Source organism: Carassius carassius, chromosome 41, assembly GCF_963082965.1.
Source record: "Carassius carassius chromosome 41, fCarCar2.1, whole genome shotgun sequence".
Taxonomy (NCBI): Eukaryota; Metazoa; Chordata; class Actinopteri; order Cypriniformes; family Cyprinidae; genus Carassius; species Carassius carassius.
In genome coordinates, this window is record NC_081795.1 from 19,462,562 (window position 1) to 19,534,650 (window position 72,089).

The following is a 72,089-nucleotide window of genomic DNA, read 5'->3' on the forward strand; positions in this document are numbered from 1 at the left end:
GAGCTGTTTGATGTGAACACACAAACACTCTCGGAATGGAAAAGCTCTCTTTGTCTCTGTACTAATTTTTCTGTCAACAGTCAGGGAAGAGCGCAGTTAAAAGCAAATGAATTATATGGATTCACATCCACCAGTTGCATAATGGACAAATAAGAAGAACAAGGGATTTTGTTCATATGTTCCGTACTGGCAATGACTAGCAGCATTCAAAGACCGAAACTGAACGTGGGAGGGTTCATGAGTGTGTGCACTGGGACGAGAGACAGCAGAACAATAATACAAACTGTGTTCATCTGCTCCATCCACCCTAACCAGAAACGGCTGACAGAACATCAGCGTACACATGTACAGCCATCACACTAATAGTCATACTAGTCAAAAGTTTAAGCACGTATACTGATTATTTATGTATTTATTTATCATTATTACTATATTTTACAGTTTAGATATTAGAAAAGTCATCAGAATTATGAAGTGGCACTAATGGAATTATAAAGAAATTACGCAGTAACCAAAAAATATTCCCAAATGATCTAAACCGACTTCAGTTTTGAAATACCATGACATTTCTGGAGAGTCGCAACAGGTGACATTTGACATTTTACAACCTGAACTAACCTTATCTGATGTATTAAAAGACTTACTGACCTTGACTATAATTTGGTAGACAAAAGTTCTTCACACACTACACATACGGTAAATGTCAGGGAGTCAATAGCGACGTCATCAGCTCCTCCCACTCGTTCACAATCACCCGAATACTGATGCACTCTACCTGTCAACACCAATCAAGCCTGGTATAAAACCTCTGTCATTACTAGTAGTATTATTTACAGTGTACATACAGTATGCTATCAATAGTTGTAGATCTTCTTTGACCTCACACAACTTCTATTAATTCAAGCAAGTTTATTAACCACCTCTAAACATAAACACCCTCTCCAAACCGTCACCTTTCCCTAATGAAGACTTTATGTTTAAAGCTGACATGCTGTCTGGATAGTGTCTCTGTCCAAGGACCTTCAGTAAGGGCACGTCCTGTCCCGGAGCAGGGGGAGGTGAGGCAGGCAGGTTAAAGGTTAGCACCCCCTCTCTTGAGTTTAAAAAGGCTAGGACACTAGTTATAGACCTAGGTCACTAGCCTCGGACTTCTAGTGAGATGCCGAGCCTCAAGCAGACAGTGCTAATGGCTTCTACAGCTATAAAAGGCTGAAAGTGGAAACAATTAGCTGGTTAATTTAAGAGGCGACACATGCTACGGCAACAACATGTTAGGCAGCATCATGGTGGAGACATTATACACACACAGAAGCACAACTGGACTTAACAACCATGGGATGATTTCCTCATCAATCACCAGCACAGTTCACTTAGCATTTGACCTATATGAGCAAACAAGGCCTCTGTGTGAGCTCACTACATACCTGAGCGGCTGGCTACGGCCAATTCGGGTCCTTACTAGAGTGACAGGCCCATTCACATCAAAAGAGTGATGGTACAAGGAAGGAGCATTGTGTTTTGTAAATATCACTTTTTTAAATATTTTTTATTTATTTTCAAATGCAATTTTCATCAGAATATCAACCAATGTTCCTGTCCCTATTCATTAAAAACTGCATTTAAGGGGGTTATATTAATGAGGTTATATTTTTACGTATAATTTTATACCTCTTTGTTATATTTATGTGTATTTTGCTTTTCTTTAAATTCAAATATGATGCTGTCTGTGTGATTTATAAATTTTTTATATGCTCAGAATATGCAATGTTTTGTCATTCTTCCTGTTACATATGGCCAGATTTACAGACTGCTTGTGCCAGCACAAACTTACTGAAATATAGTTTTTCATCAAAAAGTGAGGGAACGCATAGTTTCTCAGGCAAATGCAATACCTTTGCAAGACAGTGCAAAAGTTTTGTGAGCAAAGGCAAAGCATTATTTATTTATTGTGATATTTTTATGGACCTCTGTCTATATCTCTGCTAAAGAAAGAACATGTTGTATTTGTTTTAACATTACAGTGTTCAGTGATACAACATTTTTTACTGTAAATAGCGTAACTTTTTTGCATATTTTTAATAGTTTTTGAATAGTTCCTGTTATATGATAAATGTATAGAAAATGTTATATATATATATATATACATATATAAAAAATTTTGTGCTACTGTTACTTGACATGATTTTATATGTTAAGAAAATTTTTTATTCAGGTTAGATATTTGTTCTTGTTGCTGGGACCGATTTGTTTTATCTGCATCTTGTTGCGATGGGAAGAGTGAAGTCAAGCACTTCTAAATTCGTTATCTCAGAAACAGATAAATCCCAGTTAGTGAGAAGAGCAGCACATAGCATGTGTCACGGCAGGGATCCAATGAGGCACGGAGATAGAACCAATTGCGAGTAAGTCTTTTATTAAGGGCAATCCAAAAGGGTAAACAGTCCAGGCAGAGGTCGATACCAAACAAAACCAAACCAAACCAAACCAAACCAAACCAAACATAAACAAACAAGGACACAAGGCAAGAGCACGACAAGATTACGGACATGAATTAAACAACGACTCCGTGACACATACTAAGACAGACCGGGTTATATACACAAAAGGATAATGGGGAAACAGGAGACAGGTGGGGAACAATCAATTAACTAAACAAGGAGGAAGGTGACCAAATAAGGAGACAGGAAGTGATAATATGATAAACACCGTGGGAACTGAGGACACCTAGTGGAACCCCAGGGAACACAACCCAGACACTGTGACAGCATGCTTATGTAACAAAAAGTCAATAGCAGCCACTCTGGCCTGAACATGTCATAAACCATCCTGCTGGGTTCTGATTTTCATAATCGAGTGTCCCCAAAACATCTAACATGGGAGATCTTACATTAGTTACTGGAAGAACACCATTAAGAAATAATAGAATGTATTTTTAACTGTTATGATTAAGCCAGGCCATTTTGTTTCTATGAATTGTATGATTTACTCATTCAAACCTGGGAGATCCCATTGAAACCACAAGAGTAACCCTTTCATCAGTTTAGCATGTCATTTTGTGAATGAACCAGCATGTGACAGCACTTCAGGTGAAAGGGGCATGATAAAGAATAGATTTGTGGCTGGTCAATGTTTAGCTTGCAGTATTTAGAATACACCAACACATGATCAGTGGTTTGGTTTGTGCAACGAAAGCAGTCCTGTTGCCTGATTATCTGATCTGATTCACAAACAGAGGAGAATGTCTCGAGGGCTTCGGGAACTTTGCAGGGCTGAGGTGATCAGTCATCACGTGGGAAATCAAAGAGCAGCCTAGAGACTGTCAAACAATGGAGGAAAACTAACAAAACTGAGAGAGGGAAAGAGAGAACAGAATGAAGCAAGGAGAAGTAAAATCAGTAGGCCACTGAATAATATTAACTTTATAAACCTTGTGTCTTGACTGAGCCAGTCTGAAATCAAGTTTTGTATAGGCAAACATAATTTTTTTTTCAGAAGAAATACAAATAAAATGGATAATTTATCATTTATATCCTTATAGTACAGAGTTATATTAAACAAGTCCCCTTGTAGAGAGATTTAATTTAGGTTTCCTTTGGCCTCCGCATTGATTATTTGATTATATGCAAATTAAACTTGACATTCCCTCCAGCCATGTTTATAAAAGACAATGCAGCCTCATGTGAGACACAAACACATCGTGCTTGCATGTGCGAGTCTCTGTGCCAAAGGATGAAGGGTTTTTATGGCCTCTTCTATATGGCAGAAAGTCAACAGCTCCTGCCAATGAAACTATGGAGCAATTTATCAGGGGTTATCAAACAATCATATCAACATCACAAGTCTGGCTTAGTATCAAAACCATCTTAAACGTGATGTCTGTCACAGTTAGGGACATTTTGTTGTGTTTTTCATTACCCATGTGCTCTGTGTGACCTACTTCCCCCTCATGTTTGATTGTGTCATTATGTTCATGTGTCTTTATCCTCATTTATGTTCACCATATCAGTTGCAGTAATAATAATAATAAAAGGTAATAATTACAGTGCCCTGCATCTCACATTTTTGCATATCACTGCTTTATATTTCCATAGTTTTTCTATGTAAACATGCATTGGACATACGTTTTAGACAGTCTTTAAGCCTATTTTCTCTTAGCATGAGCGTGCTAACTGTGGTATCTTCTTACGACCACAAGACCATCTGAGCACTACTATCTTGCACTGTAAAAGTACAGATTATGGTTTGAGAGTAACTGTTGTTTATTCCTGAGTGGAATGCTAGTTATGCTAAGCTAGGCACAGACTGCATTCACTGAAACTGTTGTCTGTGCAGTTGGCTTTTCTGAGAGACAAAACAAAGCCTCTTAATGATGGGTTATTGTGAGACGTTTGTAGATAAAATTATGATCAGAATGTTATCTGGTTGGACCAGGAAAGGTCTGAAAGTTCCCTCTTAGCATCTTATTTCCATGTGGCCCAGTGACCTGCTCTTCCAAAGTCTTTCAGCTCAAATAATTCTGTTACGCATAACATTTAAAATCAAACCAACATCAAAAACCAAAAATACTAACTGTAAAAATAATACTCAACCTACTCATTTTAATTGTAAAATAGTAATAATAAAATTAAATTAATAAAATTAACATAAGCTACAACCATTGGCATTGAGGTTTTAACAAACCAATACTTCATTTTTAATTTTCTCATAATATTGCAAATTATCCAAATACTCATGTTAAAGGAATAGTTCACCCAAAAATGATAATTTAAAGTTTATCTGCTTACCCCCAGGTCATCCAAGATGTAGGTGATTTTGTTTCGTCAGTAAAACACAAACTGAGATTTTTAACTCAAACCATTGCTGTGTGTAATTCCTATAATGCAAGTTGATGATAATCACGGCTAAAACATACAATCAAACTAAAAAAAGAAACATACACAAACAAAACCAAATTAAACCTTGCGGCTCGTGACAATACATTGTCACATATACACATAAAGATTGGTCTTTGCAAGAAACTGAACAGTAATTATATTGTTATTTACCTCTCGCAACGTCCAAGCTGTTAGAAGCTTTTTCGTATTCTCCTGAACGCGTTCTCAGCAGCAGCTGCGGGAGTTGTCTTCTTCTTCTTCTTGCTTTATGGATATACATACTGTTCAGTTTCTTGCAAAGACCAATCTACTGAAGAAACAAAGTAACTTACATCTTGGATGCTCTGGGGGTGAGCATATAAACATAAAATTATCATTTTGGGGTGAACTATCCCTTTTAATGCACATTTTAGAAGCTGTCTATTTTTTTTATGTTCTGTCCACAGCTAGTCACCAGCTTGTTACAGTATTTAGTCACTTTGTAAAGGCTGGGAAGAATTCCAGTTGGTGCAGAATCTTGCTAGACTAGCGTAGACAAGACTAGCCATGTTAGACAAAACAAGTCTAACGATTTACTTTAGTTTACTTTAGTTTAGTTATTTGGCATTTACTGTTATTTGATCAGGTAGCATGAGAGTTACTACTCTGATAATATCTTGTGAGGAAGTGCAATCAGTGTTTTTGATTTTAGGGAGCTAACGTGCTAATCATAAAATGTTCTTTCTCTGATCAACACTTTGTGAATCCACTCTTTTAAGATTTTCATATCCAAAGTTGATTTCAAATTATTTCTAACTGTCTTTTTGCAACAAACTTGCAGTTACTGGATACAGTGTATGCTACCAAAGCTATCACTGAGGTATTGCAGTTTAAGGTCAACATAAAAAGCAAAACTGACCCCATATGTACTTCAATATGCTCCTGGTCATAAGTGATTAATTGCTGCTGTAGGTGATTAAATGTTAACTGCAATGCAAATAGCTACAAGTACTCATACAGTACATCTGAAAGAAACACATTTAGGTTTTAGTTAATATCACATTTATTTTCCATGGAAAACACGGATAGCAGTTGGCAACCAAAACAATCGTACACACGGTACCATAAACAGGACTGTTTTATAAAGGAAGATCCATTTACATACAGTTATATAATGTACAAATCTAAAAATAGATTACCCTGATAGTGTTTTCATGGCGGCAATAAAGTACACAAAGAACAGAGCCCTTAATGTGTGGCTGCACGGAACACAACAGTGACCAAACGCTCTGTAAGGCCTTGGTTCTGGAAGTATCTTCCCAATTCATTTTCCCAATTAGAGTTTATTGGGAAAAAAAATAATTATAATACAACAATAATTTCATTAAAGAATAATTAAAAATAATAAAATCAAACATTCCAGCTTAAAGAAAAAGGCTAAAAATAATCAAATACAATAGGAATGAACTGCAAAGTACAACTCATTGCTGATTTGACAATATAAAATTGATTATCTTAAAGAAGAAAAAAAAAAAAAAAAAAAAAAAAAAAAATGTTCACTGGAAATTTGACATGATACTGACTCTAGAGAAATCTTAAATGTAGAGAAGAATCTTCATTTTGACGTAGGGAAAAATAAATGGGATTTTTTTACTTCCTGAATCCTACAGTTAGTCTCTGACATCTGTGACGGATCTCTGACTGAACGACTCTGATTGGGCTTCTGAATAATGAGAAGCAAATTCAACATTTCATTGGCTGATCTTCTCCATCACTGCAGGTTAAACAGGAGAACACACAACCATAGAACCTCATACAAGAGATTTTACAACATGGCACTTCTTATTTGATCAAATCTATCATAAAGACTGCAATAGGGGTTAATAAGATATGGTATGGCATACAAGGTAATGCGTTATAGATCCAACCATTTTGTGACTAACAGTACACAAGAGTTCACTTTACTCAACTGAGGAGTTACAGTTACACTCAAAATGATCATAAGGTGGACTACAGTTACAGACTGAACACTTCAGCATGATGGGATAGAAAGGCCACTTAGAGTTGGCATAAACGGCCGCAGGATTGCCTTTGTGACCTCAGTAAAGGAGGCTACACAAACAAAAGGGGATTTAATCACCAGTGTTAGCATGCTAGCATCATTAACATGTGGACACAATGTTTATACATGCATTAATTAGATAGGAGACATGGGTTAATAAATAGAAACTTTGTCACTGTATTTGGTTATAAAAATAAAAGCAGAAGATGATTTAATCATCTAGATAATCAGAGGGTTTTAGCTGTGGAAGAGATCACAACTGGGAACATTGCCTAAGGCTTTGCGATGAAGGGTTTCTGTAGCCATGTTTCCTTTCAAAGTAGTGAATTAGACTGGAATATTGCATAAAACAATATTTTCCATTCCATGTGTTCAAGAGAATAAAATCGTTACTTCCTGGGAAATCAGCGCAAAGAATCAGCAACCGGGAAAGCCCATGACTCCTATTTTTCCAACATAATAAATTACTTGCACCTCTGAAGAAATGCAATAACAAATGCTGTCATGTTATCTTGCATTCTTAGATGCTGGGAATAAAGTTGTATAAGGAAGTAAAATCATTTTGATGACAGAATCTGGCTCACGGTAATTTAGATGGTGTGCAGTGAAATTAGTCCACTCGCTAGTCCAGTTGTCCAGTCACATGATCTGTTTAGGCACATGAGTTTTTTTGTTGCACAACAAGGAATTTATTTGCCAATGCGTTTCCACCATAGTTTATGTGCATGTTTTCTTATTGAATAAAAATAAATATCAACTTTAATTGAGGTGATTGGAAGATTTTAGGCACACCTTTTATCCCATTACCATCTGTCGTTTATGCAATATCCCAAAATTTGTGACAATACATGGATGGAAACATGGCTAATACGGTCCTCTAAATCTACTCAATTGCCCAAAGCTAGAAAATCTTCATCCCGCGCCCTAACCCTTTCAGCGATGACTCAGCATACAGTAAACTTTGGTTACTGGGAAGCTAGCTGCAACCGTTCACATCATCCTTGAAGTAGCAACACTGTCCTTTGTTGATTCGTTGTCAAATGACTATCATCCACTTGAGGACCGTGACACCAAACAAGAGTCTATCACATTGTCCAAGCCTCAGAAGATTGCTTTGATCTTTGCTACTGTATGCAGATATATTTCTTCCACCATGATTTGGAGAGCATTTTCATTTTATCAGCAGTACTATGGACCTTCCGCTCTCGTCTGGCTCTTCGGTCGGAATGTCGGAGCCCGACAGAGATGGCTGCGTCAAACACCTCCTTAAGGTTTTTCTGTGTGAGAGAAGAGCATTCTATGTAGGCTAGCGCTCCTATTTTGTCCGCCAGGGCGCGGGCGTCCTCTTCCAGGACGGGTCGCTCTCTGCGCCGTGCCAGGTCGATGAGGACCTTGACGTCCTGCCGTAGGTCGCACTGGGTGCCTACCAGTAACACGGGTGTGAGTGGACAACGGCGTCGGATCTCCGGCACCCATTTTTCACCGATGTTCTGGAAGGAAGCAGGGCTGACGACGCTGAAGCACAGGAGGAGAACGTCAGTCCGCGTGTAACAGAAGTGACGCAACTTATCGAATTCGTCCTGAGGTGGAGAGAGAGGGAAAAGAGCATCATTACTGATGTTTAGATAGTTTTCGAACTTGTGTAGCCCTCAAAAATCATTTGTGGGATTCCAAATTGCTATTTTAAATAATAAAATCATTTAACTAGCTCTTGGGGTGTTTTATAATTCCCTGAAGCAATTACATGAAATTATAGAGTTGGCGCTTGCAAAGAACATTGCATGTGGAACACGCAGTGCCTGCTTTAATCTTTTAAACTCGGCCAAAGTTTTCAACTCTGGCACACCCTGTCCCATTTATGCTGTACAAATGAATTCAAATATAAATCTGTTGAGCTCTTGGAGATCAGGGCCTCTCAAAACTTTGAGAACAATTAAACTTGACAGATGAGAATGCCAAAACTTTTCAATGTCTATGCTACATCTACTTGCCGTTACGTTAAGATTGAGATTAAATGTGAAACATGAAAAAAAAAACTAAATAACTAAATATATATATACTAAATAACAAAATAAATAAATACATTATTAACGCACATCACACAATAAACTTACTGAATGCACATGAGTTTATGTTTTAATCTATTTTTAATTTTAATTTATGTTAGTATAGCCATTATGTTTTTATTGCATGTACAAATTATATAATATGTGACCCTGGACCACAAAAGGAGTATTAAGTCGCTGGGGTATATTTTTAGCAATAGCCAAAAAAACATTGTGTGGGTCAAAATTATACATTTTTCTTTTATGCCAAAAATCATGACATTAAGTAAAGATCATGTTTCATGAAGATATTTTGTAAATTTCCTACGTAAATATATAAAAACTTTGATTAATTACCTGCATTGATAAGAATTCACCTGGACAAATTCAAAAGCGATTTTCTAAGTATTTATATTTTTTTGCACCCTCAGATTCCAGATTTTCAAATAGTTGTATCTCGGCCAAATATTGTCTGATCAATAAACCATACATCAATGGAAGGCTTAATTATTCAACTTTCAGATGATCTGTAAATCTCAATTTTGAACAAATTTACACTTAAGACTGGTTTTGTCGTCCAGTCCATATGTATAACAAGAGATTGTACCACTAAAACATTTTGAATTACTGTTTAATAATAAAAAAAAAATTACTCTATAGATTAATTAAAGTACGATACTGTATCATTTCAGTTTTTACAGTAATATGTTCAAGCCACCAATTACAGTAACCTATAAATAACTGTTAAACAGCCACTGCAGTAGCTTACTGTATACAGGTTTTATGGTAACTAGATCAAAATGGCATATTATTATTGCTATTATTATTTTTACTCATGACGGGCTGAAAGCATAGACTTTTGTGATGCTAGCCTTTGTTTCTTTACTTTTGTGCAAGGTGCATTTGTTCTTTCTCTTTGAAAACTACGTGAAAGCCTACAGTACTATAACTGGGCATCTGAATTCTTATCTTTCCGTGTTTGCCCGAGTTTGCCTCTGCATGGTTGTGTAAAGGGATTTATAGCTTATGTACTAAGAGGGCAGAGTCATTTATTTGTTAACCCATGTAATGCATGACAAAGGAGTGTCAGATTCTGAAGTTCAAAGCCTTTAACAAAACCCTTCGACGAAACAATATAATATTCCAATGTGAAAATCGGAATGAATGTACAGCCAGGGGCCTTTTCAAATTATCTCCAGTGATTTCACAACTGCAGATTGAAAACAATCAGTGCTGAAAAAAGTCTGGCATCAAAAACATCACTTGGGAGTCTGGTTCAACCTGCCCAAGCCTGCATGGCTCAGAAACCGAGAGGGAGATCCAATAACTAAAGTGCCAATAGCTTGAGGACTGTTCTTTTCGCTCTCTTTATGATTTCCTCACAGTATGGCATCCCTTTCCGAGCTCTTCTAATTACTACCATTTTGTTGCGTAATCACGTTATCATCCAATTTTCAAATCCTGGTTTCGGAGAGTGACAGAAATGCCAACCCCAAACAAAAAGAACTATTTAGTGGATGTTCCTCTATGGGGTAAACTCGAAATGATGAGGTGGTGCAGTGCAGTTCTTACCTGTCCTGCAGTGTCACAAAGCTGAAGTCTCACTGGCTGTCCATCCACCTGTACGACCGCTGGAGAAAAAGAGAGAGAGAGAGAGAGAGAGAGAGAGGATGAGTCACACACACAAAACAACTTTATATCAAATATATATGAATCTCTTTATACAATACCTTTATATAGCTTTCATAACCAAATTTTAAATTGATTTATATAAACTGAATACATTCAGTCTGTAATAATAATAATAATTAACAATAACATTATTACATTTTATACACCCTCATGAACATGTTACAGATCAACTGCCCAGTCTTTTGGGTTAGTGCAGCTCAGAAACAGCTCAGCCTTGCATGTCTGAAAGACTGTACATGTCGTTAAAACCTATGAGAATGTTTGTTTCAACGTGCCACGGAACAGTGATCTCATGAAACACAGTAACACTGAGGGCCTGGTGATGGTTCCTCACTTCAAAGTGTTCTGCTCGTCAAGTGCCCATTGTGGAGCTGTCTCCGAATCCCCGTCATATGATCTGCCTTTAATTCAGCCCCTCCTCCCTCAAAGTGGCACCTGTTGAATTGCGTAACTGCTCTCAAATCAGTGCAGAGTTTTCTAATCTGGTTCCAGGAGAGTGTGTGTGTGTGACATCATCACAGGCTCCAGCACACAATATCTGCTCACAGTGCTTCACACAGTGGACCCAATGGATTTTAGGGGCCAGATTTTCAGGTCAGGCATTATTACGCAAGGGCTTTCTAATTACAAAGACATGCTTGTGGGATCTGACCACCGACTGGCTCTTGTTTGAGGTCCATTCACAAATTATGAAACACTTCTTTGAGTGAAAATGATGGTATAGTAGGTCTACTACATAGTGAGCACTGCTTTAGGTTCCATTAAAAATGTAAGGGACTAATAATTGACTAATTTCGATCCAAGGAAACAAACTCAAGTTTCTACAGTAAAGTAGCACTAAAAAACTTTTCTGATTTTTCAGCTGTCACAATTTTTTTTTTTTTTTCCGTCAACACGACTTTACTTATGGAAGCTAATAAAATAAGTCCTCAAATTCAGTCTTGCACATGGTGGTCATATTATTATTATTATTATTATTATTATTTTAATTCAGTTCAGCATCATGCATGCTCTGATCATCATACATGATCTTCAGACTGTGGTTATTATTTACAAACTGGATAAGTGGTAACATTTCTACCTAAAAATGTATTAAAAAATGTATAAAGTAATGCCTTCAAGTTGATTCAGTGAAATTAAATCACATATTAGACTTAAATAATTACATTATTTATTTATTTATTCATTCATTTATTTCCCAGTGTATCAATATCCCAAGATCAGTTTTTATTATGAACACAATAGTTTGTCATTATTTATAACATATTTGACACTTTAAACTGGCTCTGTTGACCCAAATGGAGAAATGACATGAAAATTTTTTTTATATATATATATATATTATTGTAATGGATTTAATCAATAATATTAAACAAGCATGCTTAAAAAGAAAAAAGTAAAAAAAATAAGCTACGAACTAAAAAGTAGAGCTCTAGGCAAATGGTCGCTGACAAAATGGTTGGAAAAAGTGAAATTAATTCTATTAAAAATAGAAATTCGTGCATTTGTTTGCAGCTGATGCCCTACAATGGCATCATACGAACCCAAAGACTCACCTGAGAAATCGTCAAACGCTGTGGGGACGTATTTTGTTGGATATCCATTGGTGGTGTAGCTGACTATCAGGCTGGTTTTCCCCACAGCTCCGTCCCCGAGAAACACGCACTTAAGCAGGCGGCCCTGGCCGCGCGCAGACCGGGGGGACCTGGGTTTGTGCGGCGGCACCGGAGGCGCCATCAGGTGACTGTAATCCATGAGCGCAGGGGAATCGCACACTCCTAATGGAGTGACCCAGGAGAAAACATCAAGAAGAAGCCTCTGTAAACGACAAAGCACTACGAGCACTGCGTAAATGCGTTTGTTTATAAGATTTTATAAGATCCAAACACTTAGTATCTCGAAAATCTACAGATTTAAAGAACCTACAACAGCTGAGCAAAGAGTGAGAGAAACAGCCTTTATAGTCAGCCTTCATTTGATTAGCTCCTCCCTCCTCACATGGCTGCTTACATTTGTTCCACTAAAACAATGGCAATGGCTGTTGGTTCTTCATTTTAAGAGTAGGCTATTTCTCCAGTTTTAACAGTTTTATATGACTTGTCTCATTTGTCGTACATTTAGAATATATGTCTTATTTATCACAAGCACACGCAATCATAACTGAAAGGTAGTTTTGCAGCATTTTAACTGTGATGAAAGGTAATGTTTTGTTTTTGTTTAATGCATTTTTCTTTTTTTTTTCTTCACAAAAAATATTTTGAGATAAAACATTGACGTCTGAGAGCAAATGTTTTACTTCAGAGGATTTGTAAACATGGTTCCATTAAAATGTTATTTTACATATTAATCAATGAGGAAAGTATACGCAACTTAGGGGCTCATTAAGCACAATTATGTTTCTGAATATTAAATGTTAAAAGGCTGATTATAAAAAAAGAAATCCCTAAAACGCTGCGTTTATAATACATAACAACGTCTTTAAAATAATTAAATAATTAAAATTTACAGCACACTATAATGATTATTTGTATTAAACTTTAGTAGCAGAATTGAATAATGTGCCGTTATTTTACATCTGATTGATCCCATTCACCTTCTCCTTTTGGCAACTAGCTATTAAACTGAGCTTTCCTGCCACCTAGTGGTCAAAATATACAACCGAGCTATTTTAATATTTATTTTGAGAAATTAATGTACAATATGTATACATATTATGAAATATAATATGTATATATGTAATGTAAGATGTATCTACATATATAAATGTATTGAATTTGAATTAAACTGACTGTATGGGACTAGAGCTACATTAATTCAAAGGACTTAGTTTGTTATTAAATTGTATGAGAAAGAAAGATTCTGTCGTTGTAAATAAATGCAAAACAAATCATTTGTTTCTGAAATAACGCACTGGTCTATAGCTTAATGTCTGATGAGGATATTAGAGGTAATTGTAGCAGAATGTTTTCTTGCAGCTAGCCGGACACAACTAGGACGCAAGACAATGCATTTATAAGTTTTATAATACTTTTATGGTGTGTTTTTAAGATTGAAAGCCTCAGTCACTATAAAAACATGCACAAAATGATCCAAAAATCCTATATTGTTTCAGTTTTTGCTTTTAGCCTGAAACAAAAGTTCTCTATGCTGCATACGAAACAAAAAAGTGAGAAGTGAAACTACAACATGTGTTAAAAGCAAGCACTATCAGCATCCACTCAGGCCTGTGACTAAACCCTTTAAGGCTTAAAGGCTTCCTGATGTTTTCTGGAAAAAGGGCAGAGGGAGGAAGGGAATTATATGAATAGTCTTGCTGACCCTCCATTGCTTAATGGCCATGGAAAGATTTTTAAAAAGTGCACTATAATAATGTCAAATGAAGGGATTTACTTTAAAGTACATTTAAATTCTTATGTTTAATCATCTTTTTGTTGTGCTACACATATTTTGATTATAATTTGAACTTCGTTGATATGACCTGTAAGGTTAAAATATAAAAAAGAAAATGTGTAATTACACACACACACACACACACACACACACACACACACACACACACACACACACACACACACACACACACACACACACACACATGTATATTCAAGTATATTTGAGTTTCTCATAACTAAATATTTTTCAGTATATTTGGCAATACACATAACACAATACTTGAAATATATTATTTTTGTAATCAGTACTCTTTTAAAAGTATGCTGCAGTGTATTACTTTTCACGAGTTCTGGTCCTTAAAATATGGCTTATGTGCAAGTATAGCTCCTGTTTTGCTGTCTGTAACATGCTCTCTGAAGCACTATAAAAGTGACCCATATGTCTCATGCACTATATTCCATCCCTTCTGAAGTCATACAATATTTTTTGTGCCAAAAGAACAAAATTTAAGCCATTAACCCCTTACATTTGAAATGCCATCTAATAGGATGCTGTAGAAGTCAAAAGCCATTTGACTGATTCATTCTGCCACAGGAGGCCAGAAGCCCATCTGACCTCAGCGATATAAGCCATGTGATGATTCTTCTGACGTGTTTTTGTACAAAAGTCAGCCGTAAAGTATGTGGTGCGGTCAAGTTTTGGGAAAAGGTGCGAAGAGTGATTGTCTTTAATAGGAAATCAAACCCACACTGAAATAATACCAAGGAAACAAAACATTGGAAAAGAAAATAACATTGTGGTTTTAATAGCTCTTAGGAACTTTAACAGGCTTAAGCTGCCCACACACACACACACACACATATACACACCAATACAATGAATACTGGTCCTGCATTATGTTTCTGGCAGGCGAACTGCATTCAGTCTGGATACTAGCCCCTTTTACTTCACTGAAGTCATCCATGTTCATTCAGATAAGTCTCAAGGGGCTATTATTGTACGGGTGGCTCAAGTATCTTAATGGTCTGTTTCATTCATACACTCAAACTGACACTGAAATGTGGAAATGAAAATGTCTTTAACTTCTCCGAATTCCAAAGCCTTTGATTTTCATCCAAGATTGTTCTTTGCGTGGTCCTCCCTTAAATCCGTATCTCCTCTTATGTAAGGCCCCTGTGTCATTAGCCCCTCCCCCACTGCTGCAAGAGGCGGGACTCAGAGGACAAACTGCTATTTAAGACATTTTTGAGTGACAGTGTGTAGCTCCTCCTCCTCTGAGAGGGGTCTCAATGGGCTTTGGGTTTAGCTCCACCGGGAGTGGGGTCGGAGGGTGGTCCGCCACCCTGGGCCAGGCGATGAAGGCTGCTCAACAGCACAAATACAATTAGAGTAAAGTATCATTTGTGATCTGTCATAGATTTAGAGAACCAATGTTTATCGGTAAATGGAGATCAGAACTGTCTGATTAACTATTTTGACTACAAATATCATGAGTCATATTTAAGCACTGATATGAAAGGAAGATATAAATCACTGACTGCTGTAGATGGCGCTATACTCACAAGTCCTTTATGTTGTCAATATGGGCTTGCACTGCTATAAAGCAGCTGTCCACTTTGTCCTGAAAAAGAAGAGAATTACATGAGCTGCAAAATATGTGTTAAATGTATTTATACTATTTTTTTTGTCTTTTTGAGGTTGTAAATTAAAGATTATTTGAGTATGTTTTACCAGAAACATATTTGCAGTCTTTAAACTTAAGAATTTCAGTGTTTGTTTATAATTATTTGTGATGTTTATTAGCAATTTCTGAGTGAAATTTGTTTCAAAGTCTTTTTCTTTTTCAGTGCAAGGCTAAAAAAAAAAAAAAAAAAAAATCAAATTTACTGATTTTACAATATTTTCTCAGAAAATTCATTTTAATAAATATTACAAATACAGTAGTGTCTTTAGAAATCACTATATTGTTTGTTTCATTTCCATATCATTGCACATAAGTCATCACCAATTTATAAATGAATCACTGGACTGTCAATTTAGTGTGCTTATTCGTTGCAATTAATTTAAATAATAACAATATACATGTATACATTTAACCAGGAAGACTTTCTCCCCTATCAATCAAAAACTACAATTAAATGACAAATTAGATTCAAAATGATGCTGTGGGAAGACACATTATCCCAGATTTAACATTTGTGGACAATGTTTCTTATTATATCCAGTAATTAGGCTTATTTGAATATAAATTATGTCTAACTGAACTACTCAGAGAAATAGATAGAGATTATGGATGAGATGTCACTGTCATTAAAGCCCACAGAGAAAGTGTTACCTGGTGCTTTGTGTAAAACAGAGGGACAGAGAAGACAGCAATCACACCTGAACAGCACATGATGACAAGAGGAGGAAGAACTAGTTAAAACACATTCAGCATTAACTGCTCCTAAAGCATCATAATATATGTCAATTCTTCATAGTAAATGTAATGTAATTGGACACAAAAACGTCTAAATATCTTTGAGGCCTTTGTATATGTGTAGATTTGCCAATTATAGATTAACTAATGCAAGTTACACAGCATTACTTAGTATTATAACTAAGTAAAAAAGTATAAAAGTTGGACATCATACCAATGATGAGCAAGGTAAGGCCATTGCAGAGGTTTCCCAGGAACGTGACCAGATACATCAGCAACAATAACTGGGAATAAATGAATAAAACTCAAGTAATATCCTAAATGTTTGTGTAAACAAAGCAGAACACAGAAAAGACAACTCTAATGCCAGAAGCACTTCAGCATACTGTCAAAACTCAAGTAAATGATCTGTTATCTGAAACAGTGCTTCTGCACATATGTGTCTGCTTATATCTCCTCAGTGTGGAGTTTCTAGTCACCAAGTCCAAAATTGGAAACCACACTCAGGACAAGACACCCTTGTATACTCCAGTCTCATATACATGAGACCACATGTGTCCCATCATGTCACATTCCACACAGGTCACAGTGTGACTCCGTGACACCCCGAAACTTGAGGACTATTAAGAGTTTCAGCTGAAGACTTTGCAGTGCCAGGCTGAATTTAGATATGTTTGAAAGACAATGTTTGGTCACTTTTAAATAACTGCTCCTCCACTGTACTAAATTATCACTGTATTCATGACATTGTAATTGAAGACATAAAAAAAACAACTTGAAAACTAGACTTATCAGGATTTTGCTCATATAATGAAAAAATAAAAACGTATTTAAACATTCAGAAAATGTTTTCAAAAAACCTCTTTAACATCTCATTTGTTTCTCATAGACATCATTTCAGAAAAATTACAGTTTGCAATGATTCTTTTATTTTTTAATTTATTTTTATTATTTTTTAATAACACTTTAATTTAAGGTGTTCTTGTTACACATGTTACATGTACTTAATATTATAATAACTATTGATTATGGATAATTACATGCAAGTAACCCTACACTAAACTCTAATCCTAACCATATAGTTAGATAATTAATATTACACAGTACTTAAATGTATAATTACACTGTAACAAGGACACCTTAAAATAAAGTGTATCCGACATGTGGAGCTAGGGAGGAGGAAGGTGAATTTTTTCCTGCTTCAAATGTTTTTTTTTTTTCGTCTGAGAAAAAGACCCTAGTAATCTCATATGTATTTCAGCTAGAATCAGAAGAGATGTTAGCAATGTCACAAACTGTGCTCAGATCAGCAAGATATTGAAGTCTGCAACCAAATATCAGAGATCTAAATATTAAATCAAACATTTCTTACAACACTAAACTATAATAATTTTGCCATCCACATTTATTGATTAATTGATGTAGAGACTTAGTTTTAAAATGTACAAAATATACAATAGCAATTTATAAACCTTGAAGGGGTCATATGATGTTGCTAAAAATAACATGATGTTGTGTATTTGATCTAATGCAATGTGTTTATACAGTTCAAGGTTAAAAAATATATTTTTGTTCTGAAAAGTGAGGTGTGCTCTGATTGGCTTGCTATCCAGTGAGTTGTGATTGGCTGAATACATCAAGCGTGTGACAGAAATGTTAAGCCCCCTACCATACTCAGATGCCGCGTCCCGGCACGATGAGACAAAACCAATAAAACCCATTACAAACTAGGAATTTGTTGCATCCATTGGGGACATAATTACTGATTATAATGACTTTTACTGTCTTTTTACACGTTGCGTTGCATTGCATAACGTGCCGCATAAACATAAAACTATGTCTGCATTTGTGAGCTGAGAAACTACAAACAACAAGCACTACTCTACACTGCTCAAAACTCCGGTTTAATCAGTGACAAATTCTTTAAATATGAAAACGTACTTACAGGCTGTGAGTCAGAAGCGCCACACTGTCCTTACAAAGTTGGAATTGTCCCACTTTACACAAACAGCCTTTGGAAAACGAGTGGAACACACCAAACAAACTAGCCCGACTGTCTCTCGCCATCTTCCTACACAGTGACCTAGAGTTGTGGGGGCGTGTTTAAACCAGCCATTTTAGGAGGACGTGGACCAGTCTTAACTTTTATAGAGAATATCTCTTTGGATTTTAGACCTTATCTTTGCATCTTTAGGGATCTTATCAATGCACGAACACTTGTAACACTTCAAAGAGAAAGGAAGATTTGAAATTGCATCATATGACCTCTTTAATTTTCTCTCAAAATGCCGAATATTAGAAATGGATTCTGTAATGCTGTACTATAATGTCTAGGACACACTTTAAAATACACCCCAAAACACTGTAAGAAGAATTTCATGTGGTAAGCCTTGAGTGTAATGAGAGTGACAGCTGTGATCGGCATTATTATAAGTGCACAGCTGAGAGGCCTGAAATTAAATAAAAACCATTGTTGTACTTTGTAGAGAAACTTTGTAATTGCCACAGTGATTATGCAAGAATCCTTAGATTTAGGAATGTCATGGAAAGAGAAACAGGTTTATTATTTTGCAATTATCATTAGTATTTCAACTATAATTAGTATTTTTTCATATAAACAAACAAGCCAGAAGAAATCAGTTGGTTTCTTCCTGTGGCAGAGACAATACACATTAATAGGGTAAAAAAAACAAATAACCATGAAATATGAGAACATTTCAAGGGAGTTTCTCAATGTGTTTCTTATAGTTTTCTCAAGATATTATGAATATAAAAAACATTTGATCCGTCTCAGGAGGATGATGAACAAAAACAAAAGCCACTTTCAAGTACTGAATATGAGAGGAGACACCAAAAAAAAGATGAGATGAGAATTTAAATAGAAGCTGAGTGAAAAAGAAAAAATGACAAGAACCTCTTATGACAGGCACTACAGAGCACAAAACTAAAAATGTGAATGTGTGCCAGCTATGTGATATATTCTGAAAGAGAGATGTTCTTTCACAGAGAAAAAGAAAAATACTAAATTAAACATTCTAAGAGAGCGATTCGTAATCAATGTGGAATAAATTTCATTGACCTAGCTCACAGAATCAGGATGTGAGTGTTAAGATGAATGAATTTTTTACAGAATCGTCAGTTCCCACGCCTCACCTTAAGTGAGTTGAACAGGTTGCCCACAAAGATGAGGTTCCTCAGTGCGTCGACGGCAGAGAAGGACAGCACAATGGCCTTCTGCATGTAGTGCTGAGCCTCTTCCCCACTTAAACTGATGTCCAACTCTAGATATGACCTGCAACACATCAATGCATACAGAGACAATGACATTTAACATACAGTCATTTACCCAAAGTAGAGCCCATAATTGTTTCTATAACAGTTACACAGTGGCTCTTTTGGCCCTATGAAAAACATATTTTTAAATTCTTAGTAGTTTACTATTAATCCATCTGCTAATAACGTGGACATCCATGCATTACAGATTTAGATGTATATATATATATATAAATAACAATCATCAGGTGGAAATTTTTTTTTTCTGACTAAACTCGTAGCTAGCATTGTATGTAACCTGAATAGGCACAATTCAGATGTTTTTCACATTTAGCAGAATCTGACAAAACTACACATTGATTACAGGTGACATGCAATTAAAAAAAATATGTTCAAGATCAAAAACTTCATAAGGGGCAAAAATGTTGGTCATGATAGAAATGATGCAACTGGGGTACATTTGTTACTGTAATTGTGTAAAAATTATTAAGAATCAATCGAACACTGCTAGGACAAGTAAATGTAAATCAGTATACTGTATTAAATAGAGACAATCTTACCCTATAGCCAAAATATTAGTATTTAACTATTTTTTTCTGAAGGAAAAGTTTATATATAGTTTGAAAGTTTTCAAAGTATTATTTTCGCTAAATGGAACAATACAATTTACTATCACTTATAGACAGTCTTTGTATAATATAATGTTTACAGTTATTTAAAAAAAATGCTTTAAAAATCTTGGCATAATGGAAACGGCACTTGTTGTTTATACGACCACCACATAATGTTGTGTTACAACCAAATGCTCTGCTCAGGGCTCATTATGTTTTGTTTGTACTAAAAGGTAGGGGTGTCCAGTTCAGTTCCTAGAGGGCTGGAGCCCTGCAGAGTTTAGTTCCAACCCTGATTTAACACACATACACACCATGTAGTTTTAAAATAAGCCTGAAAGACTTGATTATTAGTATCAGGTGTGTTTAATGAGGGTTGAATCTAAACTCTGCAGTGCTCCAGCCCTCCAGGAATTGAGTTTGACACCCTGTACCAAGGTGAGGATATCTTAAGGACGTATCTCAAATCAGTTAATTAAAAACTGATGAAGAGTGAAGAAGAGGTCAGAGACTCACTGGAAAGGGTGAGCTCCATCTCCCAGCTGGAGCACTTGCAGCAGTTTGTAATAGATTCTGACTGAGATGGTGAAGCACATGATGGCCAGGGAGAGCGTGGACACTACAGTGATGATGCTCAGCTGAAACAGGGACAGCAGTCCCACCACCAATCCTGTGAGCACCATCCCTGTCCGCTCCATATCCTTCCAGTAGATCAGGTCCATTACTGCATGGATCGAGAAACAGAAAAAGGTCTTGGGTTTAAAAGTGGAATTTTTTCAAAAAATTGAAGTATCAAAAAGTTATAGAAGTTTAAATGTGCTGTAAATAATATGCGCTATATTAATTTTATTTTATTTTATTTATTATAAATATTTTACATAACAGGTTTTACTCTAAAATTGGTATAAAATTAAAGCCTTGTGTCTAAATAAGTTATGTTATAAATTTGAAGTTGATATGAAAAAAATTGAGGTTCCTGTGAGATTTTATTTAGGGCGTCATACCACACACAGCCACTGGGAGTCATCAAAACTATTTTGAATTTTGCTTTATGAATTTTTCTCTAGATTTCTCTGTGAATTTTACTTCTATCTCAAAATAACTCAAAAATATGAAATCCTGAGACTCAGACCTTTCCAATGATATGTTTGTTGCCAAGATTATAAAAAGTTTTGGTTCTAGAAGATCGTAATACATTATGTTTTATGACACTTGGCCCTGCCCACTAAGGGGGAGGTGACCGCCATTAGATTTTAAAGTACCATTTCCATGGTAAAGCAATGTAGAAAACAGGATGAATCTTGAGCTTCTAAGCTTTCAAATGATATATGATTTATGATGATTACTAAAAGATTTTTTAGAGAAAAAGACAACAACAAAAAAGAGTGCCAAGCGTCCCACAGGTGGGACGGTGACAGTTATGGGGTTAAATATTTAAAGGTGCAGACATCATGTTACTCCTTTAGTGTTTTCAAAATACTCCAGTGTACTCCTACAATGTCACTTAGTAAACATAGTTGCATATTAGCATTCTCCTCAACAAACCACTTGATTTAAGAAATTATTCATATCTATATCTATATCACAAACATGTGGGCTTCATGTCAAATTTTAATTCTTAAGATTGGGGCTTTTAGTGCACCTCTAATAAAATGGATGAGAAGCTTAATGTGATCTGCTCCAACAGGAGATGTTCTTAGGCAAGTGTCCTTGTTGGACATGAAACAACATTCAGATCAACCAATCAGATCTAAAGGTAAGAATTAACTCTGAGGTTATGTCTTGAACAACATCCTTTTCATTCTATAGCTTTAAGGTTACGGATCAGGTACAGTAGGGTAGATAGAAAGGATGATGTCCCAGAAACTTATTTGAATATATTTAACAAATTATTTGACACCATAAAGTCCTTGCCCATTGTTTTAGCAGCATTTGTTCCAGATGTGTTTTTCCCATTCAGTTTTAAAAAGTCCCTTTTTTTAAAGAGTACATACAGTACATATGAAGTGAATCACAGCATTACAAACTTTGATTTGAAGGAAAAACATATTAGGAATCTGACAAAAAGGTGTGTGACAATGGAAATGGAATTTTTTTTAAATGAAAAGAAATACAATATAATGAATCATTGCAAATGACATAAAATAAAAATGATGGATAAATATCCAAATATTTATCTGAAGATGTTTCATATTTATATAGAAAGAATTTTAGGTTTATTGCAATATCCATATTGTCACGGTTATGGACTTTTGTTTGTGTTCCTGTCTTGGTTTTATTTGATTTAGTTAATTCTGTTCACGTGTGTTTATTAATTTTCTAGTCTGTCTCCATTCATTTAAGCCAGGTGTTCTCCTCAGTTCCCTTGTCCTGTATTGAGTATGAGTATGTTTTATGTAGATGTTGGTTGTGCTGCATTTCCCCTGAGTTTCTAAAGTGCTCCTTACAGCACCAACACACTACCATTGCAGAATAAAGGACCGATAATGTGTATGTTTAGCTGCGTTTTATCTTTTTTCCTTTTGTTTCCACCCCTGCAATGGATATCCTTGCTGTAAAGCTCCTTTGTCTGGAGTAAAAGGATCGCTCCCTTGAGGACCACACAAGGGACTTTCTGTATCTGGTCAACCAGACTCATTACCCGGGCAGCTGCCTGTGCTCCTTTTATTTTGTTTGACTTAACACCTCGACTAAGGCAAAGCTGTCCGGGAATGCTCCTTGAGGGAGTTTCGCTGCTTTAGTGGAGTAGGTGCTGGAAAAAAATGGACCATCCGTCCACTCTGGATTCCACTCCTCTGGCTTCACCTTGTCACTCCATCCCTCTGGCCTTGTCAGGCTCCTTCTTCTCTCTGGCTCCGCCTTCATCCTAAGTCACTTTTGCTTCTCCGTGGTCTCCGAGTCTTCAGCTCCGCCTTGGCCCTTCGGACCTTGGGTGTCACCCTGGTTCTCCGTCTGCTCTGCTCCACCTGTGTCTCCACCTCCAAAAGATCTGTTTTCATCATTTGTCTCTCGGATGATGTCTGCCAAATCTCCACCATGGCTCCTTCCTCCCTCGTCTCCACCTTGGGGCCTCAGTCTGGCTGGTCTCTGGACCAACACCTGGCTCCTCCTGCTCCTGGCTCCTCCCTCCATCTTCTCCACCATGGTTCTTCCCATCACCTTCTCCCATTCCCTATCTTTCTCCTGCTCCATGTCCTCCTCCAGAGCCCTCACCCTCCCTTCTCAGGGAGGGGGGCAAACTGTCATGGTTATGGAGTTTGTGTTCCTGTCTTTGTTTTCATTTGACCTAGTTTTGCATTCTCTCATGATTAGTTCATTCTGTTTACCTATGTTTATTAATTATCTTGTTTGTTTCCATTCATTTAAGCCTGGGGTTCTACTCAGTTCCCTTGTCCTGTATTGAGTGTGAGTATGTTTTATGTACTGTAGATGTTGGTTGCGCTGGATTTCCCCTGAGTTTCTCCAGCCGTTCTTCTGTAGATTTATTAAAAGACCATTATCTGTAATTCTCCATTGTCTAGTGCTCCTTACAACACCAACACACTACCATTACACATACCTGTACAAGCTACACAAATATTTCAGTAGTTTGAGAGTATAGGGGAAATGACTCATGTCATTCACAGTGCTTCATGGAAGTGGATGGCCACTGAGGTGTTCTTTTGGCATGATTTGCTTGATACAGTTCTCCGATTGGTGGAGATTTTATCTGCAGAATTATGGGTAAGGTAATTTTTGACCAATAATTCCACTGTTAAACACGATTATTTAAATAATGCTGGTTAATGGCTTCAATGGATGCATATACCTTCAATAACAAACCTTGTAGCTCACTTGATGCAGAAATGGAATGTTACAATGAGGAATACAATTACAGTGTTGCTTTGAAAGCACTGTAAGAATCAATGTAGATAAATGTAAATCAAAACTTCTAAGAAAGGACAGAAATTTAGGCTACAGTAAATGAGGATAGGTTTAAGTTATCAGTGAAAGGGAGAAGAAACGGCAAGGAGTCTTTTGGGCTGACCTCTGCTATTTTTAGTCAGTGTAAGAAGGATGAGAAACTAAGAATTTAAAGTGGTCTCTTTAAAGCACCTGCTGACAGCACTCAACCTGCATCCCATTGCCTATCGATAGTCTCGGGGCTTCAAGAACTGCACATAATGTACTCTCCTAGACTCTCAGTAATGAGAACAGCTATACTTCTCAATCACAAGCACTCATCAGTGCTATAAAGCCAGTTTTATTCACTAGGAAAACATTCTGTACCCTGTCTAAAGGGACTTAAAAAAAGCAATAGCTTACAGGCTAATACTGTGGCTAATCCATTCAGAATTACCTCAGCGCTAATGCCATTCATGTCTGTTGTGCAACTTTGAATGGGGGACCTAGCAGCAGGTGACTGGACTATTTATAATGTAATTACAATCCTCTAGCTTTGAGACAAAACTGTCTGTTGTTATGCCAGGTGGCCCAGCTGACTCATTTGACGCAGTTAGCTTTAGCAAGCTTATTCAGCTCAAGCAATATAAACAAATGCAAAGCTAATGACATATTAAACTAGTTTCTAAATGAAACTAATTATGTACTTTCAGATTGAATGAAAGTTGCAGAATTTTTTATAATGTTAACAACAAAAGCAAGTTAATTTGTTGAATAATAAACAGTTAGCTGATCACAATAACTAAATCACAGGCCAGATGAAGTGGTTAGTATCATTCTGAAGGGTTTTATTTTGTGTTAATGACTGACCCACTTAAACACAGCTACCAAAGAAATAAATAAACAAAGAGATATGAAATATTGATATGAGATACATAAAGATACATATGAAAGTAGCATTCAGTTATGTAGATCTATAATATAATATTTGAATGGCAAATGCAGCAATTAACCAATCAAGTATTTCAGAGAGCAAGGCAATTAAATATGTATTAAATAAAAACTGGGAATAACATCTAGACATGTAGCCTAAGTTGTTTTCATTCATTCTCCATCTCCTGCAAAAACACACATTCCCTCATATTATGAGATGCCACACATATCTCGCTTACATAATCAAATATAATAAAAACAATAGACAACTCAAATGACAGAATGAACTCTCAACTCGTTGCTTTGTGGTTCGGAGAGATATAAAAGTTAACCTAACCCATGTCTCTAAATTCTCTCAGCTCACATGATACTCTATGGACACAATCATAATTTGAAAGCCCAAGTCTGTGTGTATTTCCTGCTCCCTCACCTTTACTGGTCATTTTGGAGTCTTCATGGGCCAATCCCTCTCTTGCATGTGTCTATGTCCCTGATCTTCTCTGAAAACCCCTCAAGCTGTTTTCAGCTGGATCTGCTCTGTCAGCAGCCCCCCGGGCCAACAACCCAAAAATAAATCTGCACAATTGTACCCGCCCCATTAAAGAAGACAGACACAGTTAGACTGGCAAACACACTCACTCACAAATAAACTGTACATACAGCTGCTTCTCAATGAATTAGAATGTCGTGAAAAAGTTCGTTTATTTCAGTAATTCAACTCAAATTGTGAAATAATTAAATAAATTCAATGCACACAGACTGAAGTTTAAGTCTTTGGTTCTTTTCATTGTGATGATTTTGGCTCACATTTAACACCCCCCCCCCCCCAGTATATAAATAGATAAATAAATAAACAAAAAAATATGTTTTTGCAGTGTACATGTATGTGGTTACTTTGAGAATCAGTGAGTAAATAGATTTATTGTGCAGTTTAAATGTTATGCGTTTTAATTATGCATCTGTTTATGCGCCTGCTCTACAGATTACTGTGAAGTGTTGTTGACATTGTTCTGCATAATGACAATTTCTGTACTGCTAACATGAATTCTCTCACTAATGTTTGTTTTGGACACAGATGTCTCTTTTACAGTGAATATTCTTCAGTGCACCAAATCACATGAGTATCCATTTTGCCACCTCCCCGCTGGAAGCACATGCCAACCATAATTGCTTTGATCCATACGGAAGACACAGGCAGCATACTGCTTTTACTGCTCTGTGTGGAATAATGAAGACAGACTGGCAAAGAATCCACTCAGTGGCATCATCCCATTATGGTTCAGCCCCTGGAGTGTGTAACCATGGCGATGGAAACTGTATTCTCCAGTAAAACATGAGCATTTGTGCTAACATGTGGGAGGCCTGTACTTCTCGTGGACAAGAGAAACTATATCCCTCGGTTATGTTTTACATATTGACTAATGAAGTGCTGACAGAAAACAACAAGGGTTTAATCAATATGACAATTCGAGCAGTCTTGGAGAAACAGGGAACAGATAATTGATTATAATAATGGGAAGCGATGTCTAACCTGCTATCTGGATGCGAACTGTTGGCCCCACGGATAAATTGAGAGTGGAGTACCACTTCTTACAGAGCTGTTCTTCCTGAGTGATTCGTCCAATGGCGGGAGGTGTTGTATGTGATGGCTCCACCATCTGTGGGGTAGTGATGGTTTCCACGGCAACAGAAGGGTCTGACCCATGAAGCTGTGGTACTGCCAACATAATTTACAATTAATCATCATGATATTATCTCTATGACACTGATGCAAAAGATGAATGAAGGTTTTTGTCTATATATTTGCTTACCATTTGAACAATTTGTGAAAAAAACTTTATAATTATTGTATTATTTTACCTTATTCTTCTTATTATTTTTAAACAAATTGTTCACAGTTGTATAAACGAACAAACAAAAAAAAGATAAAAGTCAAATAAAAAATCGAATTATAGACCTACACTCATAATATAAATTGTCATTTTTAATTATGTAAAAAAACTTTTATATTTTTTATTTTTTACTTTTAATATAAAATAAATAACTCTAAATTAAATGTAATTACAGTTACAAAATTATTTAAAAGTAAAATACTTATGTACATAAACTTTTCAATTTGGAATAGTTTTTTAATGAAATTATTTTTTTATTATTTATTTATTAAAACAATTTAAATTTTTTATTTTTTTCCATTTAAATTTGTAATTTACAAATGTGTACATACACACACTCATACATTACACACATAATTTTAATTATGTAATTTTATTAATTATGTAAAATGTTTTAAATAATGAATAACATTTTGTTTTTATTTTAAAACAAATAATTCTAAATTAAATAAAATGCTAAATAGAAAAATAAATTACTTAAATACATGTATTTTTTATTTAATTTTTAATTATTTTAATTTAAAGTACAAATAAAATTGTAGAGAGAGCGATTAATTATCAATATAAAAAAAAAAAACGAAGTCTGCTTTTGATGATCTAAGGAGTGTGTGCTATTTGCCCGAGCAAAACATCTCAGGTTACATATGCAACCCCAAGAGGGAATGAGATGCTGCGTCCTATAGCAGACACTATGAGGACTGCCTCCAGCAGCACCGGTGTCTGAAGCAACAACTCCAATCCCATTGGCCCACATAGCCTGTGATGTCACAGGCAGGCGCCCGGAAGCATAAGAGGACGCCTGAAGAATATGTCATCAATATGTCATCAACCTGGTTGTCTGAAGGAAACGTGAAAACAGGCAAGCTCTAGGGAACTCACACTGCATCATCTTGCGGACACTATAAGGAACAGAATGCCCACTCAGCCATGCAATGGCGCATGTCTCTTCACCTGGTGAGAGAGCACCAAGAGAAGTGATAGACATACACCAAAACTTTCCTCAGAAAGGGGGCAAGCTACCGATGCCTGGGCCCATTAACATAACTCATAACATAAAAAATGGGGAACCCAGCCAATAGGAGGAACATCCCAATAACCATGCTAAGAACAAATCCATTAAGTCCAACATTCCCCGTATGCGGAACTGTGCCCGACTGTGATGCGGATATGTGCCGCTGGCTCTTATGTGTCTTTAGTGGTCCAACATAAAATCTAATTTGTTTTGGGTAAATCTAACATGTAATCTTTGGTCTGTAGTCAATTTATCTATATGTTAATATGAAAATAAAAAGAGGCAATTGATATAATATTTAGTTTCATTGTATATACACATTCCATTTACACAAGTCCATTTCTGCAGCTATTATTATGTTTAAATGAAAAACAAAAGGAGGCAGTGGTATTTGATATCCTTTTTCATTTTATTGTAAATATACAGAGAGGAAAATTGCAGTAGCCAAGGCGAGCTGACTGATGTTATCAAGTACGCTGCTGTTTGCAGAATTACCGGATTTGCGTCATCGCGAACATCACACTCCCGAGTCGAACTCGAAGTCTGAACTATGCAAATCCAAAATTTGCGTACTTGTATTGAGAAATGCGCGCAGACCTACGTCACCAGTCTATTTGCCTAATCTTCCCGGTACTTTGGACTGCGGTGAAAATGCAGAAAGCAACAGGTCTGGGGGGAAAAAAGTTCCTGGGGAAAAAAGTTCCTGGTACAAATGTTCCGTGTAATTTTGGTGAAAACGCGGCACATGATTGGTCTGCCTAGCTGCCTCAAAAGATGTGGGATCTGAACCACGGGGAGTAGGTGCTCAATTTTCATTCCTCAAAAGAGAATCCCACATACAAGGCATTTCTCAGCACAATCACATCACAGAGTGTGCATTTAGCTCCCCTGAGAGTCAAACACGCTCTCTTCAAACACTAGATTCCCTCAAGAATCAGGTGAGAACAGAACAGAAACCGTTGCATTAAGTCTGTTTGACTCCCTTGAGAGGCGAGCAAACTCATGCACCTGCTGTCTACAATCTTGAGTTAAAGGCAAAGCTTTACCTCTTCTCTCAGTAGCCCAGCAAATGCATTACCGGAGTGCATCCTGCTTTCTCATGAGTCAAATGCACATTCAGGCTTTTCCACGGCCTTCTCAAAACTCTCTGCAATGAACCCCAGGATTTGAGTTCACACTGTGCCTCGGCAGCAGCAGGACCCAAACCACGAGACAAAGGTTCTTGGCCCTTATCCCTTAAGAAGATGGACAAACGCGAACATCATTGGAGCTTTCTCATTGGAAACTTGCCACAAAAAGTGCATTCCCTATAATGTCCGCTAGAGGACGCAGTGCAAGCTCCCTAGAAGGGTTATTAGTAGTTGCATTAGATATGGATCAGGTCCCTTTAATGCAAGTCAGTGTCTGCTTTGAACAAAGCTATTGTAAAATACATCATGTACACATGCGAACACACACGTTTGTTAACATTTTGTATACATTAGCACCTGCTATTTGCTCATCTTGATGACTGGATGTTAAGTTGTGTGTTTGGATGCCTGAGATCTCCTCCGTTGCTTCCCATGTCCATGTGTCTTTATCCTGAAACTCCTCCACCCTGTGGGTCTGTGGCTCTTGAGTCCAATGCAGGCTCTCCTCCTCCACGTCTCCCTCCCCTTCTACAGTCAAGAAGGCATGAGGGTCCCACTCCACAGCAGGGGAGTCCGTAGGTACCTGGGTCTCCAGAGTATCCATGCGGTGCAGTGAACCGCGGCCGCCCCTACCACCAGTCCTGCGGCGCACCGAGTCTCTCCGTGTAGAGCAGTCGCTCTCAGAGAAGGCAATGTAGGAGAAGGTGAGCTCAAAGGAGTTCTGACGTGGTGTGCCCCATACGGAAGAGCTGCTGAGACATGTGTCATCATCCTCCAGGCCTTCATCATCGTCAGACCATTCCCTGGCTGTCTGCAGTTCTGGGAAGTCAGACTCCTCATTTCCACCTGAGCAAATATGGTGTATGTTTAGGTCTATATATATATATATATATATATATATATATATATATATATACGGTACAGACCAAAAGTTTGAAAACATTACTATTTTTAATGTTTTTGAAAGAAGTTTCTTCTGCTCATCAAGCCTGCATTTATTTGATCAAAAATACAGAAAAAACAGTAATATTGTGATGTAGTGAATGTGACAGACATAATTCACCATTGTTAAGTGTAGTTCTGTACACTGTGTTCTGCATAACTGTTCAAGGATCGTGGTCCCTTTAAATGTTCAGAATGCGTGATGACGTAACACGCCGATCAGCGCCTTTGTTGGATTATTCTGTTTTCTGCTTAAAAATAAACGAGACACGCATTTCGTGTGCTCAAAGTGAGAAGTTGTCTCTTTCAAATTACTGCAATTTCCACAGTGAAATATTATTACAACGTAAAATAATAGTTTTCTATTTGAATATACTTAAAAAAAAAAAAATTATTCCTGTGATGCAAAGCTGAATTTTCAGCATCATTACTCCAGCCTTCAGTGTCACATGTAACATCCAGTCTATCACATGATCATTTAGAAATCATTCTAATATTCTGATTTATTATGAGTGTTGGAAACAGTTCTGCTGTCTAATATATTTGATGAATAAAAGGTTAAAAAGAACTGCATTGATTCAAAATAAAAACATTCTAATAATATATATTCGAATAATATATTTTTCTTTACTATCACTTTTTATCAATTTAACACATCCTTACTGAATAAAAATATTGATTTTATTTTAAAAAAAAAGAAAGAAAAAAAAAATTACTGACCCCAAATTAAAAAATATTTATATTTTAAAAACATAGCTTCTTCTCCTTTTTTTTTTTTTACTTTTTATTCATCAAAGTATCCTAAAAAAGTATCACATGTTCTGAAAAAATATTAAGCAGCAGAACTGTTTCCAACTTTGATAATGAATCATCATATTAGAATGATTTCTAAAGGATCATGTGATAATGATCCTAAAAATTCAGCTTTGCATCACAGAAATAAATGATCATTTAAAGTATAATACATTTAAAAACAATTATTTTAAATTGTAATAATATGTCACAATATTACATTTTTTCAGTTTTTTGGATCAAATAAATGCAGGCTTGATGAGCAGAAGAAACTTCTTTCAAAAACATAAAAATAGTAATGTTTCCAAACTTTTGGTCTGTACTGTATATATATATATTTGAAAGCCTTTAAAGGGCTATAATAGATGTAGAAATAAGGTATAAGGATATAAAATATAAGGACTCATATATCTGAATATGTGAAAATATACTGTATATGAAAATTATTTAAAATTAATTGAACATATTACCATCTGAGCAGGGAGGAGTGGAGTCAGGTGTTGAGCTCACAGTTCCAAATTCCTCTGAAATGAGAGAGCAATAAATGATACTCAATTCAAGGGAATCACTTTTAGAGCTTATCAAAAGAACTTTTGTCCCTTATCTTAATAATCAGTGATATATATATATATATATATATATATATATATATATATACACACAAACAAAAAATCGATACTACATTAATTTGAATTGGATATCTTCAAGATGGAGAAAAAACTAATAATTCTGACTACAGTATGCCCATTATTTCTTGATTTCTGTCCACACCATGTCCTCCACTGTGGTATTGACTTATTAATGAATCATTGTTTCAGATAAAACTGCCCTGAAATGCCACATTAAAACAAAACAAACTCTATTGTTGGTCATAAAGATCTTTTCCTTCAAATGTGCAGTTCATGCTGAGAAAAGACTGCAAAGTGGAACAGGCTTATTCAGCTCATGTCTGTTTGAATAATATGGGCATCCATAAAAGAGACCTGTGATAAAAGCCTCTGAGCCTTCATTTTTGCTCAATGGGATCAAAACAAACAACAAAGGAGGAACAAAGCTTTATTCAGATCTTTAAGTCAGAGGTTTCATTTTCAGCTCTCTGTCACATATTGTACAAACATGAGTGTTGTATTTTATGTCTGGTCTATAAAAACATGAGATTAGTGCCTTATTATATTCTATTAACATACTTGCATATACACTTGTGACGAGTGGGGCGGGGCCGAGAGCCGTGGGAACAGGAGCGAGGCCGGTGGAGTGATTGGAGATGAGCGACACCTGCTCGACCCACCGGTCTTGAGTCCCACGGAGGAGATGGAGGGATATAAAACAGGAGCGACGACAGTGACGGATGAGAGACCAGGCCTGGGTTTTAGTTGTGTTTGGTTTTTATTTGTGCGCGACAGTCATCCGCGAGGGGTTGACGCGATGTTTTGTATTTATTTTGTAATTAAAGTTTCAGTTTGATTGTCCGCCGGTTCCCGCCTCCTTCTTCCCAATGATTATGAAGTTTTAATTGTTACAACACTCTTAAAAATAAAGATTTCAAAAGGGGGTTTTGTAGCGATGTAATAGAACATGCAATATATACAATAGAAGTACTTTTAAAAATTGATTAAGGGCTGTGGGCCAAAGGTATATTTTGCCTTATATATGTATATAATACTTTTTTTAAATAATGGAACAAAAAATTTTATATTTTACATGATTTTCTAATGAAATTCACTTAAAAACTTAATGTTAAACAAATTTCAATTGGTCATTTTAATATGCTATAATTCAATGCCATGTTTTGTTTTGTTTTTCATTTTTCTTACTTCTGGTGATATTGCATGATGGGCCAAATCATAGGTCAACACAGGCCCTCATTAGATCATCGATGTAATTGAACACATTTTGGTTTCCCTAAGATCCTTTCAGTGATTCATTTTTCTCTTAGTCTGAAGAATATCTCCATGGATGTCAAAGGTTATTAATAGAACTGATATAGAACCTTTATTTTTAAAGGTGTATTGCAAAGCAAATGAAATAAGAATTTTTGCATCATATAGTACATTTTAAATTAATTTTTTATAATTTTTTTCTAATTAATAAATTTTTGATTTGTGTTTAGTCTACATTCTTTCTTTGGTTAAAGCTCACCATAATATTGTATTTTATTTTGTACAATGTTTTATCTTTTTTTTCTCACAAAAACTACTTCGAACAATACAGCACAGCAACTGACCCCTGCTGAAGACCCCTGATTTAAATGATAGAACCAATTCAGTTAAACTTCAAACATCCCCATTACGAAGGAATAGATGCTAAAATCTACTACTAATAAAAAATACATAGTTTTTTTGTGTAAACAAGAATATAATGTTTCAATAAGCAGTACTCAATGTAAACACTCACATTCTGTAAGATAATTCAGACAAAAACAAACCAATTGTAGCAACTGTTACACCAAATTATGCCAGATTATTACTAATGACAACCATTTTTCTTTATTTCCCCCCTCCGATACATTTGTAAACAGCACAAGTCTCACACAGAGGCTGCATTATAGGAACAGAGCTAGTACACACTGCAAAATCAGCAGAATCCAGCAAAACAGACAGATGAACAAGTGCTGGAGCCAACAAAGCAACCGAGATGATGCATCAGACACAAAACAAAAGAATACAAACACGTCAGTGGCATACAGAGAGAAACATATAGAGACAAAGGAAGCACTCACTGCAGTGGGAGAACCCTAAAACCTGACCCATGCTCCATCAAGGCACCGCTGGGCCCATCCAGTCTGGAGTCCCCCCTCTCCTCCGTGCTGTGGCACTCCTCTGCTGAATCGCTCCCTCTCTTTTCAGCTCTCTCATGCTCAGTGCTCCCCATGCACCCCCTCCCTTCCTCTCTCCTTCAGTGCACTGTTGTTTCTCTCTCTCTCACCCTCCCCTCTCTCCATCAGGCGGCCCCTCCCAGGTTCACCCGCTCTCTCATTCTCTGCCGCAGCCAAAAGACTCAGAATGCCACTGTGTGTGTGTGTGTGTGTGTTTAGCTCATCTCTGCCTGCTCTCTGCCATCTAAGATCAACATCCTCTTTATGTCTGTCTGATTGAATTTCACAAGGTTGAACATGTTGCACCATTAAAATGACCCATGAAGTCTTTTTCATTTTAATCACCACCTTTTAAGATACATTACTCAGAGATTTTACAACAAATACACCTTGAATACATTTTACATAGTTATTTCAATAATTATTCATATATTAATGAAAATATTTTATTTTGGATATAATTCGATACTGTAAAAATGTTATATTGTAATAAATAAACACCCTTTGCACACCTCAGTGGTTGCAGGTGGGCAGGATAGGCCAGAAATCAACATTATAAATATGAAATTGTGTAAACATGAAATGATGGTTATATATATATATATATATTTTTTTTTTTTATAATTATTTTTTTTGCATTTATACTGTGTGTGCGCTCGCGCGTGTGTCTTCAGTGTTTCACTATAAGCCTTCATTTAAAAGTCAAACGTGGCTTTTGTTTGTGTCCACTGCCTTCAGCAGAACCAAGGCCTCAATCATGGGTTGTGGAGTACTCTAGCAAATGAGAAACACTCATGTGGCTACTGTGTATATCTATCTATCTATCTATCTATCTATCTATCTATCTATCTATCTATCTATCTATCTATCTATATATATATATATATATATATAGTATTGTGTATATATATATATATATATATATATATATATATATATATATATATATATATATATATATATATATATATACTCACTACTATATATATATATATATATATAATTTAATTCAATGTTATTTAGTATATTATTTAGTAATAAAATATTATTTTTACAATGCATTTTTTTAACAAATTGTCAGAATGAGAGTTGTAATTAATTCAATAAATAATCAATTTTTTTTATAACTGTGGAGGCTGAGGCTAGTTGTCACATGCTGTAGCTACTCAACTCTTTATTTCATTTTTATTTTTTCCTTTTTTTCCCCCTAAATATTTTCAGAAAGTAAACGAAAACACACTGGCATACATAAGGCAATTTTTTTTTTTTTTGCTGCCCAAAACAATGCTTTGATTTAACATTTTTGTTTCATTAATTGTTTAATTGTTTTACGGTTTAAATTTACCTGAGCATGTAATTGAAGTTTCCACAGTGACAAATTACCCTGTATAGTGCAACAATTTGCCTTGCTCATACAATGTGTTCAGTGTCTCTTTTTCAGGGGAATAATGAGTTAATAGCTTTCAATGTAGTCAAGACTTTAAAATGTGTTTTAACAATAAAGTGGCAATAGCTGAGTAATTCATTATAATTGTGAATGCATAGCTTAGCCAGAGTCAAATATCATGTGATATAATATTATGTAATATGTAGTATTATGAATTACATGATTGTGTACTTTATCACTTCGGTAAGTATTAGTCCATCAATAGGTGTGTACACACAAATAACTCTCGCCAAGGTTGTACTTTTTCAGAAGGTACACCTTTGTACATTTAAAACTTTAGATACTTATATATAATTTTACGGTACCATTATAGACTTTTTACAGGTACAAAGGTTTACCTTTGGCAAAGTTACCACCCCAGTGACGGCTTTTGTACTTTTTTTTTTTCTGAGAGTATATATACTACATATACATATACACATATATATATATAATGTGTAATGGTAACATGTACAAACACAAAAAAGGGAATATCTGAAAAAGTGAGTGTGCCTCTTACAGTATGTAATTGTAATTATGCAGGCTTGAATATCAGGGTCGTGTGATGCCCTTGCTCACTTTAATCACTCATTGTATATAACTGGCTCAAATCCAAACGTCACACACCTACGCATCTTAAATACAGATAATCTGCAAGCCTTCCAAGAACTCGGCCTTCCTAAGGAGGACAGTTCCTATTCATGAAGACAATTAGCTGAAGAGATATGCAAAACCATCCAGACTACCGTTTTATTCTTTCAAACAATTTATAGTAGTGAAACACAATGTTTACAATATCTGGATAAGCCCACAGCAGACATGAACAGGTATGAAAAGTGGGCTTTGAATGACTTTCAATTTGTATTGAACAATAATTGGGCTATATTGCAATGAGACAACATATTTCACATATATACTGTCAAAATCTAAATCACATCCCGGCAAAAGCTCATTGTGAATATTGCATGTGACTTTTAAATCCGTCCTGTTTGAATGCTCATTATGAAACACTGCATGTGTGCACACTAACTAATCCAGACACATTACGAAGCAGGGATTACATGAGGGTGTACAGATGAAAGGAGAGACAGAACACTGTCTGAGGATGAGTGAACATAAGTAGCTTAGCCAATCAGAACTTGGCGAATAAGAGGACAAGGCTTGGCAAAAGTAATAAACACACCCAGAATTCACAAGACTTGGTAGCATTAGAACAGACCAATGGACTTCCTTGGGAAAAACAGAAGCTTGCTCAAACATATTTAGGACACAACACTAATTGCATGCATTAACGCTGTGTTTGTCCAGCAATAGTCCCTCCTATTTTGACTCCAACTCAACGGGAGGCATTGGATCGGCTTCGTAGGACCAGAAAGAGGAGTTTGAGGAACAGTAGGAGACTGAAGCAAAGGATCCAGGTGGCCATGAGAACCGCCAGACGGGCCAGCAACATGGAGGTGCCCTCCTTCCTGCGGCAGCTGGTGAAGGAAACCGAGAAGATGGTGACCTTCTTCTTCAAGGGTGGCCGACGGGAGCCGGGAGCTGATGGTGAGTACTCTGAAAATGAAGAGGACGTGGGCAGACCCTACCTAGAACGACCCGTTTTGGAGAAAGATACAGCAGAAGGCGGGTCAAAATTGGGCATTAACTACGCCATGGCCAGTATGCAGGGTTGGCGTGCCGAGATGGAGGATTCCCACACCTGCATGCCAGAGATGGCCGATGCCTTGCCAGACTGGAGCTATTTTGCTGTGTACGATGGACATGCGGGGAGAATGGTGGCTCAGTACTGCTCCAAACACCTGCTGGATTTTATTCTCGACACAGGTACTCACCGATTATATGCAGATTATCAGTCTCGAACACAAAATGATGGAATTTGTACATGCAAACAGTTAGTGATGTTGTGCTTTTACATGTCAGCGATTTCAAAATGTAAACTAAATTTTTAAATTTAAAGACTCAAATATTACTGCCACCTCAATATTTGCTAAGGACAATCATTCGCTGGTGTTTTAGGTGGTTGCTAGTCAGTTTCTTGCTTTAGACTGCTGCAGGTGGTTACTTATTGGCAAAGTAAAAAGAGCTGTGAGATATTGTTCATGTCATGATGGTGTTTTATATACTGTATAAACTGCTAAAAAAGGCTTTTTAATTTGTATATTATTATTATTAATATGGTTGCACTTTATTTTACAGTACGTGTACTAACATGTACTTATAGTGTACTTACAGTGTATTTATCTAAGAAAGTTCTGGTAACGGGTTAGGTTTAGGGTTAGTACCTAGTTATTACATAGTTATTGTAATTACTATAATAAGCACATAGTATGTACATGAGGAACAGGACTGTAAAATAAAGTGCTACCTTTTTTGTAATACCTACCAATACTCATTAACAGTAAATTATGCATAATTATTGTGCAGCCAAACCTTACCCTATAGTAAGTACATGTTAAGACCTGCTACTCAGTACTTATTTGTGCATTTACAAATAAAGTGTAAATAATATTTTTACTTTTAAAAAAGCTTTAAAGGGATAGTTCCCCCAAAAAAAAAATTCCGATTCAAAATCCATTTACTCTTCCTCAAGTTCCAAACTTGTAAGAATTTCTTTCAGCTGATGAACACAAAAGAAGATGATGGATGTTATATGGTTTATAACTGTTGACCATTGACTTGGAAAATAAAATACTATGGAAGTCAGTGAAAATACCTTCTTCTGTGTTCAGCAGAAGATAGAAACTCATCAGTAGGCCAATTATTAACATTTCATCCCACATGAAGTAATGTAAGGTTTAACAGTCGAGTAGGTTGAATGGCAAGGTTAGTCAGGGTTAGGCCTTATGTCACAGAGTTTGACCCAGTTATATGATTGTCTAATCAGGCTGTGTGATGGTGGATGAGGATACAGACCAGGTCAAAGACGGCATCAGAGTTGGCTTCCTTAACATAGACCGTCACATGCACACCTTGGCCCGCAATGACAGCTGGGACCACAGTGGATCGACAGCGGCTGCTGTCATGATCTCTCCACGAAACATCTACTTCATCAACTGTGGTGATTCACGGACCTTCCTTTGCCGCGATGGCCAGGTGGTCTTCTACACGGAGGACCACAAACCTATCAATCCGCGCGAGAAAGAGCGCATCCAGAACGCTGGCGGCTCCGTCACCCTGCAGCGCATCAACGGCTCGCTGGCCGTGTCCCGTGCCCTTGGTGACTTCAGCTTTAAGGAGGTGGAATGGAGGACTCAGACCGAACAGCTGGTGTCTCCTGAACCAGAGGTGTACGAGCTGGAGCGAAGCCCAGAAGATGAGTTCCTGGTGGTGGCTTGTGATGGTGTCTGGGACGCCATCGGGAATGAGGAGCTGTGTGCATTTGTGCGCAACCGTCTGCAAGTCTGTGATGATCTGAGGGAGATCTGCTCACAGGTCATTGACCTCTGCCTCTATAAGGTTGGTAACAGCAGAGAGAGGATCCCAATGGTTTGGCCACAGGTCATACGTTTAAGCTCCAACGAGAATTGTTTTCAGTAATTTAAATAAAGATAAAATCGCAAATACATTTCTTTCTTTCTTTCTTTCTTTCTTTCTTTCTTTCTGTTTATTTGAGCCACTAAGCATTTTAGCAAATACTTTAGATATCAACAAACAAAACTTTATATTCTGATTAAAATATTTAGCTATATTTCTACTTTTACACAAATTTTATACAACTCCTACCACTGAATGACTCCTAAAAACAATATATGGTTATTTTTTTTGATTTATTTTTTTTATGTTTCTTCTTTTTCAAGTGGGTGATTCTTGGTAAGAATAAACTTACCATTAAAATCTGGCAAGACAATAACTCAAAAGTCTGATGCGAAGTCGAATTGCCAATTGCTAATTTTTGTGAGCAGGATTTTAAATTCTTATCTTTCAGGGAAGTTTGGACAACATCAGCATTATCATTATTTGCTTTGACGGCGCCCCCAAGGTGACCCCAGAGGCACTGCAACAGGAGGCGGAGTTAGAGCACGTCATTGAGCAAAAAGTTGAAGGTAATTTCACCATTTGATTTGATATAAAAGGTTTTAAACTATGTAATAAAGATGAAAAAACACAGATTAAATATCTCTATACATGTCAGATTTTGTATATAAAAGTGTGTTTTTTTTCATGTTACTCAGAGATCATTAACTTGATCAGATCTAAAGACAAGGAACCTGACCTGCTCTATGTGATGAAATTCCTGGCATCTGAAAATATTCCCGGCCTCCCACCAAGTGGAGGAATCTCATGCAAGTAAGTGGACACTAGTGCAGTGCCCTCCACTAATTTGTTATATTTTTTTAATGAGAGTTTAAAAAGATAAATGATGCAGATTTATTTTCACAGATGTCTTTGCTCATTTTTTTACCAAGGGGGCCAATGTTAATGAAGGGCACTATATATAGGTGACACTGCAACTTTCACACATGTTTTCTCAATCTATGTTTTGTTATTTTTCTGCAGGAAAGATTGCATAATTGGTGCATATCAAAAATATGCAGCAGCATTCAGATCTCTTGAGCCGATGGTATGTATGCATACATACATGTTAAAGTCGTATTATATTATTCCTCAACAGGTTTATATATATATATACAGTATATATATATACAGTACAGACCAAAAGTTTGGAGACACCTTCTCATTCAAAGAGTTTTCTTTATTTTCATGACTATGAAAATTGTAGATTCACACTGAATTGTAGATTCACACACACACCCACACACACACACACACACACACACACACACACACACACACACATATATATATATATATATATATATATAATTTCTAGGTGTCTTTAAAAGTAAAGTGCAAATGTTCAGTTTAATAAAATCAACAATTTTCCACTATTTTGTCGTCTTTTAAGGATACTGATGACTCCACCTAGTGGCCATTATGATGGAGCTCAAGAATCAAGCCTTGAATCTCTGGAATATGTGAGGAGGACATTTGTGTGCCACCTGTTTTACAGAGGTCAAATTGTTTAGCCAACCTATTTTTTTTTTTTAAGTTCAATGTTGTGTATTGTAAACAGAAATGGGGGAAGAAGAGGGTTACGAAGGTAAAGCATTAAACACGGACATCATGTTAAGCTTTTAATGGAAAATATAAGGATTTTACTTTACTTAAAGGTGAAGTGCGTAATGTACCACTAGTGCCACCAAATGGAAATGTTAGTGTTTTTGATTAAAGATTTCAAGGGCACAATATTCCATTATTATTATTATTATTATTATTTATTTATTTTTATTTATTTTTTAATAAAAAATAAATTATGTTTTGATATGGAAACTTTAAAATGCCACAGAGCCCAAGTTATTAGTAAGATTACAAAAATAAAAAATTAAATTAAATTAAATTAAATTAAATTAAATTAAATTAAATTAAATTAAATTAAATTAAATTAAATTAAATTAAATTAAATTAAACACTTAATTGTCAATCCACTTGTAACTGGGATAAAATAAATAATTCCCATTAAATTACACAAAATTACACAAATCACCTTTAAATAAATGTACTTTATTAGCCTTTTAAGTAACACATTTCTAAATTTATTTAAACAATTAATTTTACGTAACATTACAGTTATCGGTTGTTTCATGACTGACTTCACGGCTGACCCAAGGTTTACAAACATATTTAAGATACTTCAATGTATAAGTGCATTATAAACATGTTTGCTTTATTTGTTTATGGATGTTAAGCTCTCTTTACTTTCAGAGAGCTTTGATTTATGTAACCAAACCTGTACAATATATTAAAATGAACATCTGTAAAACTTTTTAATGGGTACTTGAACTCTCCCTTGGTTATTTCGGTTGTACTATAGTACACATATCTGTTTTCAAACACATGACTCGTTCCGTATAAAAGCACTCATTGTCTCTCTGTCATTTTGTGAGTCTAAATTGTTATGAAATCATACATGAAGAGCTCAGGCATTTGTGTGTGTATTGTATCCAGTATATCACTATTCAAAAGTTTACAGAAATACATGCTTTTCTGAAAAGGCACAAACAGAGATATAAGTTACAACCCGAATTCCGGAAAAGTTGGGACGTTTTTTAAATTTTAATAAAATGAAAACTAAAGGAATTTCAAATCACATGAGCCAATATTTTGTTCACAATAGAACATAGATAACGTAGCAAATGTTTAAACTGAGAAATTTTACACTTTTATCCACTTAATTAGCTCATTTAAAATTTAATGCCTGCTACAGGTCTCAAAAAAGTTGGCACGGGGGCAACAAATGGCTAAAAAAGCAAGCAGTTTTGAAAAGATTCAGCTGGGAGAACATCTAGTGATTAATTAAGTTAATTGATATCAGGTCTGTAACATGATTAGCTATAAAAGCTTTGTCTTAGAGAAGCAGAGTCTCTCAGAAGTAAAGATGGGCAGAGGCTCTCCAATCTGTGAAAGACTGCGTAAAAAAATTGTGGAAAACTTTAAAAACAATGTTCCTCAACGTCAAATTGCAAAGGCTTTGCAAATTTCACCATCTACAGTGCATAACATCATCAAAAGAGAAACTGGAGAAATCTCTGTGCGTAAGGGACAAGGCCGGAGACCTTTATTGGATGCCCGTGGTCTTCGGGCTCTCAGACGACACTGCATCACTCATCGGCATGATTGTGTCAATGACATTACTAAATGGGCCCAGGAATACTTTCAGAAACCACTGTCGGTAAACACAATCCGCCGTGCCATCAGCAGATGCCAACTAAAGCTCTATCATGCAAAAAGGAAGCCATATGTGAACATGGTCCAGAAGCGCCGTCGTGTCCTGTGGGCCAAGGCTCATTTAAAATGGACTATTTCAAAGTGGAATAGTGTTTTATGGTCAGACGAGTCCAAATTTGACATTCTTGTTGGAAATCACGGACGCCGTGTCCTCCGGGCTAAAGAGGAGGGAGACCTTCCAGCATGTTATCAGCGTTCAGTTCAAAAGCCAGCATCTCTGATGGTATGGGGGTGCATAAGTGCATACGGTATGGGCAGCTTGCATGTTTTGGAAGGCTCTGTGAATGCTGAAAGGTATATAAAGGTTTTAGAGCAACATATGCTTCCCTCCAAACAACGTCTATTTCAGGGAAGGCCTTGTTTATTTCAGCAGGACAATGCAAAACCACATACTGCAGCTATAACAACAGCATGGCTTCGTCGTAGAAGAGTCCGGGTGCTAACCTGGCCTGCCTGCAGTCCAGATCTTTCACCTATAGAGAACATTTGGCGCATCATTAAACGAAAAATACGTCAAAGACGACCACGAACTCTTCAGCAGCTGGAAATCTATATGAGGCAAGAATGGGACCAAATTCCAACAGCAAAACTCCAGCAACTCATAGCCTCAATGCCCAGACGTCTTCAAACTGTTTTGAAAAGAAAAGGAGATGCTACACCATGGTAAACATGCCCCGTCCCAACTATTTTGAGACCTGTAGCAGAAATCAAAATTGAAATGAGCTCATTTTGTGCATAAAATTGTAAACTTTCTCAGTTTAAACATTTGCTATGTTATCTATGTTCTATTGTGAATAAAATATTGGCTCATGTGATTTGAAAGTCTTTTAGTTTTCATTTTATTAAAATTTAAAAAACGTCCCAACTTTTCCGGAATTCGGGTTGTAATATGAATTCATTTAACATATGTTAAGTTATTCATTATAGATCATATGCTGAAGTATTTCTTATCATGTGGCTCCTAACATTAGTATGACATCTAATATTTCTCATTTGCTGTTAGCCCTCTGAACAACAGAAATTTATGAAGCTTGTTTCTTGAGAATATTCAGTTCTCTACAGAGGCTTCAGAATTTTTTTTTACCTTTTTGAGATATCTAATGCAGATTTTCAGTAGAGAAGCTGTTTCATTGGTAAAGCTTTGACAACAAGTTTCTGTGTTTGTGAATGTTTGCATGTATAGACTGGTATACACCGGTAATTACTTCACTCCAGTTATTAATAAACTCACCCAGTGCCACTTGACCTATACTGAATGTTCCATAGTCTCTGTTGAATGTGTGACTGAGGTGTCATGGGTCTTGACACCTCTATACTAATTACTGAAACCTCATCTTTGGTGGAACTGTCATACTTTAATGTACAAAGAGAGTTTAAAACAAGAAGCTCAAGGATACGTGAGCATTTGGACCGCACTGAAGTTTAACCTGTTCTTCACTGCAACAGCACTGGTGTGTTTGTCATAACAATAAACCGAAAACTGAAACAAAAAGAACCGTCAGAGTCAGAGAGAGCTTGCGCTGTCAGACGTTCCCCACAGGTGAGTACTAAAGCGCACATATCTTGTCTTTGAGACTAGAATTCACTGGTGGGAGGATTTTACAGTGTTCAGTGACATAACATTAAGTATACGGACCAAGAAATACTAAATAATAAATGAATAAATATGCGAAACACTAACTGATGTAAATACCATGAAATAACATTGTGCTAATGTGCCGTGGAGCTGTTGCAAACTTTAATTTATTAAATCTCTAAAAGCAAAATAGCATTCCCATATAAAAATGTTATTATAGGAGTGTTATTTTTCTTTCATTTATAGTTTTGGTTAATATTTTGAATTCGTTTTTTTAGTCAATTTGTTTTTGTAATTTTCACAAATGTTTTATATGTCCATATAGTTTATATTAAATTTTAGATTTTAGTTGTAGTGTATTTAGCTTTAGTTAATTTAGTACTTCAACATGAAGTACAATGTTGCTGAAATACAAAAATTTAAAGTATCTTTCTTCTTCTCCATGTAATGATATATTTATATCATTATATCCATGTAATATATGTATATATATATATATATATATTTACTGTTAGGTTTAGTTAATGTTAATAACCTTGATTAATATTTATGGGAACCAGTTCCACATGAGATTTGTTTGATTGTAAAAAAAAAAAAAAAAATTATATATATATATATATATATATATATATATATATATATATATATATATATATATATATATATATATATATATATATATATATATATATATATGGGCATATTATAAATAAAAATTAAAAATGAGTATGTATTAATTAGAAATATCTGAATGTAGTCATAATTATTACAAACATAACTATTACTAATAATGTCTTGAATAGTGTCTTGTATTCTGTTGTCCGTGTAAAATAAACAGTAGTTTCTTCTGTTTATAAGTCTGTATCAACCAACCAAGCAGATCAAACTTTAGTCATTAATGAACAAATATTAAGGGATATTTTAGGACGCTGAGTTTGTATGTTTTACTCAGTAAATTAGTTCACATTAGTAACATTAAGCACTTAGTTGTGCCACCAGAGATATTCAACAAAGAACGAAAAATATATATATAATACATGAATATATTTTTTATATTGAGCATTCATGGAGAAACACAACATAGGTGATAATTTCAGGGATTTTGAACTGCCACAAAACCAGAAATATTTGATGATATTGGATGAAACATGGTGCTGCTGTGGTTGTATTGGTCTTGTGGGATACTTACACTTTAAAGTCACTATAAAACACTATAAAGTTTTGTGCAAACAGTTTTCTTCTCAATGGCTCGTACCATCCAGAGACCAGATGACACTGAAGGTGGAAGGGGATCCAGGCTATGGCAGCGCATCTGCTGGAGGTCGATTCACTGCTCTGGACAGCTCAGAGACCATACCTCTCCTCATCCCAGACACTGAGCAGCAGCAGCACATCTGGAAGCCCCTGAGCAGAGAGGAGCTGGAGAAGTGCGCAGGAGGACCAGAATGGAAGAAGTTTCGTTCTCGCCTTGTGCTTTGCTTCTGGATTGGTTGGCTGATAATGCTGGGAGCTGCGATCACAATAATCATTCAGAGCCCGCGGATGGAGTCTCCTTCACTGCACTGGTGGCAGAGGGATGTGTTTTACTGCCTGCATCCCACACTCTTCATGGATGCAGACAGTGATGAGGTCAGCCATGTCAGCAGTAAGTTACTGTAATCAAAACATCATTTACAGCAGTAACAATAACGGTAGACTGCATCTATTGCTGTCAAAACATTTACACCATTTATCCATCCATCCTAGAGCATAATGAATCACACAAGTCAAAGTCTAAGACATTGTGGAGTATTTGTGAGAAATCACAACTGAACAGTTTCATTTGGGGAAACAAAAATGGTTCAAAGCGGCACTGCTGCAAAAAAAAAACTTCTTTTGGAAACCTTTACGTTCGAGAGTGTAGTATACACTTAATAAGAAAATACATATGTTCACAGGAAAATGTGCTATTTGTAGGAGAAAATGTTAGGATTTAAAAAATAATAATTATTATTATTTAATTTTTCATAAGTGGTTAATCACATTTTGCTTAAATTTATCATCCTTTCAAATTAAATAGATATGAAAAATACATGTTACAGGGATGAATATATATAGAGTAAAGTGTAAAGCTTCAACTGGCAAATATCAGTACATTACATCACATTATTCACTCGTTTGTGTGTGTATGTGTGTGTCCATATATATATATATATATATATATATATATATATATATATAATGAACAGGAGTTGAACTGGACAAAGAGTTAGACATATTTACATTTTCTGAAATAAAATTTTAATTAAATATGTAATTTTTACAATATAACCCAATAAATATTATATCATATTACTACTGATATTCCAGTAAATACACACACTGTAACACACCAAAGGCACTGTTTCTGAAGAGTAACCCACTAACATCTCAACCATTGATAATGTATAGCTAATAAAACCAGCATGGTATATATATATATATGTGTGTGTGTGTGTGTGTGTGTGTGTGTGTGTGTGTGTGAAGTGTCATGGTCAGTGATTGAGTGCAAGCAGCACAGAATGGACTGTACAGTCGGCCGAATGTTAGTAAACAGCAACACATTTCCAGTAGTAAAGACCAGCATGATAGTGAATGTCTTATATTCAGGGGTGTCCAAGCGGCTGCTGTATCTGAAATCACTTGGGGTCGGGGCAGTGATCCTGGAGGGGTTATTCCAGCATGACATCTCTCCTACCAACCTGACAGAGATTGACCAAAGTCTGGGCACACTTCCACAATTCACACAGCTTATCACAGAAAGCCGCAAAGTGGGTATGTATATTTTCATTATTAAGAAAATGTATGCACAGGATTGTGGAACCTTTGACATTCTCTAGATGGTGCTGTTAGGTCACATCAGTCTTCTCTTGTCTCATACACTGGTCTCAAAATATTTGGACACTTAAACCATGTCTGAAAGTCATCGCATTAAAGTAACAAAGATATCAAAGTGGCATGTGCAAATAAATTCTGCATTTTTTTTCTTAGCCAGTATACTTTTAATTAACTGGTCTCAAGGTAATTTATAATGGATATATGAAGACAGTTCACCTCAAGTTCACACAGCTGGTCTCATGTATAGCATAAGTGTGGACATGTTTCACATTCACATGCACAAAGTGTCCAAATGCTTTTTGTTTTGTCTTTTATAACTTTTTTTTAAATGCATTTTTGCTTGTTAAACAATGGTGAAAACAAACACATTTTTGCACTTAAACATATTAAGTAACATTAGGCTATGTTGGTTGTAATAAAGCAATATTAACACCCATTGAATTTGTATATGGTTCAGGTGTGAGAGTGATGCTGGACCTTTGTGAGCTGGATCTGTTTGAGCAGGAGTCTGGCAATGACACTGATGCAATGACACTGTCAGGTCCATCAGAGTACATTCAAGTAAGGAATATTGCATATATACTGGATATATATACAGTATATTTGACCAAAATCTTATATCACGATATGAGAAATTATATCACACACACACACACACACACACACACACACACACACACACACACACACACACACACACACACACACACAATGCAAGATATCAAGAAGAGTGTGTATTATTTTTTCAACATAGGCTGATTTTAAATGTATCTCCAAAAATTACCTATACATTCAGTTCACTGTATGTATCCAGCCGAAATAAACACTAGAGGTAGTAAAACAGTCAACAATTTTTTATCCTTTTCACAAAAATTAGAATTACGGGGCAGATTATTAATTAATAAAGACTTATTTTTTTATTTTTTGTAATTACTTGCACAATACTTATGACCTCAAACATTTTTACCACAGTCCATGATTTCTAAACTAACATATTTAAATGTTTGCATCACACAACCATCTCTGTCTGTTTTTTCTGATGTTGTAAACTTCCTGAGCACTTGGCTATGAGTCCCATGAAAAAGTCACAAAACAGATCAAAGACTTTTAGAAGCAAGCTAAAATGGCATGGTTGCTTCAGTGTGTTTATCTCAAGCTTGCATTTTGGTTAACACTATCGGCTAAGTTTAGAGTATGGGTTTAATGAAGTTGGTATTTTATTTTCAAATGTGATGAATAAAACTCTAAATATCACTACATGAACGAAAGATTCATGTGGTCAGAATTTTAGTTTTATGACCATATTTCTGCTTACTTTTTGTTCATTATTGCTCATGTGGTATGATTTTCCTCTCAAGCACTCATTAAGGTATTGGCTGGAGCATGGTATATCAGGGTTTGGGATCTGTGACACAGACGCAGCCTTCTCTGCAAAGGTAAAGCTGCCTGAAAACACACTAACGTGTCTTTTTATGTGGAAAAATGTGTGGGTTTTTCTTGGAGGCACGATGTGGTAAGCCCATGCCCTGTGTCTGCTTAAAAACTGATGTGATTTTATGCTTTCACAGACCCTAATGGAGTGGAATGTGCTGATACAAGCGTTCAGCTCACAAGATGATGAAAGGTAGCACGTTTGTCAGCTGAACTCAAACTGGTGTAGCAAATTAGTTTAAAAGGGTAAAGCATATAATTATTTACAATTAATTATAATTCATGACAATTATTTATATCAACTGCCAGTAGTAACTGTAGCAGAATGAATATGACCATCAGCTAATCTGCTCATTCAGCGAGCATTCCTTGTAGTTTCAAATAATCTTCAAGAAAGGATATTTCCATGGCCATAGAAAATAATTTTCTTATAGCACTAGTGCATTAGAGTTTGTAACAAGATCAGGAATCGTTAAAGGGTCATTATCCACAAGCAGTGACAGAATCAGAAACTAATTTAAGTTGTGCGGAAAAGTTTTATTAAATAAACTAAACTAGTCTAACAAACATACACAAATTACATACACATGGGAGTTAAAGTGGATGAAAAAATGGAGTCAGTTAAAGGGTTAGTTCACCCAATAATCAAAATTATGTCATTAATAACCCTCATGTCGTCCCAAACCCTTGAGACCTCCGTTCATCTTACACAGTTTAAGATATTTTAGATTTAGACCGAGAGCTCTCAGTCCCTCCATTGAAGCTGTGTGTACGGTATACTGTCCATGTCCAGAAAGGTAAGAAAAACATCATCAAAGTAGTCCATGTGACATCAGAGGGTCAGTTAGAATATTTTGAAGCATCGAAAATACATTTTGGTCCAAAAATTGCAAAAGCTACGACTTTATTCAGCATTGTCTTCTTTTCCGTGTCTGTTGTGAGAGAGAGTTCAAAACACTGCAGTTTGTGATAAACGGTTCGCGAGTGAATCATTCGATGTAACCGGATCTTTTTGAACCAGTTCACCAAATCGAACTGAATCGTTTTATACGGTTCGCGTCTCCAATACGCAGTAATCCACAAATGACTTAAGATGTTAACTATTTTAATGTGGCTGACACTCCATCTGAGTTAAAACAAACCATTATCCCGGAGTAATACATGTACTCAAACAGTACACTGACTTAACTGCGGTGAAGAGAGAACTGAAGATGAACACCGAGCCGAGCCAGATAACGAACGAAAGATTGACTCCTCGAGTCAAGAACTGGTTGCATCGGTTTTCGGATCACCAGTTGTTCTTTCGGACAGTTCGATTCAATAAACCGGTTGAAGAAAACGGTTCACCAGTTCTTTTGCGCTCGACGTAATGGCGTCATTGGCGATGATTGCAAGCCTTCGGTTTACCTGGGCTCATAACATTAGCACAGAATCAGTTAAGAATCAATCACCAAAAGAATCAGTTCGGTTCAGACGCCCTGTGTGTCGGTCTGCTTCACGCTGAATCACACATGCGCAGTATCATCAGCTCCTCGGTTCTCGAATCGGACACGTCTGACAGAAACAGTTCTTGACTTGTGAACGAGTCAGTCTGTTTTTCATTATCTGGCTCGGCTCGGTGTTCATCTTCAGTTCTCTCTTCACAGCAGTTCAGTCAGTGTACTGTTTGAGTACATGTATTACTCCGGGATATTGGTTTGTTTTAACTCAGATGGAGTGTCAGCCACATTAAAAAAGTTAACAGCTTAAGTCATTTGTGGATTAATGCATATTAGAGACGCGAACCGTTTAAAACGATTCAGTTCGATTTGGTGAACTGGTTCAAAAAGATCAGTTTACATCGAATGATTTGTTCGCGAACCGAATATAACAAACTGCTTTGTTTTGAACTGTCTTACAACACACACGGAAGAGAAGACAATGCTGATTGGAAGTCATAGTTTTTGCTATTTTTGGACCAAAATGTATTTTCGATGCTTCAAAAAATTCTAACTGACCCTCTGATGTCACATGGACTACTTTGATGATTTTTTTCTTACCTTTCTGGACATGGACAGTAGACCATACAGACAGTTTCAATGGAGGGACTGAGAGCTCTCGGACTAAATCTAAAATATCTTAAACTGTGTCCCGAAGAAAACGGAGGTCTTACGGGTTTGGAACGACATGAGGGTGAGTTATTAATAAGATAATTTTGATTATTGGGTGAACTAACCCTTTAACCACCTGAGTGAAACCATCAGTGCAAAGAAACAGCCTATGCTAAACCTCTGTTTCGTTTAGTTAAATGTACGATACTTGCATTGTAAGGTCACTGATGTGAGGCCTTTTAACTGCTATGGAGGTCACACCTCTAGGGGGTCGGTGAGCTAATGGTGACTTTAGCTTTTAGGGAAAGTTTACGTCTCTTTGTCTTGGGATGTCTCTTTGGATTGGATGTTGATGCAAAAATTATTAAAGATTCCTAAAACACTAATATGTTGCATGGGTATCAATATACAATATACACACTCATTTAGAACATCGAAATATGAATTTGTAGATACCAAACATGGTATAGTTGAGGTTTCATTTACCAGTGGTTCTATCGTAAGGATGCATGAAACAGAATACAAAAAAAAAAAAACACACAACATACAAGAACAGTAATAATAGACACAATAACTTGGAGATATGCATGCTATGAAGATTTGTCTATGAATTAATGAAAGGAGTCCTTTTCAGAGGAAATTAAGTAGGAGGATGAGTCTCTTGACATGGCATTAAGTCGTAAAGTTTATCTGGTCTGGCAGACCATAGGTATCAATGCAGTTCAATGATTTGTTTCCTGAAACTTGAATAGCAACAAAAAATCACAAACTTGTGGTCAGAACTACAGCTCTCAACCTATGGTTAGAAGCTTGAATAGAATACTAGAATACTTGTGCTATATAAACTTGCTTAAGTCTTGGTAACATAAATGGGGTCTTGTTATCTCGTAGAATACTGATGGTGAGGCAAACGGGTAACGCTCTTCCAGCACTCAATGTGTCCAGCATTGCTGTTAATGGTTCACTGGTGGAGCTGGTTACAAAGTCACTGATCCCTCCATCACACCATCCATTGTCTCCATCTGAGGTGGCTGAGGCCATGGAGGCCAGTCTGCAGATGCCACAAGAACACTGGCCGAGCTGGACCGTGAGTGGACATTTCACTGAACTGACTCTAATGGTTTATCGACAGCAAAAATCCCAAAAGATTGTATGAAATGATCGAATTCAAGCCAATATTGCTAGCCATTAGACTGCTAAGCTAACATTCCTTCATTATACCCTCTAGTCAGCATGCTAATCATTTAACTTGCTAAGCTAGTGTATGTCCAGTGCATGTTTCTTTGTGTCGGAGCGGGATGGAATTCTACAGGGGACTGAATCTTGCACAGTGATTCTTTTAATGATTCCCGAAACCAAAGCTGGTTTGCTGGTGCTACTTGGTCTACTTTGTCAGACTGCCTAGGGGTGTGTTCAATTCAATTCAATTCAAGTTTATTTGTATAGCGTTTTTACAATACAAATCGTTACAAAGCAACTTTACAGAAAATTATGTTTCTACATTATTTTGGAAATAGCTTATAAGTGGTGAGTGTCAGTTTGTGCACGTATGACAGGATTTTTAGAAAAATTAATACAAGACATAGTCAGCCAGACGATGAACATTATTAATATTATTAATAATTAATAATTATTATATGATGCAGTCACACTTGTAGCAATATTTGTTAGTTCTGTTTATTGATTCAGGGTTAGCATCATCTGGGGTCCTCTGAGGGGTCAGCATCATCTCTTTTCAGGTGTTCTGGATCCAGACTGGAGCTTGTGTAAATCCCGTGGCAAAACATAGAAACAAATAGATTCATCATTAGCATAGCTGCTGATCCAACAAAGTAAAATTAATTAGTTTAACCCAAGCTAGAGAATAAAATGCGCATTTGATCAGATGCAACTAAACTCACAATTTAAGATACATTATTCAAATGCTTGGAGAAAGAGATGCGTTTTTAATCTAGATTTAAACAGAGACTACCTGTGGCTTGTTTATTGAAGTAGCAGGACAACCACCTAGAAGTGCATTACAATAGTCCAGTCTAGAGGTCATAAATGCATGAACTAGCTTTTCTGCATCAGAAACAGATAACATGTTTCGTAGCTTGGCAATGTTTTTAAGATGGAAGAATGCAGTTTTTGTAACATGGGAAATATGATTTTCAAAAGACAAGTTGCTGTCTAATATAACACCCAGATTTTTGACTGTACAGAAGAGGAAGTAACAGTACATCCGTCTAGTTGCAGATTGTAATCTACAAGATTCTGTGTAGTGTTTTTTGGTCCAATAATTAATATCTCTGTCTTATCCGAATTTAATTGGAGAAAATTATTTGTCATCCAATCTTTTAAATTTTTAACACACTCTGTTAGATTAGATAATTTAGAAGTTTCATCTGGTCTCGTTGAGATATATAGCTGACTATCATTAGCATAACAGTGGAAGCTAATTCCGTATTTTCTAATAATATTACCAAGGGGCAACATGTATATTGAAAATAGAAGGGGACCTAGGACAGATCCTTGTGGCACTCCATATTTTACTGATGATAAATGAGATGACTCCCCATTTAAGTAAACAAAATGGTAGCGATCGGACAGGTAGGATCTAAACCATCTTAGAGCCTGCCCTTGAATACCTGTATAGTTTTGTAATCGATCTATGAGTACATTCAAAAGCATTGTTAGCCAACAATGAGCACGAGTTTTGTCATTATCAACATAGTTCAATAATTTGGTATTTCCTGAACCAATAATAGCAACAAAAATTCACAAACTTGAGTGGTCGGAACTCCAGCTCTCAACCTGTGGTTAGAAGCATATATTTTTTTGTTCAATCAATCATGCTCTTGGGCACAGTAAGCAAGCTAAAATGCAAAACAGTCTTTGATTATTGTCATTTCATTTTTTAGCTCTTGTTTATTTGCTCTGGAAGAAACATTTATCTGGCAATAACATGAACACACTATCATTTTTGTGACGCATCAATCAGGAACACCTTTTATTTACAGTAAATAGGAACAATATAGTTTGATTCATGTTTTAGTGCTAAAACCTGCACACACAGAGAAATTAAAATATAAAAAAAAATTATGAAGAACTAATTTTATTATTAGAGGTGACTTCAATTTTTTATTTCCAGGTATATATATGCAAATGAAAATATTCATCAAGTAATTACAAACATGTCTAAAAGTCATGGAAAAGTTATTAAATTCATTGGTCAGAAACTTTATGACTTTATGCTCACGGCCAGTAATTCATTGAACAAAACATGTTGTGGTGGGCACAAACCATGTTGCATTTTCACAAGAGATGTTTTTAAGAATGCTTCGTATGCAATGTCACGTGTTTGTGCCAATAACAGGTGGGTGGAGGAGTACCATGGGAGCTGCAGAGAGCAATTCTAGTCCTGATCATGACTTTACCTGGCACACCAATCATCAGATACGGAGATGAGGTCAATCCAGTTCAGGTGAGAAAACTGTAGTTCAACTGTGAAAGGCCCTTTATTAAAAATAAAGGTTCTTAATTGGCATCTCTGATTCCATGAAGACCTTTAAACATCCATGGAAGTTTCCATTGGACAAAAGGTTCTTTTGAAAAACAAACAAACAAACAAAAAATGTTTCACTGAATTGTTCTTTAAGGATTCCAAAATGCTTGTTCTATTTTGTCTATCACTTTTGGAACCTTCATTTTTAAAGGGTTTAGGATTTAAATAAATAAATAAATAATACATTCTGGCTTATGAATTGAAATTCAAATTATTGCATGACATTTAAAAATACATCCTCAGAATCTGGATCAGCTGAATCAGCCTCTTGCCCTCTTCCATTCTCTGAGTCAGTTGCGTGTTCGTGAAGAGGCTCTACACTTTGGCAGATTCACCTTCCTGTCCTTCAATCACAGCATGCCATCCTCTGGCCTCAATTCTACAGCCACACCTCCTTTAGCTTTCCTGCGCTCATGGGGCTGCGTTCACTTCCTAGTCCTGTTTAATTTGGGGTCTGAACCTCACACTCTGGATCCAGACTGGGCTCCCAGCCTACCTGAAGGTGGGGTGTTTGTAACCAGCACAGGTCTTGACCGATGTGGCCCCGTGTCTCTAAAGTCAATAAAAATGAAGCCACACGAGGCCATTATCATAAAACTGTTTGAATCTGACAACTCTTAAGATAAAAAAGGGCTTGTGTTCGCTTATTAAAACACTAACGATGCTTAGTTTTGGTTAGTTCTTAGTAAGATTAAGTATTCATTACAACTAAATTAAATAAATAAATATTGGCAGTGGGACTGGAGTGCACTTTTTTTCTTTACTAATAATCATATAAAGAGAAACTCATGCAAATTTAAATTAGGATGTCTTTTCAATTTTGGACACTTTTACAGTATATACGGGTGTGGATTCTTATTAAAAACAAATTTCTTTGTTTTATTTTTATTACATGTTGGGAAACTTCATAGCCTCATTTATTTTTGCTACTTTTCAAATAACTTTTATGTAAAAACTATTTTTAATTTCACTATTTTTCCTTTATGTAAAAATAGATTACAGTATTAAAATATTAATACCTTTGCAAAGAGTGAAAAGGTGAAATTGTGAAAAAGTACAAAAATTTGAAAAAAGTAAAAAAAAAAGTCTTCAATTTGAATATGTAACAATTTGAAAATGTAAGTGAAAACATTTTAACCTATTTATTTATTCATTTATTTATAACCATGATATATTTTCCAAGATTATTATTATCATTATTTTATTTTTTTTAGGTAAATAGAGGCTCAAAGGAACAGCATTTATTTGAAATTGTGAAAGGTTTTACACTCACATTCGCTCAGTTGCTTAATATAAGTAAAAAAATAAAAATAAAAAAACTACCTAAAATATCCCTTATAAACAATTATTTGTATTTCCAGTCAAGCTTTTTTGTTGCATTATGCAAACATTATGTGCAAATATTATTTAATTGTATGTTTCAGGATACATAAAATACCCATAAGAAAGATTATTTTCTAAATGGACAAAAGGGCCCATAGCTGAATCAGTTATTTAAAGAGCTAAAATGACATTATGCTATTAATATTATTTTTTGTTTTCAATTAATTTTTTAGAGAATTGTATTGTACAAGTTATTGTATAAGTACAAAAAACAACTACACACACAGATGACACATCTGGTTCTGGCTCTCCATTGCTGTTATGGTTTGACATCAACACATTTATTCTATAAACAGGCCCAACTCTAGACATTTTTTCCTGATCTCACACATCATTTATGTGCAAACTACGTCCAGTTTTAAGGTAGCACTGGTAATGTGAGTTCATGCATATTTCTTCTTATCTGAAAATGCACTGCAATGCACATCTACTTGAGCAAATAACTATTACGCTGATTATTTATTTACCTAGAATAAAGAACTTTTGCAAAAATTCAGTTTTTATGGGTGGGCCCCTCTCTCCTGGGCCCAATTAGTAGGCTGTCCTATAGTCAAGTCAAGTCAAATCACCTTTATTTATATAGCGCTTTAAACAAAATACATTGCGTCAAAGCAACTGAACAACATTCATTAGGAAAACAGTGTGTCAATAATGCAAAATGATAGTTAAAGGCAGTTCATCATTGAATTCAGTGATGTCATCTCTGTTCAGTTAAATAGTGTCTGTGCATTTATTTGCAATCAAGTCAACGATATCGCTGTAGATGAAGTGACCCCAACTAAGCAAGCCAGAGGCGACAGCGGCAAGGAACCGAAACTCCATCGGTGACAGAATGGAGAAAAAAAACTTTGGGAGAAACCAGGCTCAGTTGGGGGGCCAGTTCTCCTCTGACCAGACGAAACCAGTAGTTTAATTCCAGGCTACAGCAAAGTCAAATTGTGCAGAAGAATCATCTGTTTCCTGTGGTCTTGTCCTGGTGGTCCTCTGAGACAAGGTCTTTACAAGGGATCTGTATCTGGGGCTCTAGTTGTCCTGGTCTCCGCTGTCTTTCAGGGCAATAGAGGTCCTTTCTAGGTGCTGATCGATCATCTGGTCTGGATACGTACTGGATCCGGGTGACTGCAGTGACCCTCTGATCTGGATACAGACTGGATCTGGTGGCTACGGTGACCTCGGAATAAGAGAGAAACAGACAAATATTAGCGTAGATGCCATTCTTCTAATGATGTAGCAAGGGTACATAGGGTGTTATGGGAAGTGTTTCCGGTTCCGGTTTACCTAATTAATGCAGCCTAAAAATCCTTTAACGGATTTGGATATTAAAAGCATATTAGTATGTTATGTGTAAGCCAGGTTAAAGAGATGGGTCTTTAATCTAGATTTAAACTGCAAGAGTGTGTCTGCCTCCTGAACAATGTTAGGTAGGTTATTCCAGAGTTTAGGCGCCAAATAGGAAAAGGATCTGCCACCCGCAGTTGATTTTGATATTCTAGGTATTATCAAATTGCCTGATTTTTAGAACGTAGCGGACGTAGAGGATTATAATGTAAAAGGAGCTCATTCAAATACTGAGGTGCTAAACCATTCAGGGCTTTATAAGTAATAAGCAATATTTTAAAATCTATACAATGTTTGATAGGGAGCCAGTGCAGTGTTGACAGGACCGGGCTAATATGGTCATACTTCCTGGTTCTAGTAAGAACTCTTGCTGCTGCATTTTGGACCAACTGTAGTTTGTTTACTAAGCGTGCAGAACAACCACCCAATAAAGCATTACAATAATCTAACCTTGAGGTCATAAATGCATGGATTAACATTTCTGTATTTGACATTGAGAGCATAGGCCGTAATTTAGATATATTTTTGAGATGGAAAAATGCAGTTTTACAAATGCTAGAAACGTGGCTTTCTAAGGAAAGATTGCGATCAAATAGCACACCTAGGTTCCTAACTGATGACGAAGAATTGACAGAGCAACCATCAAGTCTTAGACAGTGTTCTAGGTTATTACAAGCGGAGTTTTTAGGTCCTATAATTAACACCTCTGTTTTTTCAGAATTTAGCAGTAAGAAATTACTCGTCATCCAGTTTTTTATATCGACAATGCATTCCATTAGTTTTTCAAATTGGTGTGTTTCACCGGGCCGCGAAGAAATATAGAGCTGAGTATCATCAGCATAACAGTGAAAGCTAACACCATGTTTCATGATGATATCTCCAAAGGGTAACATATAAAGCGTGAAGAGTAGCGGCACTAGTACTGAGCCTTGAGGTACTCCATAATGCATTGTGATCGATATGATACATCTTCATTCACTGCTACGAACTGATGGCAGTCATATAAGTACGATTTAAACCATGCTAATGCACTTCCACTGATGCCAACAAAGTGTTCAAGTCTATGCAAAAGAATGTTGTGGTCAATTGTGTCAAACGCAGCACTAAGATCCAATAAAACTAATAGAGAGATACACCCACAATCAGATGATAAGAGCAGATCATATGTAACTCTAAGGAGAGCAGTCCCAGTACTATGATACAGTCTAAATCAGGGGTCACCAACAAGGTGCCCGCGGGCACCAGGTCACCCCCAAGGACCACATGAGTCGCCCGCAGGCCTGTTCTAAAAATAGCACTTGGGAGCTGCGTCTTAAATTAAATTTTATTCTGTTGCTATTTTTTTTAATCACACTTGCATTTATATATATTTAAAAATGACAATATCTTAAAAAATGTTCATTATACATGAGTTTAGATAAGTTTAGGTGAACTCTGACCTACTCTAGTTCAAAAATATTTTGCGTGAGACAAAACCAGTGCTGAGGGTGCGGCCGCGACGAAGATGGTAGCTGAAAAACATGGCAGAAAAAAGGAAGAAAACTTATCACTTTCACAACGAATGGGAGGAGAAATTCTTTTTTACGACTGTGAAAGAAACCTGCGTGTGTCTCATTTGCGGGGCGACTGTGGCGACGGCAAAGCGGCACAATGTGGAGAGACACTTCACTACGTGCCACAAAAGCTACCATACTAACTATCCACCGGGAAGTGCACTACGGACAGAAAAAGCCCGTGAGCTAAAGGCAGCTTTGGGTAAGCAACAGTCTTTTTTCACGAGGCCGATGAAAAAGTCACAAAAAGCAACCAAAGCCTCGTTTAGAGCTACACATTTTCTGATCAAGAAGAAAAAGGCATTTTCAGACGGAGAAGTTTTCAAAGAAGCAATGCCCACGTAGGAGGGGACGTTCTCGCGACCTTGTGCAACGTTCCCTAAAAGTTATCTAAAGGTAACGAAAGTTCCGAACCTTTACAGAACATTAGGGACGTTCTTGGAACGTCCTCTTTTGGTTATGAAAGTGCTGCAGTTCAAGGTTCCTTAAATGACTTTAGGGGGACGTTCTATTTGGGGCATTTTATGGTCACATAGCAAACGTTACAGAGAGGACATTTGAGACGTTAACAGAACGTTCTCGCATGGTCCTCTGTTGGTCATATAATAACATTCCCAAAGTGACTTTAGGGGAACGTTCCATACTGGTTGTTATATGGTCATGAAACAACTTACAAAGAGGACATTCGGGACGTGAACAGAACGTTCCCATACGGTTCTCTGTTGGTCATATAATAACGTTCCCGTTATTACTTTAGGGGGACGTTCGATATTGGTTATTATATGGTCACACAACAACGTTACAAAGAGGACATTCGGGATGTTAACAGAACGTTCTCGCATGGTCCTCTGTTGGTCATATAATAACGTTCCCAATGTGGTTATTATATGGTCACACAACAACGTTAAAAATATGACAAATTAATGAACGCAAAGATGTATTAAATCTACATCTAATTTGTGAAAATATTAAATAATAATACAATAAGTATTAAACTTATTTGTTAAATAATAACACTAACATGCTAGCCAATTTATTAGGTCCTCTCTGCTAATTTTGTAGGTAGGATTTGATATTTGTTACTTCAAAATAAAAACTATGGCTTTTACTCTACAGATCTAAAATCCTTGATGTGTCCATAAATCCCTTATTAACAAATTGACATACAAAACAATACAATGTCATAGATCAAGGCAACGTGAAAATAAGCGATGCATAAGTGATGCAGTTAAATTTTTCACCACATTTAAATTGGAAAATTGTGGAGTTTTGTGGAGCTCTGACACTGTTTCATAGCACCCGCTTCGAAGTCGTGCGTTAATTTTGAATTTATTAAGCGCACTTTACAACTTACGACACATTTACCATTTATTATTTTCTATATAAATGTCTATATAGCCTACTGTACATTTCTATACAAATATTAAAAATGAATATTTTGGTGAGGCACTACCACACCCGCGGCTGACTGTATTCAGAAGGGAGAGCTGCAGCCCAATTCAACTGTGAGCCACTGCTGCTGGTGCATCGTCCTTTCTTTATGTGCGGAGTGGGGAGCGCGCCCACTGCAGGGCATGGAAGCGGCCAGTCGCTTGCATTTTTTTCCTGTCAACAGTGTAAACAACTTAAAATACTCAATTTTTGGTCATAAGAATAATACATTATTTAAAGCTTTTATTTGTGTAAAAACAAAAAGGACTGTTTTAAATCTGCTATGAATGTGAAGTTTGCAGATTGTTGTAGGCTATTGTACTGTATCTTCTATAAAGATGAATATTACATTTCGTTAATATAAAAAGCCCGTTAATGTTGTATAAATAAATAATAAACTTTTGTTCTGTTAGATGTGTTTTGGCTAGTTTTTGTCAGGCGCGGATATATGGGTGGGCCTGGGTGGGCAGATTGACTGGTGGCCCACCCAATCAGATTAATAAAAACAATTAATTTTTTAAATTTTAATAATAACAAATTAATAAATAATTTAATTTTAATAGTTTCATGAGGACATTTAAGTAAAGTAGCTACGAAAAATAGCTACAAAATAAAAATATTGTCGGCATATCACGTGTCAGTCCAGTGATGCTATCATGCAACACAGCTCGTTCTCTTGTGAATTTGTTTTCTGCACGGGCCGGCCACACACTCTCCGTGCGCGCACTGACTTAAAAGTGGCGTAACACCTTTGTTACACTGTTAGACTGTGAAACACACATACTCCGTGTGCAGTGCGTGACTGATCCACGACTGTAGGCTACCACAAACACATACTCACTATTTGTATTTCAAATCCAGAAGTTATCAGAAACTTTTATTAAAAAAGTAAAAAAAAAGGGTTGTCAGCATTGCGATTCTCTTTGTACATATACACTCTTTAATAGACGTTTTAACACAATTTAAACAACGTATTCAGCGCTACTTATATAGATTTATATATTAAGTTGCTCAAACAAGTGGTAAAATATTTAACCATGTAGTACTTATATTAAAATCGCAAACATTTCAAATCTTAAAATTGACAAAAACAGCCGACTAACATGCCTTTTCTTTTGCATTTAAGTTTTAATACAATAAATATTGCATGTCACAAAGAAATTGTTTTTTCACCTCCACCATGAATGAGACGAGAGTTGTTCATTATGTCGCCTTGTTGAAGTTAATTTTATTTTTCCTTGCTTTACCCCGGTCCTAAAGTTAAAAAAGATGACTGTGTAAAAGAGTATAAATAAATTAAATGCATTTATGGTGAGATTACTATATTTTATTTAATTAAACGCATTTATGGTGAGATTATTATATTTTCATGTCAATCTGTGTTCATTTTGACCACGAACCATGCACTGTCAGCCTGTCACTTTAATTCAGCGCGTGCAGCACATCAGAAATAGACTCGGTGCGGAAACGATCTCTGCACTGCACCGCACATGGAACGGATCGCCGGACCGCATCCGCGCGCAGTGTGAAAGCTCTATAATACAAAGCCCGGGAATCAGGTGTATAAGATTAAAAAACCCAAGGCCCCTCTGTATATTCACCAGGCCCACCTATTAATGACGTTCTGTATCCGCCACTGGTTTTTGTATGTTGTATAATTATAATATATGTATCTAGGTAATGAAAAAAAAAAAATAATAATAAATAAATAAATATATAAATATATATATACATACAAAAGGAAAGCAGCTGCTTGAAACTCATTCTGGGACAAGACTAATTTATTTATTTTTTACCATGAAGAAAAAAATCAATCGGATGAGTGAGGTTCTGCACATCTGAGAAGAAGAAACAGGTAAGACGTTTATAATCTTATACATTACAATAATGAACGATTTTTCATGAGAAATGTTCGCCTATCTATAAGACGAATAAAACATGACAATTTTACAACCGGGAAATATGACCTATTGGGTTTATTTGCACTTAAACATTTTTAAATAAATTGTAAAAATAATACTAAATTACAATTATTATAATATGAATTATTTATTAGTAAATAATACTAAATTATATGTATATATATTAATTTATACTCATTTAATTTATATATTTGAATTCTAATGTATTATTTCTTGATAACAGGCGCTGCTAAGTATAACACACCGTTACCATGAAAAACAAAGTGTTGCTATGGACGCAGGTATCAAGACGGAAATGGCTATTTTCTTTATTATTTTCTTTATTATTATTTTTTCACATTATCCATTACATAATATAACGTAATTATTAGTATTATAACGCAATATATCATTATATAAATATACATATTTTTTTTTATAAAATAAAAAACGTTTAACACCTATATAGGTCACAAATTCTAAATCTGGCAGCGGGTATATAAGCTGGGGTCTGTGACCATCGCGCTCACACACAGCTTACTCACACCTCACTCACTCAATGGACATCCCAACTGGACATCCCAACTGTCAGTTTCTCTGAGGTAATTCTTCTAATTAACCATTCTATTTAAATTAAAAACACAAAACAAAATGACATATAATGTACGTTACATGATATAAATAATAATAATATGGAATTATAAGGACAGTAACGTTAGCTTTTGAGCGAAATTTTCTCATGGTAAAACGGCCGTTTCCACAAGAAATTGAATAAATTGTCATAAAATTGACAGACTGTCTTTTCCAGTAATAAATGTACCACATTTACTCAGACAAACTCTTTTTCCGTCTTTTTCTTTAACTTTATACCACTGGTCCGCACTGTCATCGCCGTTATTTGTCGTTAAATACCGTTATGTTTACGTGACGTCATTTGGTCTAAAGAAGTAGCTTATCCTTTTCAGATAAGCTCATTAATTTTTTAGGGTCTGTCATGTTAACATTAGCTACTTTAAAATAAATTATGAATACAATTAATATCATTATTGTAAATTATACTTTATTAGAAAATTAACGCGCCTTCTCACAGGCTTGGCTGTGAGCGCGCGCGCACGTCCCTCAACCTCCGCACGAGCGCGACGGTGCCGTCATCACAGTGGGCGCGAGACCCCATTTCACGCAAATGTGTGCACGGCATTTTTTGTAACTTTGAAATTACACTTTAATGCACAACCGGTTAGGCAATTCACAATTCAGGCATTGTATCTAATATCATCTGTATCCTTTGAAGTAACAAGTGTAAATAAAATTGTCCCACGTCGACGTATATGTGATTTCAAATCACTTTGTCTCTTTTCTGTGCTTTCCAGACCCTGCCTTACAGACAGATTACCATGATGTCATCTCAGAAGGTAGGCTTGTCTTGCAAAAAAGGTTTTCAAATTTACAGCATATTGCTGACATGCCAGAAAAGGGATCGATTTCACAGCAATGTGATAAGTTCAATGTTATATCAAGATGTTTTTCACCTTTTAATGTGGCGTGAAAGATCACTGTATTTGCCTAAAAATTTACGATCTTTAGGTTTTTTACTTAAATAACATGCGTGTACACATTTGCAGAGAAAAAAACACATAGCTGTGTCACACAACTGGATGCCTGCAGAAGCTAGGAAAAGAGAATACAAACGACTATGGCAGAGGGTACAACGGAAAATGAGAAATGTGCACATTAACGCAGCTGGTCCTAGTACTGTGCTAAACAATGAAGCACACAATCCCAGGGACACTATGCAAATCTGGAACCCAGGCCTAAAAAATGCAATGACTGGAGAATCTAATAGTGACAGCGATGAAATGTTGTTTGTCAATACTGACATCAGTGCAGTCACATCACTACAACATACAATGGCAGAAGACACAGAGAATATGGTTCTTGAATATTCCAGTAGTGACATGGATGGAGAGTTTTTTCAGAATACTGCCAACATTGATATGCCCACTGAAAATTTAGAAGAGGAGTTAAAGAGGTGGATCAATGAATATAATATCAAGCACAATGCTGCAGAAAAACTGCTCAAAATTCTCAGGAATCACGGGCATAAACACCTGCCATCTACTACTAAAACATTATTAAAAACGGATCCTGTTGAAAGCCAAATGGTGTCTGGTGTGGAATGCATTAAATTAGGAGTGACTGAACAATTAATCATGTGCTTGAATCGGTATCCCTACAATTATGCAAAAGACATCACTGAGCTTGAGATTTCCCTCAATGTAGATGGACTGCCACTCTTTAAGAGCACTGGTAAATCGTTCTGGCCTGTACTCTGCACAGTACATCTAAAACCAGCAAGCACATTTCCTTTGACCATTGCCCTCACTGAGGCCAAGCCCAAATCACTGGACTTCATTAAAGTCATATCAGATGAACTGAAAATGATTCTAATGAATGGCTTTGCATGGGGAGAAACAACACTCAATGTAAGATTGAGATGCATTACCTGTGATGCACCAGCAAAAGCCATGCTGAAGTGCATCAAACAATTCTCAGGTTACTATGGCTGTGACAAATGCACCCAAAAAGGCAACTGGGAGGGGCGCATCACTTACCAACAAGTGCATGACCTCACTTTGAGGAACGATGTCTCATTTAGAGAGCAACACCAGCCAGAACATCATCACGAAAATGCTGTGTCCCCTTTTAGCAATCTCCAAATTGACATGATCAAGTATTTCCCTGCTGACTACATGCACCAGTGCTGCCTGGGAGTGATGAGAAAAATGCTCCTACTATGGTCACAGGGCAAATTAGGGGCATCGGCTATCGCCGGCTCAGCTGAGGGAGGTCAATCAGAGGCTAAGGAACTTGAGAAATGACATACCCCATATTTTTGCCAGGAAGCCACGCAGTCTGGAGGAATTGGAGAGTTGGAAGGCCACTGAATTCAGGCAGTTTATACTCTACACTGGCAAAGTTGTTCTCCGGGGAATCCTGCCAGAAACCCTATACAGTCATTTCATGGCCTTTAGTGTGGCTTTGTGTATATTAGTGTCTCCACATTTAACACAAACCCACAATGTGTATGCCCATGAACTCCTCACATATTTTGTAGAACAAGGCCGGCACATATATGGGAAAGAATTCCTAGTGTACAATGTGCACTCACTGCTTCACCTCACTGCTGATGCCACCACATATGGATCATTAGACAAATGCAGTGCCTTTGCATTTGAGAGCTACATGCACCAGCTGAAGAAGATGGTTAGATCAGGAAACCATGTTCTAGTCCAAGCAGCAAAACGGCTCCAAGAACGTTCACAGATTCCTATACAAACAAGTGAAGAGAAACCAATACAATTGAAACATCCTAATAATGTTTACATTGCTAGCCCAACATCCTGCTGTGAAGTTCTGGAGAGGACCAACTCCGGAAAGCTCTTATGTAGAGTATTCTCGCACTTAACGTCGTACCTTTACGAGCCATGTGACTCGATGATCTATGGAGCCTATGTATGTGGTCCATCAAAGATGGAGATCCTGGACAAGGCAAACTTGCAAGGAAGGGCAATGATCCTTGAGGATGGGCATGGCCGCAAAGTTGTCTTTTCTCTCCTTCATGACATTGATTAATGAAATATGGAAATATGTACATAGTTAGTATTATTTTTTTCTGTCATTGCTTTAATGTCTTAACTTAGATTTCATATACTGAATATTGACCGTCTTTTCTAAGGAGTGTCTGTTCTTCTGTTTGTAATGTAGGTTGGATTTTACATAGTTATTTTTGAACAAGAAAATGCAATTGCTGTGGCGCCTGCATTATGGGTAGAGGAGGTGAATGGGGTAAGGGTACATGCGCGCACACACACACACACACACACACACACACACACACACACACACACACACACACACACACACACACACACGTAATACCAGAAATAACATATTCCCTGAAATGTTTTAGGTTCTGATTTGCTACTGGCCCCGTAGAAACGCTGCTGCCATGGCAAAGGCCTCCCAAAGGCCAGATAAGGAGCTCTGGAAGCGGCACAAAATAAGAATACTCTCCGAGACTGGTGAGAAAACTGAATAAATATATAGTCATATGAAAGTACACTGCCTTTACACAGTAAAATGATTACAAAAACAAAAAAGACAACTCAAATTTACTCTGTCCTTAGACAACTATAAGACAGCCAGAGAACGAGCCAAAAAAGCTGTAGAAAGTTCAAACGTGGACACAGAAGAAGAGGTGCTAAAAGAGCGGGAAAAAAAAAGTACCATCAAAATACTGGACCGAGAGTGAAGGTAAACATATGCGATTGCTTTTTGTCATTCATTAGTCCACTGTTTTTGTATAAAAATCATGCCATGATTACAGAGAAAACTACTCTATAAAACTAAACTATATATAAACTGTTTCATCCTGAATGAATAGGAGAATGTGAGATTCCTACCAAAAAAAGGAGAAAAATGTCAACATCCTCTCAGAAGCCATCAAGCCTCCCAAAGCCTCCAAGTTGTAAGTAACAGATTTAACTTTTGGTGTAATTTCTTGTGTTGTGTTGATTTGATGGTGGTGCGTCAGCGTCAATTAGTGAACAGGCAAAATAAGTGCATTGCCAGCTGACGGGAAGAAGCTATTTTGTGTGAAATACAGTACAAACAAATTTCTAATGGAAATCCTATTTTAAAAATGTTTTGAATTTGGTTGGAGTGTCTTATATTGTGTGAGTTGCAGGTTGGTATTTTTTGTCATGGCATTTTGTGTAAAAGTACTCAACTCCCCTGAACTGAGTTTATCCCATGCTTTCAATGTCTGTTTTTAGACAAACCACCTACTGACATCACAGCTCACTCACCTGAGGAAGATGAGCCATCCCTTCCAAATCTTTCAGCTAATAATACTTTTCATGGTATGCATTTTTAATGTTGATATTCTATTCATTTGTTAAGATAAATGTTTTTTTTTAATCTTCAATAAATTAAGATTATGGCTGCATTTTCTAATCTCAATCTCTGTTACCTTAAATTATACATTCATCTCTGTAAAGCTGCTTTTAAACAATCTGCATCGTTAAAAGTGCTATATAAATGAAGATGACTTGACTTGACTTACTATCCAAATTAGACCAGCTATTGCATCTGGTAATACAGTCATGCCAATGTCTATATTTTATTTCTTGAAGTACCACACATATGCCTGAATACTAAGCAAATAACTAAATGTCAAGATGAACCCCCCCTTCCATCATCATCATCTCACCCATCTAAATTTTTCAGATTTCCAGCATCTCATCGAACAATCTGAGCAGCGGATGCTCCTCGCAATTGAGAGAATGTCAACAGATATTTCCAATTCTATTGAGCGTCTGATCCAGGCTATTCAACAGAATCGTCCTGGTCCGGCAACCATCACAACACCACCACAGGAGACCATTGAGAGGCCCTGCAAAACATTGCAGGAGCTGCAAGCTTACCTATTAAAACTTGAGGGCCCAGAAGGGAAAAAAAGAATGGTATGTTGATATAGCACAGGGGTCAGTAACCTTTTTGTCACAAAAGTGACATTTTTAAGTTCAAAATGTAGATCTGTGTGCATGTAGGCTAAATTATCAGAATTAAATACATACACCTCTCGCATTTGCTTGTGTGTCAGCAGTTACCCTGCTCCATGTGGCATTGCAATACTAACATTTGCTTTATTTATCTTTATATGTTGCATAGATACAGTTTTTGAGCCTGATGGGAGGTAGCAACATTGGAGACGCTGTGAGGAGAATCCTTCGGAAAATAGCCACCAATGAGGCCTGGTCAAATTACAGCCTGAAAGGCCGAAAAGGAAAACTGACCTTCATTGGGACAGCCCTCCACCATATTGTTTTAAGTATGCTTTTCAAAACTTCTCTCTTCTTTTCACTTCATCATGCAACTTTTTAAAGAGCAAATGATAAACAGAAAAATGTCTGTACTGTCCCTGTACCTTCGAATAATTTGTTTTCTCGTTTTTGACTTCTAAACGAAAAAAAACAAGTAAAAAAAAAATCATTTTATTCAGCAAGGATGCATTAAATTGGCCAGAAAAGAGAGTTAAGATTTACATTTCAAATAAATGCTGCTTTTTTTTCTTTCATTCATCAAATAACCCTGAAAAACACAAAAATGTGAAGAAGCACAACTGTTTTCATCACTAATAATCATAAATGTTTCATATTGTTTTAGTTTTACTTATTCACTTATTCATATTGCTCATAAAGTGTACTTTTGGATGTCAAAACTTTATTAAAATAAACTAAACAAATAAATGTAAATGTAAATATGAGAATTTAAAAAATAAGAAAATAACAGATGCATTGTGATATAGGTGACAATATATTGTGAGAAAATATGAATATGTAGTTATTTAATGAGCTTCCTCACTTAACCAGTTATCTGTGCTTCCTCAGCAATGAAGTTCCACATTTCCGAACACGACAATGCATGCAGCAAATAAGCCGTTCACAATATTTTCTTCAGTTAACTCCAAATTTCTCCCACATATTGGACTTGATTTTTGATGACGTATTGTCGACAACTTTACAAACTCCTCCACTAGCTATTCTTTTCTTAAACTCCTCAGAATCCATCTCGACGACTGCAAGCAGATTGCGCGCGCGGTTATGATGAATTTTTAAAAGTGGAAGTATAGGTAACGTTATAGATTCCTGGGAGGGCGTGGCGCGTGGACACAAATAAACTGATATGGATTTTAAATTGTTTTATTAAAAATTATTTTATCAACTTGAAATACAGGCATATTTTTGTAGATGTGTTCCTAAAAATATGCATTACGTTTGCATGTGATTGTTTTAAACCCATGTTTCCCCCGTGTCCGACTCGACCTGCACCCGTATCCGACACAGGTGGATATTTTTCATCCGTTTGAGCAAAAACCTACAGGTACCCAAACCCGTGCAGGACTCTAGCTGTAAACTACACCATATAGGCCTATGCTTATATTTAATTTCACGAAAACACAAAAACATTTGAAATATTACAAATACAAATTATTGTAGACTATTACAAGACCCATTTATGAATTAGTTAATTCGTTTTTCCGATTACAAAATCAAGTCGTTATTTTAGTAGCATGAAAAAAACAATAGGATTATAAATTAATATCTCACTTACATATACAGTTTTCCACGAGTGAATTCAGTGAAATCCAGATTGTGTCTGTCTCTGTCTGAGGTGAGCCGCACTGGCGTGAACGCGGCAAAAACTCCCGCAAACCAGCAGTTTTTTTCTTAACTCTTATCTAAACTCATATGATTGGTTATTGCATCATGAGCTCATCAGATTCGTGTCTGATTGTTTATAATGCTCAACGCTTAAATAAAAATTCATATTTTGCATGTCATAACTGCCTACTGTAATATGGCGTAACACTTTTAACTTATTTTCACATTTTATGTCAATAGTGATAATCGTCATATATTTATTTAGATTATTTTAACCCCCTTGTAGAATATGCATTTGTATCCATTTTGGAGGGAGCAGGGCAATTGCGTCATCAGCAATATTATTTCCACATCGCGCCGTTCCCTGGTGCTGTCCGAGGCGATGGTGCTGAATCAGTTCTTATTATAGAATCAATTATTCTCTTGTGCAGGGCTGCTTCACTGCGTTATGTGAAAAAGCGGTGTTCTTTATAAAAGTACTACAGAAATAGATGAAATCGCATCTATTAGGACTAATGGGGTATTATAACAAATATAAAATAAAAATATAAAATAATCCAAACTATAATAATACCTATAATAGCCTAGTCTACATATTTAAAAATGTATAACAATAACGTCATAATAATGGTCCATTTTAAATGTTTAAGTGTCTCTTTTTTCAATTTTTGTTCGGTGGAGCTGTGACTATTGTTCTTGTAAAAACTTTTCAGCACAGTTTTGAGCCCTGAGACTTTTCACATTTATTTTGTTACATTTTTTTTTCTCTTCTAGGTGCTTGTGCCAAACAATTTCCGAAACACACAGAAAAGGAAATTGATACATGTATAGGGGAAACCCTCAAACATGCACCTCGCCGTGCCAAGTTGGTCGCAACACCTGTAAGTTGTTTTATTCAATGAGAGCTCTCTCTCTCTCTCTATTCTCTAGAATAACATAACTGTTTTGATTTATTTACTTAGTACCGGTACTTATAAACAAAGTGGAGTTAAAAGTAATTAAAAAGTCGTTGAAGTGATTGGTAAATATAATGTTTAATTTTTTCAGGCAGTGGAAGAAGAACTTCGGGCACCTCCTGAGGATGGAGACAGTGACTGATACACATACACACACACACACACACACACACAGTATATATTTAATATAAATAATTGTTTTTGTTATTTGTTGTTCACCATTTACGCAACATAAAATGAATATAAATATGTGTTCTTGTTGTTATTACTGTTTCCTAATATTTGTGTGTGCGTATAATATATATATATATAATTTATGTAATATATAATTTATTTATAATCTGTTTTTGTTCACACAAAATAAATGACTGATTTTATCTTTGAATGTGTTAAACGTGCATGCTTATTCCTGTTTAAAGTTCTGAAAGAACAAGTGTTTTTTGCAGTAAAATTCTAGTTTGGTTCCCTACAGGTCCTTGAGACCAGTGGGGACGTTCTGAAAACGTTCACATAACGTCCTGAATGTTCTGTGAAGGTCCTCAAAATAACGTCCCCTGACCCTTTAAAGAACTCCACATCATGACCGTCTATGAACGTTCCCGGAACGTTACTAGGCGACGTCCTTGACACCAGTGGGGACGTTCTGAGAACGTTCTGGGAACATCACATTTGCAAATATAACATGGTCCCTTAAACGTTCCGATGACGTCCTGAATGTTCTGTGAAGGTCCGCAAAATAACGTCCCCCGACCCTTTAAAGAACTCCACATCATGACCGTCTCCGAACGTTCCCGGAACGTTACTAGGCGACGTCCTTGACACCAGTGGGGACGTTCTGAGAACGTCCTGGGAACGTAGCATTTCTAGCTGGGTCATGATAATTGCTAACACTGTACTTAAAGACGAGAAAAATGGAACCGATCTAATCTCCACTCTCTCTGACGTCCAACTGGGTGCATCTACGATGGCTAGACGAGTGTCAGAAATGTCTGGTAATTTGGCTGATCAGCTGGACCGGGATCTGGCAGCGTTCAGCTGGTTTAGCATCCAATGCGACGAGTCCGTGGACAGCAGCAGTACAGCGCAGCTGTTAGTTTTTATCCGGATGGTGTTTGAAGATTTCTCCACAAGAGAAGAACTGCTGACACTACTGCCATTAAAGACAACTACGAGGGGAGTTGACATTTATAACACAGTGAAGGAGTTTTTCGTGCAGAAAAAGGTACCATTGGAAAAGCTGGTAGCGGTGACTACAGACGGGGCTCCTGCTATGATCGGCCGACATGCAGGTTTCATCGCTCACTGTAAAAGTGACCCAGACTTCTCAAAATTTCTGCATTATCACTGCATCATTCACCAGCAGGCCTTATGTGCAAAAGTGATCGGCTTTGGTCACGTGATGACTCCCATTGTAAAAATCATAAACGACATCCGCTCCAAAGCAAAACAACACAGGATTTTCAAGGTGCTATTGGAGGAGATGTCAGCTGAATATGGTGAACTGCTTCTACACACAGAAATCCAATGGCTCAGCAGAGGACGAGTTTTACTTCGTTTTTTTGTCACTTTTGGGTGAAATAAAAGAGTTCAAGCAGTCCAAAGGCGAAGACGTCTCACTGCTTGAGGACACAGAGTGGACACTTGACCTTGCATTTTTGACGGACATTACTGGGAAACTAAACGACTTGAACTGCCAGCTGCAAGGCTAAGGTAAGACTGTTGTTGATATGATAAGTGCTTTAAATGCATTTAAAGCCAAGATGAAAGTTTTTTCTGTGGATTTACGGAGAAAAAAGGTGCTGCACTTTCCCTCTGTGCAGTCGGTGCTGAAAGACAATGCTTCTGCATCTGAGACATTTGACAAAGTTGCAGAAAAGTACTGTGAAGTCATAAACAGACTTGGGCAAGAGTTTGAGAATAGGTTTTGTGACCTTCATCAGCTTGAGCCATGTGTGTCGTTCATTTCCAATCCTTTCATGAATGTGGACACAACATGGTTTGCTGAGCAACTAAGTGCAACGTTCAACTTGGATGCTGGACAGGTGGAGATTGAAATCATAACACTGCAAAATGACCTCCACCTCAAAGCCTACCAGGCTGCCCCAAACTTTTGGTCCCTTGTTGACACCGAGAAGTACAGTGGAGTATGCACAGCAGCTATGAAGGTTGCTAGCCTGTTTGGTTCAACCTATCTCTGTGAATCAGCCTTTTCTGACATGAACTTCATCAAGAACAAACACAGAACACGCCTCACTGATGCACATCTGAAAGACTCACTCACAGTTGCAGTGTCAAGTTACACACCAGATTACAATACACTGGTGAACAGCATGCAATGCCAGTCTTCCCACTAAAAAAGAAACAGATACCAGATGTTGTCAGTGGCAACATGGCAGTGCCATGGCGAAGATTAAAATAAGGAAGAATTGTGTTCAATTTAAAAGTGTGTTAAAAAAATGCTGATTTGGTCCTAATAGTTCAAAATGTGACAATTTATTTAAAAATATGTAAGTTGATTTTTCTAACATTACATAATTGATAACTATTTGAAACAACATAGTTCATGATTTGTTACAAGGGTTTGTCAGTGGATAGTGAAAATGGGACATTTTTCCCTTTTAAAATATTGAAGAATTGTGTTCAATTTAAAAAGTGTTTTAAAAAATGCCACAGATTTGGTCATTAGTTCAAAATGTGACAAGATTTATTTAAAAATATGTAAGTTGATTTTTCTAACATTACATAATTGATAACTTTTTGAAACAACATAGTTCATGATTTGTTAAAAGGGTTTGTCAGTGGCTAGTGAAAATGGGACATTTTTCCTATGAAATGTAGTG

General features: G+C 36.4%; 4 protein-coding genes, 1 long non-coding RNA gene and 1 pseudogene across 7 annotated transcripts; 3 read left to right on the forward strand and 3 right to left on the reverse strand.

Moving 5' to 3' along the window:
* Positions 1–7,640: 7,640 nt before the first annotated feature.
* rhoub (ras homolog family member Ub) lies at positions 7,641–12,507 on the reverse strand. The gene is made up of 3 exons (XM_059533451.1): positions 12,209–12,507; positions 10,533–10,591; positions 7,641–8,495 (listed from the first exon to the last, which is right to left on the reverse strand). Exons 1-3 carry the CDS (start codon positions 12,405–12,407, stop codon positions 8,040–8,042), a joined length of 714 nt encoding a protein of 237 aa, XP_059389434.1. The 5' UTR covers positions 12,408–12,507; the 3' UTR covers positions 7,641–8,039.
* Positions 12,508–14,819: 2,312 nt separating this feature from the next.
* Positions 14,820–25,737, reverse strand: LOC132122935 (reticulon-2-like). The gene is made up of 7 exons (XM_059533452.1): positions 25,594–25,737; positions 20,865–21,072; positions 19,618–19,756; positions 16,679–16,748; positions 16,381–16,427; positions 15,608–15,666; positions 14,820–15,407 (listed from the first exon to the last, which is right to left on the reverse strand). Exons 1-7 carry the CDS (start codon positions 25,604–25,606, stop codon positions 15,332–15,334), a joined length of 612 nt encoding a protein of 203 aa, XP_059389435.1. The 5' UTR covers positions 25,607–25,737; the 3' UTR covers positions 14,820–15,331.
* Positions 25,635–33,803, reverse strand: LOC132122934 (reticulon-2-like; annotated as a pseudogene).
* A 2,515-nt stretch (positions 33,804–36,318) lies between these two features.
* On the forward strand, positions 36,319–41,000 carry LOC132122937 (protein phosphatase 1A-like). The gene is made up of 6 exons (XM_059533454.1): positions 36,319–36,999; positions 38,060–38,631; positions 39,101–39,218; positions 39,348–39,462; positions 39,673–39,736; positions 40,082–41,000. The coding sequence occupies exons 1-6, from the start codon at positions 36,597–36,599 to the stop codon at positions 40,100–40,102; spliced, it is 1,293 nt and encodes a 430-aa protein (XP_059389437.1). The 5' UTR covers positions 36,319–36,596; the 3' UTR covers positions 40,103–41,000.
* A 2,247-nt stretch (positions 41,001–43,247) lies between these two features.
* Positions 43,248–54,474, forward strand: si:dkey-202g17.3 (4F2 cell-surface antigen heavy chain). The gene is made up of 9 exons (XM_059533453.1): positions 43,248–43,501; positions 44,800–45,182; positions 46,166–46,330; positions 46,851–46,954; positions 47,752–47,829; positions 47,962–48,017; positions 50,806–51,001; positions 53,273–53,380; positions 53,705–54,474. Exons 2-9 carry the CDS (start codon positions 44,807–44,809, stop codon positions 54,080–54,082), a joined length of 1,461 nt encoding a protein of 486 aa, XP_059389436.1. The 5' UTR covers positions 43,248–43,501; positions 44,800–44,806; the 3' UTR covers positions 54,083–54,474.
* Positions 54,475–64,506: 10,032 nt separating this feature from the next.
* On the forward strand, positions 64,507–69,175 carry LOC132123306 (uncharacterized). Of its 3 annotated transcripts, XR_009426494.1 has the most exons (7): positions 64,507–64,913; positions 65,038–65,149; positions 65,255–65,381; positions 65,512–65,595; positions 65,903–65,989; positions 66,801–66,960; positions 69,068–69,175. It is a non-coding gene; the product is annotated as an uncharacterized LOC132123306 (long non-coding RNA). The 3 variants fall into 3 exon arrangements; XR_009426492.1 differs by lacking the exon at positions 69,068–69,175 and having other exon boundaries at positions 66,801–67,064; XR_009426493.1 differs by lacking the exons at positions 66,801–66,960; positions 69,068–69,175 and adding an exon at positions 66,357–66,539.
* Positions 69,176–72,089: the final 2,914 nt, after the last annotated feature.

Excerpts from the sequence above, each read along its gene's own strand:
- rhoub (XM_059533451.1), bottom strand. The coding sequence starts at position 12,407 with ATGGATTACAGTCACCTGATGGCGCCTCCGGTGCCGCCGCACAAACCC. Across the intron at positions 10,592-12,208 it reads AGCGTTTGACGATTTCTCAG|CGGTCGTACAGGTGGATGGA; the intron begins GTGAGTCTTTGG and ends CTTTTTCTCCAG. Across the intron at positions 8,496-10,532 it reads TTTGTGACACTGCAGGACAG|GACGAATTCGATAAGTTGCG; the intron begins GTAAGAACTGCA and ends TCTCCACCTCAG.
- LOC132122935 (XM_059533452.1), bottom strand. Across the intron at positions 19,757-20,864 it reads GATGGAGCTCACCCTTTCCA|GTCATATCTAGAGTTGGACA; the intron begins GTGAGTCTCTGA and ends GATGTGTTGCAG. Across the intron at positions 15,667-16,380 it reads TGTTTTACACAAAGCACCAG|GACAAAGTGGACAGCTGCTT; the intron begins GTAACACTTTCT and ends CTTCTTTTTCAG.
- LOC132122937 (XM_059533454.1), top strand. The coding sequence starts at position 36,597 with ATGAGAACCGCCAGACGGGCCAGCAACATGGAGGTGCCCTCCTTCCTG. Across the intron at positions 38,632-39,100 it reads TTGACCTCTGCCTCTATAAG|GGAAGTTTGGACAACATCAG; the intron begins GTTGGTAACAGC and ends CTTATCTTTCAG. Across the intron at positions 39,737-40,081 it reads TCAGATCTCTTGAGCCGATG|GATACTGATGACTCCACCTA; the intron begins GTATGTATGCAT and ends TCGTCTTTTAAG.
- si:dkey-202g17.3 (XM_059533453.1), top strand. The coding sequence starts at position 44,807 with ATGACACTGAAGGTGGAAGGGGATCCAGGCTATGGCAGCGCATCTGCT. Across the intron at positions 47,830-47,961 it reads ACGCAGCCTTCTCTGCAAAG|ACCCTAATGGAGTGGAATGT; the intron begins GTAAAGCTGCCT and ends ATGCTTTCACAG. Across the intron at positions 53,381-53,704 it reads ATGAGGTCAATCCAGTTCAG|AATCTGGATCAGCTGAATCA; the intron begins GTGAGAAAACTG and ends ATACATCCTCAG.